The sequence below is a fragment of the Rana temporaria genome, chromosome 3, assembly GCF_905171775.1.
Source record: "Rana temporaria chromosome 3, aRanTem1.1, whole genome shotgun sequence".
Lineage (NCBI taxonomy): Eukaryota > Metazoa > Chordata > Amphibia > Anura > Ranidae > Rana > Rana temporaria.
The window spans coordinates 51,379,913-51,452,001 of NC_053491.1; the positions used below are offsets into that span (position 1 = coordinate 51,379,913).

The window sequence follows — 72,089 nt, forward strand, 5'->3', positions numbered from 1 at the left end:
TTTTCTAAATAGGTTCCTTTAAGCTAGTGCATTGTTGGTTCACTTAGACCCGGTTCACACTGGGGCTCAGCCGCCTGACGTGTCGCATCCCATTCAATGCAATGGAACCATTCTAATGGGAGCGACGCAAGTCGCTCCGACTTAGAAAAAGGTTCCTGTACGACAGGGCTCGACAAATCCCGGGCGCCAGGTCGCCATGGCGACTAGAAATAGGGTCCTGGGGACTTGAATTGGAAGGGGGGGCAATTTTGTGAGCTGGCGCCATCTGGTGGTGGCCGTTGGTATTACAAGTTAAGCATTACAAGTTAAACAGCAATTCTAATGTTGTTTTTCACTATTTTCACTGCCATCTTCTTCCCTCTAATTAGAACCCCCAAACATTATATATATTTTTTATCCTAACACCCTAGAGAATAAAATGGCGATCGTTGCAATACTTTCTGTCACGCTGTATTTGCGCAGCCGTCTTACAAGCGCACTTTTTTTGTGAAAAAATTACACTTTTTTTAATTAAAAAATAAGACAACAGTAAAGTTATCCCCATTTTTTTTTTATATTATGAAAGATAATGTTACGCCGAGTAAATTCATACCCAACATGTCACACTTCAAAATTGCGTCCGCTTGTGGAATGCCGACAAACTTTTACCCTTTAAAATCTTCATAGGCAACGTTTAAAAAAAATCTACAGGTTGCATGTTTTGAGTTACAGAGGAGGTCTAGGGCTAGAATTATTGCTCTCGCTCTACCAATCGCGGCGATACCTCACGTGTGGTTTGAACACCGTTTACATATGCGGGCGCTGCTCGCGTATGTGTTCGCTTCTGCGCGCAAGCTCGTCGGGACGGGGCGCGTTTTCTGTCTCCTAACTTTTTTACCTGGCTCCTAGATTCCAAGCAAATTTGTCAACCCCTGCTGTACGACTTCGGGGGCGGCTCGGGGCGACCTGCATTGACTTCTAATACAGAAGTCGTTTTGCAAATCGCCTCTGAAGTCGTCCCCAGGACGACTTGCAGAGTCGCCCACAAAGTCGTGCCGCTGCTGTGTGAACCGACTCTTACCTTTTCCGTCTAAATGTTTTTTTTCTTTGTCCGTTTCTCCTCAGTAAGCTTGCCCCCATCATCTGGCTGGGGGTTAGTCAGCCAGAACAGTTTACTGAGGAGGAACAGGAAGTGAGAGATTCAGAGAAAGAAAACAAAAGAAAAAAAAAAACATTTAGAAGGGAAATCGAAGGAAAGGGCAAGTGAACCAACAATGCACTAGCTTAAAAGGAACCTATAAAAAAAGAACGAACCTTTACAATCCCTTTAAGGCAAAAGAAGTGTGCAATATATCCGCCTCATCCTGTACTGGATAGTAAAGCCCCATACCCAGGCCAGTGCTATGTTGCCAGGCAATGGTCACTTTAAGAATTTTCACTTAGCTTTGTTCATGTGGTGAAAATTCACTTTGCAAAAGAACGCCCAAATCACACGTAAAGGACAAATTTGCTTGCGCACGATTGGATAATGGAAGTCAGAGGTTCACCTCATTCATTAAACTAAGGAAGATTCCCTAACAAAGTGAACGTCCTTTAGTAAATCAATCCCAATGTCTCCATATGTCACATATTGTAATATTTACATACAGCTAGCATTTCTCCAATCCCACACCATGGGGGAGATTTACTAAAACTGCCACTTGCAAAATATGGTGCAGCTCTGCTTAGAAGCCAATCAGCTTCCAGGTTTTATTGTCTTAACTTAATTACACAAGCTGAAGCTAGAAGCCAATTGGCTACCATTCAGTGATGCACCAGATTGAGCGCTCACGTTTTATTAAATCCCTCTCATGTTAACTTTTCCACTAGAAGGCCCATTTAATAACCGTGCCAGGATGCATTTGTGTGCAGCAAGATAGATGCCCAGCTGTTCATAACACTACAAATCCCAGCACAGCAGACATTGGCACTGGTAGCTTCTTAAAGCGGTGGTTCACCCTAAAAAACAAGTTTCTACCATGAAATCCAGCATACTAGCGTGAGCTACAGTATGCCTTTATTTATTTTTGCGCCGTACTCACAGTTTAATTCCGTAGTTAAGTTTCAGACTCCCCGCGGGGAGTAGGCGTTCCTATGCAGAGGGGAACATGATTGACGGCCGGCTATGGCGCGTCACGCTTCACGAAAATAGCCGGGAGTAGGACTCGGCTCTTCACGGCGCTATACGGCGCCTGCGCACAGACTAGGAGCTGACTGCGCAGGCGCTGTGAAGAGCCAACTCCTATTTCGGCTATTTTTGGGAAGCGTGACGCGCCATAGCCGGCCGTCAATCATGTTCCCCTCTGCATAGGAACGCCTACTCCCTGCGGGGAGTCTGAAACATCACTACGGGATTAAACTGTGAGTATGGCGCAAAAAAATTAAATAAAGGCATACTGTAGCTCGCGCTAGTATGCTGCATGGTAGAATTTTTTTTTTTTTTTTAGGGTGAACCCCCACGTTAACAACTGGAAACCCGCAGGTACCTTGTGTGATACACAGCAAGACCATCTAATGATGGCCAACCCTAGAAATCACCCAGACACACTAACAATAGGATTATGGTTTAAATCAGCGATTCTCAACCCTGTCCTCATGTACCCTCAGCAGGCCATGTTTTGGGAATTTCTCTTAGGCTGGATTCACACCTAGGCACTTTTAGTCCTTTTTGCACTACAGAGCGTGTTTCATAGTTAAAGCGGGAGTTCACCCGAAAAACAATTTTTAACATTAGATTGTGAAGGGGAATCGGGTGTTTTTTTTTAAATCGAAGCAGTACTTACCGTTTTAGAGATCGATCTTCTCCGCCACTTCCGGGTATGGGCTGCGGGACTGGGCGTTCCTATTTGATTGACAGGCTTCCGACGGTCGCATACAGCGCGTCACGAGAAGCCGAACGTCGGTGCGGCTCTATACGGCGCCTGCGCACCGATGTTCGGCTACGTTCGGAAAATCGTGACGCGATGTATGCGACCATCGGAAGCCTGTCAATCAAATAGGAACGCCCAGTCCCGCAGCCCATACCCGGAAGCGGCGGAGAAGATCGCTCTCTAAAAAGGTAAGTACAGCTTTGATTTAAAAAAAAACACACGATTCCCCTTGACAAAATGAGCCTCAATCTAATGTTAAAAATTAAGGGCCAGATTCACAGAAGTACGCCGGAGTATCTGCCGATACTCCAGCGTACTTTCAAATTTGCCGCGTCGTATCTTTATTTGTAATTCACAAACAAGATACAATGGCATTTGGCTAAGATCCGACAGGCGTACGCCTTCGTATCTTAGGATGCAATACTTCGGCCGCCGCTGGGTGGAGCTCGCGTCGTTTTCCAGCGTCGGGTATGCAAATTAGCTTTTACGGTGATCCACGAAGGTACGCGGGTTCGTTACGTCGTCGCTAGTCGGTTTTTCCCGTCGCAAAGATAAGCCTGCTTTTTCATGGCTTACTTTTAGACCAGCCATGTTAAAGTATGGCCGTTGTTCCCGCGTCGAATTTCAATTTTTTTTATTTTTTTTTGCGTAAGACGTCCGGGAATACGAAACCACGTAACGCACGTCGCCGGTCAAAACATTACTTCGGGGCGACGTCATTTCGCGCAAAGCACGGCGGGAAATTTTCGCACGGAGCATGCGCAGAACGTTTGGCGCGGGAGCGCGCCTAATTTAAATGGTACACGCCCCATTTGAATTAGGCGGGCTTGCGCCGGACGGCTTTACATTACACTGCCGTAAGTTTACTTGCAAGTGCTTGGTGAATCAGGCACTTGCGCTGAAAACTTTTGGCGGTGTAACGTAAAGCCGATATGTTACGCCGCTGCGATTCTTTATGAATCTGGCCCTAAGTTTTTGGGTGAACCTCCACTTTAACCATATTAAATGGACTGTAGTGCAAACAGCACCAAAACTGCATAGGTGTGAATTCAGCCTTAAGCTGGCCATACACCTATAGATTATCTGCAGATTTTCTATGGTTAGATGGAATAAGTGCAACAGATTACTCCATGTACGCTAAACTGTGTGGATGGAGGAATCTCCCATTGGGGCAAGCTTCGGTATCTTGCTAGTCGGCCCCGTTGGCTCTCAACCTAAACAATGCCTGCACCCAATCAGAATGTTCAGGCAGGTATTGTGAGAGCCAGTGGGGCCCGACTATCAAGATAGGGAAGCTTGGGCCAGTGGGAGATTCTTCCATCCATAGTTCAGCGTAGGAGGAGGAATCTGTTCCACTTTTTCCATCTGACCATAGAAAATCTGCAGATATTATATAGGTGTATGGCCAGTCTTAAGGCCCGTACACACGGTCGGACTTTCGGCCAACAAACTTCAAAATCAACAAATTTTTCCGATCGTGTGTACGCTCCATCGGACCAACTTTTTCGGGTTTCATCGAACAAAAAGTTCGGTCTGCAAACGGACAAACTTTACGTCAAAAAAAGTCCGATGGTGCCTAGTCCGACCGTGTGTACAGCAAGCCATCGGACTTTTGTACAAAGTGCAAATACGCATGCTCAGAACCAATGTTAAAATCAACCAACCATAGCAGAAGTTAACCAAAGGGTGGCGGTAAAGAGCAGAAAAACCATGTTATGTTGGGAACGTTTTAGAAAAGTTTGCAGAAAAGTCCGAGCGTGTGTATGCTATGGGTGTGACCGGACAACTCCCTTCGGACAAAAATCCAAGGGAAAGTTTGTTGGATGTCCGACCGTGTGTACAAGGCTTTAGGCTGGATTCACACCTAGGCATTTTTAGTGCTTTTTGCACTACAGAACGTGTTTCATAGTTAACCATATTAAATGGACTGTAGTGCAAACAGCACCAAAACTGCATAGGTGTGAATTCAGCCTTAAGCTGGCCATACACTTATAGATTATCTGCAGATTTTCTATGGTTAGATGGAATAAGTGCAACAGATTTCTCCATGTACGCTAAACTGTGTGGATGGAGGAATATCCCATTGGGCCAAGCTTCAGTATCTAGTCGGCCCCCGTTGGCTCTCAACCTAAACAATGCCTGCACCCAATCAGAATGTTCAGGGAGGTATTGTGAGAGCTAGTGGGGCCCGACTATCAAGATAGGGAAGCTTGGGCCAGTGGGAGATTCTTCCATTCATACAGTTCAGCGTAGAAGGAGGAATCTGTTCCACTTTTTCCATCTGACCATTGAAAATCTGCAGATATTATATAGGTGTATGGCCAGTACACACGGTCGGACATCCGACAAACTTTCCCTTGGATTTTTGTCCGAAGTGATTTGTCCGGTCACACCCATAGCATACACACGCTCGACTTTGCTAAAAACTTTTTCTAAAACTTTACCAACATCACGTGTTTTTTCTGCTCTTTACCGCCACCCTTTCGTTAACTTCTGCTATGGTTGGTTGATTTTAACATTGGTTCTGAGCATGCGTATTTGCACTTTGTACAAAAGTCCGATGGCTTGCTGTACACACGGTCGGACTAGGTACCATCGGACTTTTGTTGTCGAAAAGTGTCCGTTTGCAGACCAAACTTTTTGTCTGACGAAACACGAAAAAGTTGGTCCGATGGAGCGTACACACGATCGGACAAATTTGAAAACTTGTTGATTTTGAAGTTTGTTGTTTCTAGGAGATATATATTTTTGCAATTTACTTCTTTTATAATAGCTGCTTTTCTGCGTTTATATCTATATAGCTTTCATTTAGCTCATCAGATCCATTGAGGGCTGGGATCAGTCTAGTCTCAGGACATATTCTGATATTATCTAGATTTTCTAGTTTGTTGGCCGAAAGTCCGACCGTGTGTATGGGCCTTTAGGCCGGATTCCCACTAGTGCAGTGCGAATTTCAGCTCTCTTATCTCTGCAGAGAGATAAGAGAACTGTTCAGCAGATCAGCTATGTTTTAGATGCGAATTTGGAGACCTGGGAGAGGGGAGGGGGAGGGGGGGGGGAAGTGTATTGAGCTGAATGAGAGAAATCCTGAAGAGAAATGAACACATGTGCGAATCAGATGCGTGCCCATAGAAGATAATGGGCCTGAATTCGCACCTGAACCGCACCGCGTTTTTCGGCAATGCGCAGTGAACCAGCCTCATTGAAAACAATGTATTTAGAAATGTTCTGCAAATTGGATGCGGTTTAAGCCGCACTCAATTCGCATAGGTGTGAACCCGACCTTAGATAAAATAGCTGTCCAAAATACCAAGCCATCTACTGATTTAAAGCACCTGTGCAAGATAAAGGAAAGCCTGCAAAACATGACCTGTTGGGGGCACTTGACAGGGTTGAGAACCATTGGTTTAAACCTTGGATGCTCAACCTGTGGCCCTCCAGTTATTGCAGAACTACAAGTCTACCAAAGGCATTGCAAGGCCGACAGTTACAAGCATGACTCCCAAAGGCAGAAGAATGTTGGGACTTGTAGTTCCATAACAGCTGGTGGGCCACAGGTTACACACCCATGGTTTAAGATATGGCAAGGTCACCATCAAAACACATCTACAGGTTGAGGAACACTTGGCAGATACAAAAGACCATTGTATTAATATTTGCACAAGATTAAACAATTAATGGGAGAAAAAAAAAAAAAGAAAGAAACCCCACATAATAAAGACTACTTTTGGACCTAGACCAAGTCAGTGTTTGCACTTTGAAACCTGTAGGGTTGATTTAGTAAAAGGCAAACAGGCTGTCAACTTGGGAAGTTGGACTTTGCAAGAGAGTTTTAAAAGAATAAATGTGGTGAAGTGTCAGAGGAATATCCAATCAAGGTCAAGAAAAAAAAAAAAATATTATATTTATAATATATATATAAAAAAATGTTTATTTATTTAATAATGATAATAATTAGAGATATAAATTCTCTTATTATTACGAATTATTATTATGGTGTTATTTATATATTATTATTATTATTATTATTATTATTAATAATAATAATAATAATAGAGATATATATATATATATATATATATATATATATATATATATATATATATATATATATATATATATATATATATATATATATATATCTATCTTTCTTATTATTTGTGTGCACGTGTGTGTGTACACACATGATTGGATAATGGCAGTCAACCTCACTAAGCTAAAAGGAAATGCAAATACCCAATAATCTGTAAGGAACAAAAATTGAATAAAAAAACTGTGCTTGCACATGATTGGCTGGTAGCATCAGCAGAGCATCACTTCATTCATTGAGCTCTAGGGAAAACATCCTTGCAAAGTGAACAACCCATTTCCCTTTAGTAAATCAACCCAAGTAGCCTTATTAACAAAAAACATTCCAAGAACTCTGTAGAATGTTTAAGATGCGACGATTAATTTACCAAAAAATTAAATAAAAAGCCAAACAAACCCACACCAGACAGATGACAGTGCCAGACAAAGGTACGGTAGGAGGCGCCTTCATGACATGGCGGTTATGTACACAACTCTGACACAGCTTTCGTTTTCGTGGATGCCGAATGGACTGTGAAGGGTTACAACACGTGTGTACTCAGCCCCAGATGTGTGCACCCAATGCATTTTCTCTGCTCCAAAATGTGCTGTTCATCAACTCACACCACAAACCAAATCCATCATTTCCGGAATATTTTATTTTTCATTTATATAGAAATATTTAAAAAAAAAAACATGAAGTAGCACCATTACTTAAGTTTACCTTTATTTAATGTAGAACTTTAAATGTCAGAAAAATAAAACTCTTGATACAATTTTTCAAATCTTGTCTTCAGCAAATATAATATTAGTATTTTTTTGACCATGAGGTTAAAGGCCATTTATCATAAAATAAAATATACTTTTTGTTTTTTTGTTTTTTAAAACTTTGCTCAGTAAAGTACATTTACGCTCAAGTCACATTACCTACATATACATAAACAAGTAGTAAACAAAACAAAAAAAAAATGTATTAAAATAGAAATACTAAAACTAGAGTGGTGCAACAGAATTTTTTTGAAATCTCCACTGAAATCTATTTATACAAATGTTAAGAAAAGGAGTCAAACGGCTTCTTTTTTTGTTGGCTTACTATGCTCATACATTTCAATTTTTTTTTTATTATTTTTTTTTAATATAGACTAAAATAGGCTTTTGTATCACGGAATAGAAAAAGACACTGGGTGAAGCAGATTTTAAACCATTGGTTTTCCTGGAACCTATTAAAAAAAAAAATCTCCATCCCAACACAATACTGTTAAAAACTATTTTGCAGTTTGTCCCCCCCAAAATGTGTATTCCCCCCCCCCTCCCCACCCCCTACTTCACCTGTGAGATATTAAAATAATACAGTGTTCTTTGCCAGAAGGCCATACTAAAAAATAAAAGATTTAAACCCAGCTACAAAAAAAAGTTCACTGAACTTAAAATTAAAATACTTGTAAACATCTTTGCAATATGAAATATAATTTGTTCAAGTCAAAAAAGAATAAAATACTTCAATCTGTATTAATGCAATTCGTCTCTTTAAAACCTTTAAACGCATTATTATAATTATATATATTTATATATTTATAGAAGATATGTTACAATTTAATATTACTTTTGTTAAAGCTGCAGTATCATGGGGGAGAGCTCCATGGAGTGTCTTTGTTCTCCAAGGAAGGTCAATGAAAAAAACAAAAACAATAGAAAAAAATTAATAAAAATAAAAAGCTTTCAAATATTTAAAACGATGCTTGGCTTGTCAAAATAATATTTCTATAGTCTACAAAGCCACACATAAAAGAATAGACACAAAAAAATAAAATATATATAGATATAAAATTAAAAATATTTTGGAAGATTTGTCTTTAGAAGTACAGTGTAACAACTGTTCCTAGGGTGGTTTTTGTTCATACTTAAAAGCATGCAAAAGATGTAGTTGGTTTCCCAAGCTGCAAAACATGGAAATGGGAAGGAATCTGCAAGTTCTTTTAAAAATAAAAAAAGTCACAAAAAATAAAAAATAATATGCAGATACTGCAGCTTTAAAGCCACATTCCCACTTGGCAAGGTAGCAACTAGATCCTCTACAGTAAGAGCCCTTGTCTCAATATACTCCAGGCCTTATCACTTTTTTTTTTTTTTTAACCCCTCGAGAGCCATAACAGTACCTTCCAGCAAGAGAGGGGTTAAAATTGGCCATGTGACAGCGTCCAAAAAAAATAAAAATATTTAAGACAGGCCCATGGGCCTCACTGCGAATGGCAGAAATATAAAGATGCACAAAAAAAATAAATCAATATTGCTTCTGGAGTGGGCGCATGTAAATCAGTTGCTGCAAGCTATTTACATAAATGAAGCAATAGTGGGTACCACCGAGAATAATGCACAAAAGGGGTCCTTGTTTTAATGAGACATGCACTTACTATTTGACATCTGGACCCCTGTAAAAAAACATCATTTGCCTTTGGAATTGCATGAAAGGCTACTACAAAAAAAAGACATCTATGAGCTGCCAACCCTGGCATATAGAGCCCCGGGGGAAGGGCGCAATTAACACAAGCAACATCACAATATTATATATATATATATTATTTGCATATTAATATATTACAATATATTAATATATTAAAAGGTTCTGGTAAATAATATATATACAAAAGAAAAAGAAAAAAAAAAGACAAACACACGTGTATGGCACCATACAAGTGGGAATGTAGCTATAGGGCATATACATATTTTTTTTTAGCATACTGAATAAAGAAGAAGGCTTGAGTGTTTTGTTCTAAGAGAAAATGCGAATGGCCTGAGTGACTTCTGTGTGGCACACCGGGCACTGGGGCTCATTCTTCTCGCAGATGCGGTTGGCACACTCCATGCAAAACAAGTTGTGGCCGCAGGGTACCAAGGCAGCGATCACCTCGCTCTCGAAGCAGATGGAGCAATCGCGGCTGCCTTTCCTCCTCATGCCTGACGAAGAGGAAGATGAGCTGGAAGAGGATGAGCTGCTGCTGGAGGACGAGGAAGAAGAGGAGGAGTCGGAGCCAATGTTAGGGTAGGCGGAGTAGCTCAGGCCACCGCCGGGGTCACTGCGCACTCTGCGCGCTAAGGGGTGCTCTGGAACCACGTTGCTGCCGTTCAAGGGAGGAGAGAGCCTGGGGGGCGCGGTGCAGCCCACCCCATTGAGTCGCCGGTGGTTGGAAAGCAGCCCGTTGGCGTTGTTTTGGTAGGCAGCGGTCGTGCCGTTGCGTTCAAACTGGGACCAGAGCAAAGCAGTCCCGGGCGGGGCAGGGGCAGGGTCAAAAGGGGAGTCAAAAGCCAGCTCAGTGCAGTCGGGAGAGATGGTCTCGCTGGCGTACACGTATCCATTGCCATTCACGTTATTGTTATTGTTGCCATTGTTGGTAAAACTAAGGGCAGGGCTTGGCGGGCTGTAGTCTGCCAGCCTTGTGCCGTTTGTGCCCCCAAAGTAAGAGTCAGTGGAGGCACTGCCCAGAGAGCTGGAGCTGTCATTGCGGTAATTAGAGAAAGCCTTGCGCGACGCTGTGCTGGAGTTGACGCCCGGGGTAGGCTTGCTCCATAGGCTCCCTGTGCCGTGTAAATCAAAGCCAACATCAGTCCCATTGGCGTGAAAGTCATTCTCGTCGGTCAGCTCTATGATCCCTCCGGTACGTACAGCGATGTGCGCCTCGATTTCCTCCCGGGCACGATCGACATTCTCCGGCATGCCGGTCACCTCAAACACCGGCTCTTTGTCCCTGCTGGGGGTGACGATATATGTATGGGTCTGCTGCTGGATCCTTTTAATGGTAGCCCCTTTGGGTCCTACTACTAGACCCACCACTCTGTAAGGAACCCGAACCTGGATGGTGGTCTGCCCAGGAAGGTTTGGAGGTCCTGGCACCGTCCCCCCACTTCCGCTGCTTCCTCCTCCTCCCCCACCATTCAATGCATTCTTATTGCGAGAGGCTCGGATCATTGAAAAGTGCTCTGCTGCTGAGATGATCTCTCTCCTGGCCATGGCTACATCCTCCTTTCTCCCAGTCACAACAAAGACAGGCTCCTCCCCACGGACCGGGGTCTTGATGTAGGTGTTGGTCTTCGCCCGCAGAGCTTTGATTTTACAACCTGGGGAGCAAACAAGGGGATAAAATGGATAATTACCAACGGTGTTATAAAAAAATAAAATGCACACAAAAAGAAAGGCTAAGCATCCCCAACAACAACCTACATGATACAAGGAGAGATCTAAGGTGGGCAGAGGGGAGCGCACAAACTGCAGTGCCAACAAAGCACAATACATGAGCATGCACAAAGACACATGCAGCTGCAGCATCATTATCACGGCACCGACACTCATTACTAGACATACATGGCACCAATTAACCACTGCAAGACCCACAGGCAACCATCTCATTCACAACATTCTCTATTTACACCCACTGCATGCCATTGGCAAAAATAAACCATTGCAGGACCCACATGTACCAACCAACCATTGCAAGACAACCACCGATCACAATACCGGACAGATCTATGGAGAACCCACATGTACCAACCATTGCAGGACACACAACCACCGATCACATTCACAATACCAGACAGATCTATGGAAAACCCACATGTACCAACCAACCATTGCAGGACACACAACCACCGATCACATTCACAATACCAGACAGATCTATGGAAAACCCACATGTACCAACCAACCATTGCAGGACACACAACCACCGATCACATTCACAATACCAGACAGATCTATGCAAAACCCACATGTACCAACCAACCATTGCAAGACACACAACCACCGATCACATTCACAATACCGGGCAGACCTATAGAAAACCCACATGTACCAACCAACCATTGCAGGACACACAACCACCGATCACATTCACAATACCAGACAGATCTATGGAAAACCCACATGTACCAACCAACCATTGCAAGACACACAATCACCGATCACATTCACAATACCAGACAGATCTATGGAAAACCCACATGTACCAACCAACCATTGCAAGACACACAACCACCGATCACATTCACAATACCAGACAGATCTATGGAGAACCCACATGTACCAACCAACCATTGCAAGACACACAACCACCGATCACATTCACAATACCAGACAGATCTATGGAAAACCCACATGTACCAACCAACTAACCATTGCAAGACACACAACCACCGATCACATTCACAATACCGGACAGATCTATGGAAAACCCACATGTACCAACCAACCATTGCAGGACACACAACCACCGATCACATTCACAATACCAGACAGATCTATGGAAAACCCACATGTACCAACCAACCATTGCAAGACACACAACCACCGATCACATTCACAATACCAGACAGATCTATGGAAAACCCACATGTACCAACCAACCATTGCAAGACACACAACCACCGATCACATTCACAATACTGGACAGATCTATGGAGAACCCACATGTACCAACCAACCATTGCAAGACACACAACCACCGATCACATTCACAATACCAGACAGATCTATGGAAAACCCACATGTACCAACCAACCATTGCAAGACACACAACCACCGATCACATTCACAATACTGGACAGATCTATGGAGAACCCACATGTACCAACCAACCATGGCAAGACACACAACCACCGATCACATTCACAATACCAGACAGATCTATGGAAAACCCACATGTACCAACCAACCATTGCAAGACACACAGGCACCGATCACATTCACAATACCAGACAGATCTATGGAAAACCCACATGTACCAACCATTGCAAGACACACAACCACCGATCACATTCACAATACCAGACAGATCTATGGAAAACCCACATGTACCAACCAACAATGGCAAGACACACAGGCACCGATCACATTCACAATACCAGACAGATCTATGGAAAACCCACATGTACCAACCAACCATTGCAAGACACACAACCACCGATCACATTCACAATACCGGACAGATCTATGGAGAACCCACATGTACCAACCATTGCAGAACACACAAACACCGATCACATTAACAATACCAGACAGATCTATGGAAAACCCATATGTACCAACCATTCCAGGACACACAACTACTGATCACATTCACAATACCGGGCAGATCTATGGAAAACCCACATGTACCAACCATTGCAAGGCACAGACTACAATACAGTCCCTAATCTATCTGCACCCATTATAACCCACCAAACAACCATTGAAAAGGACTTAGACACGAATCCCATTCACAATGCAGGCCGGATCTATAGGCATCCACTGGAAGCCATCAGCACCAATCAGCCATTGCAGGAGACACAATGTGGTCCAGATGTATAGGCATCCATTGTCTCATGGAGGAGATGTACCCAGTATAGAAAAACAAAAGCCCAATAGGGTAGCAGGATATAGTCAGCATTGGGGGGGGGGGGGTTTACCCAATATGAGTTGTACCCAGGGAAGGTGATGTGATAACCCCCTGTTAATGGTGCTGTACCTAGCTAAGGGGATCTTAATATCAACCTGGTTGAATGTGCAGTATGGGTGGTTATAGATAGTCCCCAAAGGTGGTCTGCCCACCCCTCTGAGAAGATATCCAACTACAGTGCTAGATGTCCCCAACGAGGGTGGTGTGGTACCCAGTACAGAGGAGATGTTGCTGGAGGTGGTGGTCTGTGGTCCCCCAGTTGATGGTGCAGTATAAAGGGGGGGGGGGTGAAGTCCTGAGTACAGATGACCCCAATGAAGGTCCAATCTGAAGGTCCAATCCCTTCATTGATGAGCCAGTATAAGAATGGTGATGTCTCTAGTATAGGAGGGGATTGGCATTCCCAGTTTAGGTCAAAACCCCCCCCCCCCCCAATAATGGTCTAGCATAGGAATGGTGATGCCTCCAGTACAAGTATCTAGATGCCCCAAGTATAAGGGAGGTGCCCCCATTACAGATAGGTGGGTGCCCCCAGTGAAGTTCTGATCCTCACATTATTAGTTCAGGTAGGTGGATGCCCCAGTATAGGGGTGGTGATGTACCCAGTGATAGGTCCACTATAAGAGTGGTGATGCCCCCAGTACAGGTGGGTGGCTGGATGCCTCCCAGTGAAGGTCCACTATAGGGAAGGGGATGTACCCAGTGAAGATCCACTATAAGGGTGGTGATGCCCCCAGTACGGGTGGGTGGATGCCTCCCAGTGAAGGTCCACTATAGGGAAGGGGATGTCCCCAGTGATGGTCCAGTATAGGGGGTGGTGATGCCCCAGGCACACATAGGTACCCCACCCAAATTATGGTCCAAAATAGGGTGATGGTTTCCCCAGTACAGGTCCATTATAGGGGTGGTGATGCCCCCAGTTAAGGTCTGGTACCCCCCCCCCTATTGATAGTCCAGTTTATGGGTGGTGATGTCCCCAATACAGGTAGGTAGATGCCCCCCAAATAATGGTCCAGTAAAGGTAGGTGGATGCCCCCCAGTACATGCAGGTGGATGCCCCTGGTACAGGTCGGCGGATGCCCCCCAATGATGGTCCTGTATAGTGTGGTGGATGCCCCTGGTACAGGTAGGTGGATGCCCCCCAATGATGGTCCAGCATAGTGTGGTGAATGCCCCTGGTACAGGTAGGTGGATGCTCCCCAATGATGGTCCTGTATTGGGTGGTGGATGCCCCTGGTACACAAAGATGGTCCTGTATAGGGTGGTGAATTCCCCTGGTACAGGTAGGTGGATGCCCCCCAATGATGGTACAAGTAGGTGGATGCCCCCCAATGATGGTACAGTACAGGTAGGTGGATGCCCCCCAATGATGGTACAGTACAGGTAGGTGGATGCCCCGGTGCCATTGTCCCCCCAGCCCCGGTGTCACCCTCACCTTGCCTCCCCACGATCTCGGCCACATGCTCGGAGCTGGGGACCGGCACACACTCGGTCATATTGACGCTCTTCTTCCGGGGCTCGTTATCGAACACGGAGTTCTCGTCGTTGTCCAGCCCGAGTAGGGAGAGCTGGTCCAGGGCGATCTGTAGGGCTCTCTGGTCGTCCAGAGTCTCCCCTCCTCCTCCCCCGGAGCCGGTCCTCTCCATATCTGCGTACAGTGAGCTGGGCATGGTCGGTGTCGGCGGATCCCCCGCTCAGACACAAAGGGAAGCACGGTGTCCGGCACTAAGGAGAGAAGAACAGGGGGAGGGGGTGTGCTCGGTGTACGGCTGGCTGCTCCGGCAGGTCCTAGGGTCTCATCCAGAGAGATGCGGTTCAGGCGGCGGCTCCACGACTTCTTTGTGGCCGAAATATCGGCGGAGATGGACGCGGATCTGTACGGAGCCCCTCCCCGGCTCACTCAGCGTTTTACTCCCCTCCTGTCTGAGCACTGCAGCCAGACGGCACTAGAGGGGGATAAGAGGGCCGTGACGTCACCCGGCCAGCACTGACAGCACAATGGAACTGACACCGGCGAGGGACGGCCCCATTGGCTCGGAGCGACTCCGGGGGGCGGGGCCCGGAGCGTCTGGCACGCCTACTGCTCCTCCCCGCCTCCAGAGAAAGCGAGGAAAAAACTCCTTTCTTTGTTGTCTAATGCAGAACAATGAGGAGCCCTGAGAGAGAGGAGGGGGCGGGGGCATCGGGAGATAAGGGGGGCGGGGCACAGCTCCAGCCGGGGTATCTGCATTGTGGATGGAGCCCGGGGTGCCTCCTCATTGGCCGCCCAGACCGCACTACTTTATTATGGAAGCACGAGCCCAGATTGATACATTGTATTCATCATCTGTGATATTCTCACCACAAAGATACACAATGGCTACAATGTATATCCTTCATCATCATCTTATATGTTATTTATCTAGATTGTATATAGTTGTGTTTTTATTATTAGATGTATACATGCATTTTAATATTTTTTGTATATCCATACCATTTATTATATTGTGTGTGTATATGTATATATATATATATTGTTTATTTTATTTATATATTAATTTTTATTTTTTCATGATAGTTCCCAATATTTTTTCATTATATATATATATTCTCTCTGTGTCCATGTCTGTATATTGATCAGTTATTGGTGATGATCCGCCAATCACTCTGCCATGATGAAAGCACTTTTTGTTGTTGTGTCTCTCCCCTCCCCCATACAATCCTATGGACTCCTCCTGTCATTGTGGGGTGACTCGGGGACGGCAGTGTTCTCTGAGGACTACACACACACAGCGATCGTACACCGGATCCGGTGTATTGTCCATTGAGAGGAGCGGAGAGGCTGGGCGGTGACCTCACAGGCGGGTTCACCCGGCGGCGGAGGGGTTAAAGCGCCACATAGCCGGAGCGCAGTACGGTGCAGACTGACACATGCAGGGGGGAGGGGAGGATCGCTAGTCGGACATACAGCCGATAATTGGATTTCTAGTGATCTCTGGTGAGGTCAATAACGATGCCGCCGGCTGATTACAGACCGAAACTTCAACTTGTTCCAATATATTGTATTGTGTGCTGAGTGCTCCCATCCATTGCATTGTATTGTGTGCTCCAATCCCAACCAGATCCCCCAACCAGATCCCATCCCAACCAGATCCCATCCATTGTATCGTGTGCTCCCATCCCAACCAGATTGTGTGCTCCCATCCATTGTATTGTGTGCTCCCATCCCAACCAGATTGTGTGCTCCCATCCATTGTATTGTGTGCTCCTATCCCAACCAGATTGTGTGCTCCCATCCATTGTATTGTGTGCTCCCATCCCAACCAGATTGTGTGCTCCCATCCATTGTATTGTGTGCTCCCATCCCAACCAGATCCCATCCCAACCAGATCCCATCCATTGTATTGTGTGCTCCCATCCCAACCAGATTGTGTGTTCCCATCCATTGTATTGTATGCTCCCATTCCAACCAGATCCCATCCCAACCAGATCCCATCCATTGTATTGTGTGCTCCCATCCCAACCAGATCCCATCCATTGTATTGTGTGCTCCCATCCCAACCAGATCCCATCCATTGTATTGTGTGCTCCCATCCCAACCAGATCCCCCATACATTGCATTGTGTGCTCCCATCCCAACCAGATCCCTCATACATTGCATTGTGTGCTCCCATCCCAACCAGATCCCATACATTGCATTGTGTGCTCCCATCCCAACCAGATCCCATACATTGCATTGTGTGCTCTCATCCCAACCAGATCCCCCATCCCAACCAGATCCCATCCATTGTATTGTGTGCTCCCATCCCAACCAGATCCCCAACCCAACCAGATTCCATCCATTGTATTGTGTGCTCCCATCCCAACCAGATCCCATCCATTGTATTGTGTGCTCCCATCCCAACCAGATCCCATCCATTGTATTGTGTGCTCCCATCCCAACCAGATCCCCCATACATTGCATTGTGTGCTCCCATCCCAACCAGATCCCTCATACATTGCATTGTGTGCTCCCATCCCAACCAGATCCCATACATTGCATTGTGTGCTCCCATCCCAACCAGATCCCATACATTGCATTGTGTGCTCTCATCCCAACCAGATCCCCCATCCCAACCAGATCCCATCCATTGTATTGTGTGCTCCCATCCCAACCAGATCCCCAACCCAACCAGATTCCATCCATTGTATTGTGTGCTCCCATCCCAACCAGATCCCATCCATTGTATTGTGTGCTCCCATCCCAACCAGATCCCCCATCTCTACCAGATCCCATCCATTGCATTGTGTGCTCCCATCCCAACCAGATTGTGTGCTCCCATCCATTGCATTGTGTGCTCCCATCCCAACCAGATCCCATCCATTGTATTGTGTGCTCCCATCCATTGTATTGTGTGCTCCCATCCCAACCAGATCCCCAATCCCTACCAGATCCCATCCATTGCATTGTGTGCTCCCATCCCAACCAGATCCCATCCATTGCATTGTGTGCTCCCATCCCGACCAGATCCCATCCATTGCATTGTGTGCTCCCATCCCAACCAGATCCCATCCATTGTATTGTGTGCTCCCATCCCAACCAGATCCCATCCATTGCATTGTGTGCTCCCATCCCAACCAGATCCCATCCATTGTATTGTGTGCTCCCATCCCAACCAGATCCCCCATACATTGCATTGTGTGCTCCCATCCCAACCAGATCCCATCCATTGTATTGTGTGCTCCCATCCATTGTATTGTGTGCTCCCATCCCAACCAGATCCCATCCATTGTATTGTCTGCTCCCATCCCAAGCCGATCCCCCATCCCAACCAGATCCCATCCATTGTATTGTGTGCTCCCATCCCAACCAAATCCTCCATCCCAACCAGATCCCATCCATTGTATTGTGTGCTCCCATCCCAACCAGATCCCCCATACATTGCATTGTGACTGTGCTCCCATCCCAACCAGATCCCTCATCCATTGCATTGTCTGCAGGAACAAATCCCATCCCTTCTAGACCCCCCATGCATTGTCTGCTATCAGGGACAGATCCCAATATATTGCATAGTCAGCTGTCCCCAGGAACAGATCCCATCCATCCAGATCCTCTATATATTGTCTTCCCCATCTCTGATCCCGCCCCCTCCCCCCCACCATAGTGAGAACTCCACTTCCCCTGACCGGGATCTGTCCGGACATGTGTGAGCCCTCCTTTGTTTTCTACCATGGACTGTCACAGTCATGGATAGGGGGAGGGGGGGGGATATTATACCTGACATGGGGGGGACCCCTGATATATTATACACCCCATACATGTCTCTATATTATACACCCCATACATGTCTCTATATTATACACCCCATACATGTCTCTATATTATACACCCCATACATGTCTCTATATTATACACCCCATACATGTCTCTATATTATACACCCCATACATGTCTCTATATTATACACCCCATACATGTCTCTATATTATACACCCCATACATGTCTCTATATTATACACCCCATACATGTCTCTATATTATACACCCCATACATGTCTCTATATTATACACCCCATACATGTCTCTATATTATACACCCCATACATGTCTCTATATTATACACCCCATACATGTCTCTATATTATACACCCCATACAAGTCTCTATATTATACACCCCATACGTGTCTCTATATTATACACCCCATACAAGTCTCTATATTATACACCCCATACATGTCTCTATATTATACACCCCATACATGTCTCTATATTATACACCCCATACAAGTCTCTATATTATACACCCCGTACATGTCTCTATATTATACACCCCATACATGTCTCTATATTATATACACTAGACATACAATGGATATAAAAAGTATACACACCCCTGTTAAAATGTCCGGTTTCTGTGATGTAAAAAAAAATGAGACAAAGATAAATCATTTCAGAACTTTTTCCACCTTTAACCACTTGAGATCCCGCCTATTGTACAAAGACGGCCACAAGGTGGCTCTCAATTGCCGAGAGGGGGTCCTCCGGCCACCGGGGCGCGTGCACGCGTGCCCAACGCATCACTGAGATGCCGATGCGCGTGCCTGGCGGCCGCGATGTCCGCCTGGCACCCGCGAACAGACAAGGACGTGGATCTGTGTGTGTAAACACACAGATCTACGTCCTGTCAGGGAGAGAGGAGACTGATGCTGTGTCCCCTTGTACATAGGGACACAGATCGGTCACCTCCCCCAGTCAGTCACCTCCCCCCACAGTTAGAAACACCATGCAGGGTACACATTTAACCCCTTCCTCGCCCCCTAGTGTTAACCCCTTCCCTGCCAGTCACATTTATACAGTAATTAGTGCATTTTTATAGCACTAATCGCTGTATAAATGTGAATGGTCCCAAAAATGTGTCAAAAGTGTCCGATGTGTCCGCCATAAGGTCGCAGTCCCAATTAAAATTGCAGATCGCCGCCATTACTAGTAAAAAAATATGTAGAAGAATAAGTATCGTCCATAGAGGGTGCTGGAGCGCCACCCCCTCTGGCTCTCGTCCGCCACTGAGGCCCCGTACACACGATAGAATCCATCCGCTGAAAAATCTCAGCGGATCGGTTTCAGCGGATAGATTCTATGGTGTGTACAATCCAGCGGATCTGTTTCCGCGGGTTTTTATCCCCTGGGATGGATTTCAAGCGGATATAAATTTGAAGACATGCTTTCAAATCTATCCGCTTGAATCCATCCCAACGGATTGATCCGCTGGTCTGTACAGACTCACCGGATCAATCCGTCCGAAGGGATCCCCCGCATGCGTCGTAATGATTCGACGCATGCGTGGAATTCCTTATATGACAGCGTCGCGCTCGTCGCCACGTCATCATCGCGGCGACGGCGCGACACGTCATCGCGAGGGGATTTCGGCGCGGATTTCGATCCTATGGTGAGTACACTCCATCGGATCCAAATCCGCTGAAATCCTCGAGAGGATTTATCCGCGGAAACAGTCCGCTGGACCGCATCTGCGGATAAATCCTCTCGTGTGTACTAGGCCTGAGTCTAATAACATACATTAATGCATTGCATGAATGTATGTTATTGTTGCCAACTGCCGCTGGTCTATTCAGAGATGGCCGGAACTTGAGCGCCGGCCACCTGAATAACGGCAGCTGGTTGGCTGTGCGGAAGTGCCTATCAGAGCCAGCGGCACAGAGGCGACAAAGGGCACAGTGGCATCAATGGGCACAGTGGTGACAAAGAGCACAGTGGCATCAATGGGCACAGTGGTGACAAGGGGCACAGTGGTGACAAGGGGCACAGTGGTGACAATGGGCACAGTGGCAACAATTAAAGGGCACAGTGACATGCACAGTGGCAACAATGGGCACAGTGGCAACAATGGGCACAGTGGCGACAATTGGCACAGTGGTGACAATTGATGGCACAGTGGCTGTGTTTGATGGCATGGCACAGTGACTGCGTTTGATGGCATGGTACAGTGACTGCGTTTGATGGCATGGCACAGTGACTGCGTTTGATGGCATGGCACAGTGACTGCGTTTGATGGCATGGCACAGTGGTGCGAATTGATGGCATAGTGACTGCATTTGATGGCATGGCACAGTGGTGATAATTGATGGCACAGTGGCTGGGTTTGATGGCATGGCACAGTGGTGACAATTGATGGCACAGTGACTGCGTTTGATGGCATGGCACAGTGGTGACAATTGATGGCACAGTGGCTGCATTTGATGGGCACAGTAAGACTGCAATTTTTTTTTTTTTTCGTTTGCGCCCCCCCAAAAATTTTGAGCACCAGCCGCCACTGCCCCATACATGTCTATATATTATACACCCCCATACATAGAGTATAGACCAGGAGGGAAGCTGAGGGTAAAGGTGATGGACTGACCAAGCATGTCTCCAGACCTAAACCGTATTGATCATTCATTCATTCATTCATCATCTGTTGGACATCCTCAGACGGAAGGTGGAGGAGTGCAAGGTCTCTAATATCCACCAGCTCCGTGATGCCATCATATGAAGCTCTGGTGAACTCCGTGCCCAAGAGGGTTAAGGCAGTGCTGGAAAATAATTGGTGGCCACAAAAAATATTGACACTTTGGGCCCAATTTGGAAATTTTCACTTAGGGGTGTACTCACTTTTTTTGCCAGCGGTTTAGACATTAATGGGTGTGTGTTGAGTTATTTTGAGGGGACAGAAAATTTTAACTATTATACAAGCTGTACACTCACTACTTTACATTGTAGCAAAGTGTCACTTCTTCAGTGTTGTCACATGAAAAGATATAATAAAATATTTACAAAAATGTGAGGGGTGTACTTACTTTTGTGAGATACTGTATATTATACGCCCTGCTGTAGGTATATTATAGACCCCACGCTCATTGTATAGCCCCGGGCGCACTCTTAGCACAGGGCAAGTAGGTGATGATTGCTGATTGCGCTGACATGCTATTTCCTGCGGATGTTTGGCTCATCGTGCAGCTCAGACGACCCCCATCCCTCTTTTGTTAATTGCTGGAGCAGTGAAAGCTGTGTGTGAGTCCAATGTGTTCATAGACAGGAAGACCCCCGTCCACCGACCTGTCTGTCACTGAGCACCGGCCCTGAGCACCCAGACCGACACAGAGACCCAGTGTGAGATCTGTCCATCAATGGGGGGGTCACCCCAACTTCCTGCATTGTATGAGAGCCACCAACAGACCCTACATTACTTCTATTACATCATTTAACCACTTCCGCCCCAGGAGATTTGGCTGCTCAATGACCAGGCCATTTTTTACGATATGGCACTGCGTCGATTTAACTGACAATTGCGCTGTCGTGCGACGTTGCACCCAAACAAAATTGACGTCCTTTATTTCGCACAAAAAGAGCTTTCTTTTGGTGGTATTTGATCACCTCTGCGTTTTTAATTTTTTGCGCAATAAACAAAAAAAAGAGCGACAATTTTGAAAAAACACAATATTTTATACTTTTTGCTGTAATAAATGTCCGTTTTTTTTTAATATATATTTTTTTCTCAGTTTAGGTTGATATGTAAAAAGTTATAGCGTCTACAAAATAGGGAGTAGATTTATGGCAATTTTATTATTATTTTTTACTAGCAATGGCGGTAATCACAGTATTTGCGTAGCAATTTTTTTAAAAGCATTTTTTTTTGTGAATTTTGTGTATAAAATTTTGTTTTGTGAATAAAAAAAAAAATAGCGTTAGCCTGACTTTTTTGGTCACGCTTTAAAATCGCGCATACTTGTGGAATGGCGCCAAACTTAGCGTACTTAAAAATTTCCATATGCGTTACCTGTTTAGAGTTACAGAGGAGGCTTAGTGCTAGAATTATTGCTCTCGCTCTAACGATTGCAGCGTATGTAAACTGTGTGTATCTGTCTGTGATACTAGCCAGTGCCTACCCAGCCACTCACCTCACCGCATGTCCCTGGTGTAACATGGTTCTCTTTATACAGGTGTAGAAGGATACTTGGTTCTCTCTGTATACAGATGTAGGGTGATCAATTGTTCTTCTCTCTTTACAAGTGTAGGGTCATCCACAGGGGCGGACTGACCATTGGGACTCTCGGGCACTGCCCGAGGGCCCCATGCCACTAGGGGGCCCCATCAGGGTTGCCAGGCTCAATAAAATCAGGGAAAGTATGTAAAAATCTGTGTTTTTTCTTCTATTGCCCCGGGGCCCCATGAGTTGTCAGTCCACCCCTGGTCATCCATGGTTCTCTTTTTGTATATGCAGTAGTTATAGAGTGATACATTGTTCTTCTTTATATACAAGTGTGGGGAGATACATTGTTCTCTCTTTGTATATATTGTAGGATGATACATTGTTCTTTTTTGTATACAGATGTAGGGTTATCTATAGTTCTCTCTGTATATGTAGAGTGATGTATTATTCTTCTCTGTATTCAAGGATAAGGTGATACATTTTTCTTTTCTCTTTCAAGTGTAGGGTTATACACGGTTCTCCGTCTGTATATAGGTATAGGGTGATACATTGTTCTCCCTTTGTATGGCCCCATGTACCCCTCTGGTTTAAGGGGGCACTCTGATGGAACACCTGAAGGAAGTGGGCACTCTGATGGGGACACCTGAAGGAAGTGGGCCCTCTGATGGGGGTTCTGATGGAAGTGGGCACTCTAATGGGGACACCTAATGTAAGGGGGCACTGTGATGGTAACACCTAATTTAAATGGGCACTCTGATAGGGACACTGATGTAAGGATGCATTCTTGTGGAAAAACCTGATGTAAGGTGGGCACGCTGATGGGAACACCAAATGTAAGGGGGGAACGCTGATGGGGACACCAGATATAAGGGTGCACTCTGATGGGGACACTGATGTAAGGGGGCACGCTGATGGGGACACCTGATTTAAGGGTGCACTCTGATAGGGACACATGATATAAGGGGGCACATTGATGGGCACATTGATGTATGTGGGCACTCTGATGTGGACCCTGATGTAAGGGGGTGCTCTGTTGGGAACACTTGATGCACTCTGAAAATGAGGCACTCTGATGGGGACACTGATGTAAGTGGGCACTCTGATGCAGACATCTAGTGTAAGTGGGCACTCTGATGGGGACACCTAATGTAAGGGGGCACTCTGACGGGGGCTCTGATGTAAGTGGGCATTTTGATGGGGACACCTAATGTAAGGGGGCACTCTGATACAGGCTCTGATGTAAGAGGGCACTGTGGTTTTAACACCTGATGTAAGTGGGCCCTCTGATAGGGACATCTGATGTAAATGGGGACACAGATGTAAGGGGATACACTGATGAGGACACCTGATGTAATGGGGCACTCTGATAGGGACACTGATGTAAGGGGGCAATCTGATGGGGGCACGTAATATAAGGGGGCACATTGATAGGGACAACTGATGTAAGTGGGCACTCTGATGGGGACACTGATGTAAGGGGGCACTCTGATGGGGACACCTGATTTAAGGGGAACACTGATAGGGACACAGATGTACGGGGATACACTGATGAGGACACCTGATGTAAGAGGGAACTCTGATGGGAACAGTGATGTAAGGAGGCACTCTGGTTGGGACACCTGATAAAAGTTGTCATTGTGATGGCGACTCATTAACCGCTTGCCAAACCAGCCGCCGCAGTTTTACAGCGCCAGGTCAGCTCTGCTGGGCGAGATCACGTATATCTACGTCATCTCGCCGAGCAGCCAATAGGGGCGCGCCCCCTGCTCGCCCCTGACGCCGACGCGCGTGCCCGGTGGGCACGATCACCGCCGGGCACCCGCGATCGCTCGTTACAGAGCGAGAACCGGGAGCTGTGTGTGTAAACACACAGCTCCCAGGCCTGTCAGGGGAGAAATGCCTGACCGTCGGTTCATACAATGTATGAACAGCGATCAGTCATTTCCCCTAGTCAGTCCCTCCCCCCCTTCAGTTAGAACACACCCAGGGAACATACTTAACCCCTTCCTCGCCCCCCAGTGTTAACCCCTTCCCTGCCAGTGCCATTTTTATAGTAATCAATGCATTTTTATAGCACTGATCGCTATAAAAATGGCAATGGTCCCAAAAATGTGTCAAAAGTGTCTGAAGTATCCGCCAAAATGTCGCAGTACTGATAACAATCGCTGATCGCCACCATTACTAGTAAAAAAAAAATATTAATAAAAATGCCATAAAAATACCCCCTATTTTGTAAATGCTATAACTTTTGCGCAAACCAATCCAACGCTTATTGCGATTTTTTTTACGAAAAATATGTAGAAGAATACGTATCGGCTGAGGAAAAAAAATGTTTTTTATATATTTTTGGGTGATATTTATTATAGCAAAAAGTAAAATTTTTTAATTTTTTTCAAACTTGTCGCTCTATTTTTGTTTATAGCGCAAAAACTAAAAACCGCAGAGGTGATCAGATACCACCAAAAGAAAGCTCTATTTGTGGGAAAAAAAGGACGCCAATTTTGTTTGGAAGCACAACCGCGCAATTATCAGTTAAATCGACGCAGTGCCGAATCGCAAAAAGTGGCCTGGTCTTTGACCAGCAATATGGTCCGGGGCTGAAGTGGTTAATAAAGAAGGCATTGTTCGGGACACCTGATGGGAGGGCACACTCTAAAAACTGACAATAAGTAATATTAAAAATACGATTGAATTTTTTTTGTTTCATAGCACAGACATGGGATTCTGACTTGGAAAAATATTTTACTGACCAAACCTTCTTTTTGAAGTTTAATTCAATACCTCTACTTTAAATATTAGATAAAAATGCAGATTAGTGAGCCAAACCCAGATTTTTCAGTAAAATCCATTGCGAAATAATTTTAGCCAAAATCCCTATACTCCTCCCTATTCGGGCGATCCATATGGTATAAATTGTGACTTCGGCACTATCATGGCAAAATTGGCCTATATGTTACAATACTGTGATGGGATCAGTAGAACAAAGACACGTACTGTAACCTTCACAGCTAATCCATACGCCAGGCGCCCAATGCTGAACTGTTCTGAGGTCACACTTTGCACACTGTAATAACATACACTGAATTATGAGCAGCGGTTGATAACTGTAGTTAAAAGAAACATGTGCTGACTTGCAGGTTGATTCTATAAGATGAATATATATTGTTGAGCAGAACAGATGGTCTTCATCTCCCATTGGACATCGTTTCCCAGCCAGAACATTGGATGATGTCATACACCACATAAGTTCAGGTGGAGTTGGTGGAATTAGGAAAGTCTAGCCAAATCCCCGAACTTGCAACACATTAGCACACCTGCTTCAGTGTTTATATATATACTGTTTATGGTCGTTACCCTCTGACCGAGAGAGATGTGGATCACATAAACACGCGACAAGACTTACAACATAAATAGACCTGAAGTGTGCCTTGGTGGTCTGGTCAGTATGCCAAGAAAAGGGGGCATACCCAAGGTAAGTAATGGGTAGTTAATTAAAGAAGGACATGCTGAGAAGTGCCCTGAAAAAGGGAAGGGCGGGAGGGTGTCGAATGCGATTGAATGTGCAGACTCACGGACATGAGGTGAGCTGGAAAGAGTCGGCCCAGTGACGTGTAGTACCGCACACTGAACCGACAAAGAGCATGTGTGAGTGGGCTGCTTAAATACCCTCCGGGCTCCTCCCATAAACTCAGGCCACCATACTGGCCTTCTTATTTATGGTCGTTACCCTCTGACCGAGAGAGATGTGGATCACATAAACACGCGACAAGACTTACAACATAAATAGACCTGAAGTGTGCCTTGGTGGTCTGGTCAGTATGCCAAGAAAAGGGGGCAAAAGACTCAGATAGGGAAATAGTTTATATTGATTTCTTGTATTTATTGAGCCAGCTTGGTAAAGGCTTGTGCCATTCCTTCATGAGGATTTGGGATGTATGTGGCAAAACAAGGAGACTTCCATCAGCCTGGTATCTTGATTACGTAGTCTGGTACTCCCTGTTGGGAGGCAACTGAGACTGCTCCAATTCGGAAAGAATGTCCAGAGAACTGACTGGGGTTTGAAGCCCAAGTTACTTAGGAGGATTCTGACATGCTTGACACACTGGCTGACACTCAGGGAGCTGGTTTAGAAAGGGTAGCAACGAGCTACCATCAGATTGGCTGGGTAGATGGAGCAGTAGTGGGTCGAACACCGTCACTGGGCGTCAGGCGTTGTCAGTCTGAAACAGGTTGATGTCAACCCCAGGGGCTGGTTTGTTGCGTTTGCAGACTGTGAGAGTGTAGTGGTTCGAAAGCGAGTCGGGTGGCGTCGGAGCAGTGTGTGACTGCCGGAGCCGCTGACTAAATTCACTAGGTTGTAGGGAACCGTAGAAGGCCTGGTAGATGGCTGTTGGGTGACTAGACTGGGCAAAGCGCTAAACAGGGAACGAGTAAGGATTTTAGACATGTCCCTAAAGAGGGGACTCTTGAAAGGTAGGTGCTTGCCACTGACTACAGGTTGGTGCTTCTGTATGCCCTGTAGGAGGGACTTGACTGCATGGGCTCGAGAATACTGACGGTTTACTGGGGTCCTGCAGGGACAGGAAATGCTGGATGCCATCTAGATATGGCGTGATAGTATTGAGAAATGGTCAGCTGCATGTGGCAATACGATATGAAGGCTAGGATGTGTCCAACTGCTGCTTCGGGGCAAGGGGCCAAAAATTTGCGATTAGTGTTCCAAGCAGTGCGATAGGCCTTCAGTGTGTTGCGTGCCAAGGAGTGGTTAATAAGTTGGATTGCGTTGGCGAGATGCGACTTCAGTCCATCGTCAGCAATGTCCATGGTGGGACAGGGATAGTTGTTGGGTCGGCTCCAGGCTCTTGCTGGAAAAAACATACATTCCAAGGTTGGAATAGGAAAGCGCATCAGCTGCTGCATTTGCCTGGAAAAGGTCTACATAAGATATTAACTGGTGACGGAGTGACAGCTGCGCGAGCCTGTGCAGGAAGTGATGGGGAGTGACTTATATCTATCTTAATTGAAGATGTCGGCTGTGTTGGCTGATTGTCTGTGGTGAAGAACAGTGTCTGTCCTGTTCAAGTGTGGTCCCAGACCTGGGCAGCTGCCACGATGGGGTGCAGCACGAGGCGTGATGAAGACTGGGTGAAGCAAAAATTTAAGAGAATTTCTGGGGGCCAAGGTTTGGAGAACCAGTGGCGGCCTAAAAAATGGCTGCAAAAGCCTTTGGTGGCTCGGCTGACACTGCCGGGATGAAGATTGAAATGATGTTCTATCAGGTGGGGAAGTTGTCCCACATAGCTAAGTCTGCTACTGATGCTTGGTCTAGTTTGAGAACTTGGACTGGATCTTGCATTGGTGTGAGAAAATCAAGACAATACAGAGGTGCTCAACAAGACGATATACATGCACTCGCAGGCCAACGTGCACTCGCTGGTGCTGGATGAAAACCTGAACTAACCGCAGGGAAAAAACTGAGAAAAGATGAGTGGCCCGCGTGCCACTGAAGATGAATGGCCAACTGGGTGCCACTGTGTGTTTGTGTGGCTGATTGTTTGTCACTGAGGTGTGTTTGCAAGTTTAGTTTGTATTCGGGTTTGCACGTAGGTGCGTGCCGCTAAGTGTTTTATACTACTGCAGACAATATTGTGCGGTTGCAAGGGTGTCAGTGAGTGTCAGGTTGCTGGGACGATATTGTGTGGTGGCAGGGGCCTTGAGTATGAAGGTTTGATGGTATTGGTGGGTATTGGTGGTTGCAAGGGTCTCAGTCGTTTGCTGAGACGATATTGCATGGTTGCAAAGGTGTCGATGATTATGAGGTTTGTTTTGAGATGGAATGGTGTGGTTGCACAGGTCTCAACAAGTGAGGGGTTGCTGAGACGATGTTGCGTTTTGCAATGGTCTCAAATGAGTGTCGGCCGCTGAGACAACTTTGTATGGCTGCAAGGGTCTAAATGAGTGTCAGGTTGCTGAGACGATATTGCATTTGCAATGGTCTCAAATGAGTGTCAGGTTGCTAAGATAACTTTGTATGGCTGCAAAGGTCTGAACGGGTGTCAGGTTGCTGAGATGAGATTGTGTGGTTGCAAAGGTCTAGAAGGGTGTGAGGTAGCTGAGATGATATTACATTTAGCAAGGGTCTCAAATGAGTGTCAAGTTGCTGAGACAATATTCCCCTTTATTTTAATTTTTTATGAAAACGACTGTGAATGAAACGCTGGTAAACATGAGTTACCGCATCTGGCAGTGTTTACAAGCTGTTACAGGCATTGGCGTTTCGAATGCGTTTCGAATGCCTCTGAACATCCGTCTGAACCCATTTTTTTTTTTTTTTTTTACCAACAGCAGTGTACATGAGGCCAAAGATGATTTGTCTGGCTGCAAGGGTCTCAATGAATGCCAGGTTGCTGGGGCGAGACTGTATGGTCACAAAGGTCTTTGACGAGTGGGAGGTTGCTCATGACAGTATTGCGTGGTTGCAAGAGTCTTGATGAGTGTGGGGCTGCTGAGACGGTATTGTGTCTGCAAGGGTCTGAACTATGGTGTGAGGCTGCTGAGACGGTATTCCGTGGTTGCAAGGGCCTTGATGAGTGTGGGGCTGCTGAGACGGTATTGCGTTTGCAAGGGTCTGAACTATGGTGTAAGGCTGCTGAGACGGTATTGTGTGGTTGCAAGGGTCTTGATGAGTGTGGGGCTGCTGAGACGGTATTGCGTTTGCGAGGGTCTCAACAATGGTGTGAGGCTGCTGAGACGGTATTGCGTGGTTGCAAGGGACTTGATGAGTGTAGGGCTGCTGAGATGGTATTGCGTTTGCATGGGTCTCAACAATGGTGTGAGGCTACTGAGATGGTATTGTGTGGTTGCAAGAGTCTTGATGAGTGTAGGGCTGCTGAGACGGTATTGCGTTTGCAAGGATCTCAACAATGGTGTGAGGCTGCTGAGACGATTTTGCATGGTTGCAATGGTCTCAAGAGGTGTCAGGTTGCTGGGCCGAGATTGTGTGGTGACAATTTTTTTTTTTTTTTTGCATATTTTTTTTTTTTTTTTTTTGCGTTTTGTAAGGGTCATGTGTTGCAAGGGTCTTAACAAGGGTATCAGGCTGCTGAGACAATTTTGTGTGCTTGCAAGAGTCTCCATGAGTGTGGGGCTGCTGACACGGTATTGCGTTTGCAAGGGTCTCAACAAGGGTGTCAGGCTGCGGAGACAAATTTTGTGCCGTTGCAACGGTCTTAACAGGTGTCAGGTTGCGGGGCTGAGATTGTGTGGTGGCAATTAATTTTTTTTTTTTCTGCACTTTTATATTTCTTTTTTCTTTTTGCGTTTTTTTTTTTTTATTTTTTTGCGTTTTTTTATTTTTATTTTATTTTTTTGCGTTTTTTTTGTTTTTTTTTTTGTTTTGTAAGGGTCATGTGTTGCAAGGGTCTTAACAAGGGTGTCAGACTGCTGAGACGATTTAGTGTGGTTGCAAGACTCGATGAGTGTGGGGCTGCTAAGACGGTATTGCGTTTGCAAGGGTCTTAACAAGGGTGTCAGGCTGTGGAGACGAATTTTGCATCGTTGCAACGGTCTCAACAGGTGTCAGGTTGCTGGGCTGAGATTACGTGGTGGCAATATTTTTTTTTTTTTTTTTTTTTTTTTTGCATTTTGTAAGGGTCATGTGTTGCAAGGGTCTCAGACTGCCGAGATGATTTGCATGGTTGCAAGGTCTCAATCAATAAGAATTGGGTTACTGAGAAAGGATAGAAACACCTGGTTTGTTTGTACCTTAAGCAAGCAGTATAAGGTAGAAGGACAACGCCTGTTTGAATCGTAGGTTCCATAGGGGCCACTAATGAACGATATGGGAGACAACGAATGGTAGCAAATTGATAAGACATAAAGCATGTGTAATCTTACTTGCGACAGTGGGCCATGCGAGTGAGTTTGCGGCGGACTGTGGCTGGAGTGAAACATGTCGGGAACGTGCAGCGTGATGCCGTGCATGGGGCAAAACAAGGAGGTTTGGTGTAGAAAATAGAACACGAGAAGTGCGTATCAATGCTTTGTAAGCTCCACTGCGGGAACCAAACCTATGGTACAGGTGACACCATGAGTGGCCACGAATTTGACATGACAAACAAGCTAACGAATCCTACCTGGGACAGTGAACGTGCGACTGGGTTTGCTTTGGACTGGAGTGGATGTGCAACACATCCCAAGAGTGTGGTGTGGCGCCATGCATGACGCACAGGCAATAACTTTAGTAAATAAATGAGAGAGAAGAGCCGTGAACAAACAATTCATAAGTTCCGCTGTGGGAAATAAAACACACGGCATGGGGGAAACAATGAATGACAACGGTAGAAAGTATGCAATTGTATCTCATACAAAAAGGTTGTAAAATGCATGAAATTAATCTGATACGAATTGATAGTAAGGAGTATTGAACGAATCTGATACGAATTGGTTGTAGAGTGTATGCTACCCCTTGCTTTGAAACCGAACACCTACCAACCACCCATCCCCCCAGGCTAATCAAGTGCAGAGAAGGCACCATGTGAGTCCAATTACCACCTCAATCTGCCAAAGAACCCATACAAACACATGTCAATCTCCAAATGGATTTACAAATGAATCGTATGTTTGGCAGAAGGAAGTTGCAAATGTATTATGCCTGAGCCGAATGATGTTGGAACATAAGCAAAAGTAACTCAGGCAGATTTTTTCCCAAAAGGGATGCAGGATAGGAAGCATAACGAATTGTAAGATTGCACAAGATTCGAAAAGGTTTGAATCCTACCTGCGACAGTAAGCGGGAACCGCCGGCGAAGACCATGAAGGGAGAAGCCGCAAAGCGCTTGCGATGTCGAATGCGATTGAATGTGCAGACTCACGGACATGAGGTGAGCTGGAAAGAGTCGGCCCAGTGACGTGTAGTACCGCACACTGAACCGACAAAGAGCATGTGTGAGTGGGCTGCTTAAATACCCTCCGGGCTCCTCCCATAAACTCAGGCCACCATACTGGCCTTCTTATATATATATAAAATATATGGAAATCCTCACATGTATTATGATGGAAAATCAGAAAAAACGCTGCAGTCTCCGGGTCTTTTTTCCTTTAATTCTATTAAAGAGACATCTTACAAAAGTAAAATTACACATTTACAGCAATTTAAAAAAGGTTGTGATGATGTCATGATTTAGACCCATTGCCGCTGTAAGTAAAACAAGTCCTATCACTAGTGTCATTGGGAGTGACATAATCCCTATTGTTAGGCCTCGTACACACGACCGAGGAACTCGTCGGAAAAGACACATAGTTTTCCTCGACGAGTTCCTTGTTTCCTTGTTAGGCTTGTTGAGAAACTCGACAAGCTTGCTTTGCGTACACACTGTCAAGACAAAATCTCCTCATTCTCAAACGCGGTGACGTACAACACATACAACGGCAGGGGAAGTTTGATTCCACTGGCATAACCCTTGGGGCTGCTTTTGCTAATCTCATGTTACTGCGTGTTAAGTAAAAGTTTGGAAAAGAGACGATTTGCACTTTTTAGACTGTTACAGCGTGACGAATGTGCTATCTCCATTACAAACGCTACTTTTACCGAAGGTGCGCTCCCGTCTCATACTTTATTCTGAGCATGCGCGGGTTTCTAAGCATACACACGAACGTGTTTCTCGTTGAAAACCAGCCCGACGAGAAACACGACGAGGAAATTGAGACTCCCGACGAGGAAAAAGAGAACTTGTTCTCTTTTTTTCTCGTCAAGTTCCTCGACAGTTTCCTCGATGAAAAACGTACACACGACCGTTTTCTTCGGCAAAAAAGCTCTCCCACCAAGTTTCTTGATGGATTCTGTCGAGGAAACCGGTCGTGTGTGCGCAGCCTCACTCTTCCTGCTGCAGCAGTACCACTGTTATTCTTCCAGGAAAGCCCGGAGCCAAAGAAAAAAGAATGCCATAGGCGGAGGGCGGGCATGACGGGGGTTAAGCTGGGAAGGAAAGAGAGAGGGCAGGGGATTGGCAGTGGGAATAGGGGAGGGGTAGGGCAGGGCAGTATAAAAAGGAAGAGCCCGCCCACAGCCAGTAGTGTATCTCAGATACACTACGCCGCCGTAACTTACTTTTTTTTTGTATCCTCAAAGATTTTTTCCGCCGTAAGTTACGGCGGCGTAGTGTAACTTAGGCGGCGTAAGGGCGCGCAATTCAAATGTATGTGATGGGGGCGTGTTTTATGTTAATATGTCGTGACCCGACGTAAATGACGTTTTTTTTAACGGCACATGCGCCGTCCGTGGGGGTATCCCAGTGCGCATGCTCAAAATGAAACTGAAACAAGCCAATACTTACGACGGTGACGTCATTCTACGCAAAGCTCTATTCGCAAACGACTTACGCAAACGACGTAACAATTTCAAAATTCAACGCGGGAACGACGGCCATGCTTAACATAGGATACGCCTCATATAGCAGGGGTAACTAAACGCCGGAAAAAGCCGAACGCAAACGACGTACAAAAATGCGCCGGCCGGACGTACGTTCGTGGATCGCCGTATCTAGCTAATTTGCAAACTCAACGCGGAATTAGACGGAAACGCCACCTAGCGGCCAGCATAAATATGCACCTACGATCCGATGACGTACTAAGACGTACGCCTGTCGGATCGAGCCGAGATTCAGTCGTATCTTGTTTTATGGATACGACGGGGGAACTTTGAAATTACGTGGCGTATCCATAGATACGCCGGCGTAATTCGTTTGAGGATCTGGCCCTTGGTATCTACCCATAATTGAAATACCAGTTTTGGGTGGACTTGCACATTAACACCATTTGTCACTCTTCGTGGGACGGAGATATAATTAAAACACAAATGTCTGATATATGACAGTAGAAGAACTCACACTATTCTGTTCAAGTAACTGTCATTTGTCAGGATGTGGATTTTAGGGGATTCCCGCTGGTTGGGTGTGATTGCCTTCAGTACAATTAATAGGACCCCGGACAGCTGCTCTGTGTTAGACACCACAACTGTCTCTTGTATTTCCATCAATTCTTTCCCACTTTTCTACTTCATCTGCTCTTTACAAAGCATGAATACTCCCAAATATGTCTCCTGTGAGGGCACCTGCCGTCACACAGCTCACTCTTCCATATCCAGCAATAATCTCATCTGTTTATTCATCCTCCAACTGCTAATTACTACAGAGACTTGATGATTGTCTATCTTTCAGGAAAAAATCATCGTTCTATTTTTATGAATGAAAATTCTCCCTAAACACAGGTTGTAAGTAAACAGCTGCAGTAACAGTGGGCCAGATTCAGAGACATTTACGTTACTCCGCGGCGGCGTAACATATCCCATTTACGTTACACCGCCGCAGGTTTACAGCGTAAGTGCCTGATTCACAAAGCTCTTACCTGTAAACTTGCGGCGGTGTAACGTAAATCTGCTCGGCACAAGCCCGCCTAATTCAAATGGGGCGGGCACCATTTAAATTAGGCACGTTCCTGCGCCGAACGTTCTGCGCATGCTCCGTGTTAAAATTTGCCAACGTGCTTTACGCGAAATTACGGCGCCCCAACGTTTTTTTGAACGGCGACGTGCGTTACGGCGTTTCGTATTCCTGGACGTCTTACGCAAAAAAAATAAAAATCGAAATTCGACGCGGGAACGACGGCCATACTTTAACATGGCTGTTCTAAAGATAAGCCATGTTAAAGCAGGTGTAACTTTGCGATGGGAAAAACCGACTAGCGACGACGTACGAGATTGCGACGAACGCACGGATCTTCGTGGATCGCCGTAACTAGTCATTTGCATATTCTACGCCGACCACTATGGAATCGCCACCTAGCGGCCGGCCTAGAATTGCATCCTAAGATCCGACGGTGTAAGTCAATTACACCTGTCGGATCTTAGGGCTATCTATGCGGAAATGATTCTATGAATCAGCCGCATAGTTAGGACGGGCGGATCAAAGAGAATACAGGGCCAGATTCACAGAAGAGATACAACGGCGTATCAGGAGATACGCCGTTGTATCTCTTCTGTGAATCTGGCCCTGTATTCTCAGAGAAAATTACCAGAGTTCAATGTAATATATACACTATGGCCCGGATTCACAGACACTGGTGCATATTTATGCCGCCGTAGCGTATCTCCTTTACGCTACGCCGACATAGCGCAGAGAGGCAAGCACTGAATTCACAAAGCACTTCCTCCCAAATCTGCGCTGGGTTTCTCAGGCGTAAGTCGGCGTAAGTGGAAGTAGGCATGAGCCTTGCTAATGAGGCGTGACCCCATGCAAATGATGGGCCGAGCGCCAGACAGAAACCTATCGCCAACTGCGCATGTGCCGTCCCGTGGGCGCATCTCAGTGCGCATGCTCACAATCACGTCGGAACAACTGCCTAAGATACGTCGGATCACTGCCTACGGCATGAATGTAACCTACGCCTAGTCATATTCACGTCCTACGTAAAATACGTTGGCTTGTGTTCCCTGGTGCAGCCCTTTGCATGGATGTTGCTGAGTTACACCTCCTTTATGGGGCATAACTTTACGCCGGACGTATGACTTTACGCGCACTGCGTCGGACGTACGTATGTTCGTGAATCGGCGTATCTCCCTCATTTGCATATGTGAATAGAAAATCAATGGGAGCGCCAAATACGTCCAGCGTAAATATGCGCCCACTCTACGCCGGCGTAGGCAAGTTACGTCGGTCGGATGAAGCCTATTTTCAGACGTATCTTAGTTTCTGAGTCCGGCGCATACATACGACGGCGCATATTTGCACTTACGCGGCGTATCTCGAGATACGTCAGCGCAAGTGCTTTGTGAATCTGGGCCTATATTGTCAAAAGAATTGGGACACATGCCTTTACACACATATGAACTTTTTTTTACTTTTTTTAAACTCTTTTTTATAGTTTTTTTCCTACAGTACAAAACAATACACATAATAACCTTAACATTACAATCACAGGAACATAAAGCAAGGATAAATATATATATACGCACATGTAGCCAGATTCAGAGAGAGTTACGCCGGCGTATCAGTAGATATGCTGACGTAACTCGGAATCTGCGCCGTCGTAAGTTTAAGTGTATGCTCAAACTGAGATACACTTAAACCTAGCTAAGATACGACAGCCTGCGCCGTCGTATCTTAGGGTGCAATTTTTCCGTTGGCCGCTAGGTGGCGCTTCCGTTGAGTTCGGCGTAGAATATGTAAATGCCTAGATACGCCGATTCACAAACGTACGTGCACCCATCGCAGTAAAGATACGCCGTTCATGTAAGGCATTTTCCAGCGTAAAGTTATTCCAACAAATAGCTGGCCTAGTCAATGTTAAGTATGGCCGTTCCCGCGTCAAAATTTTAAATTTTTACGTTGTTTGCGTAAGTCCTCCGTGAATGGGGCTGGACGTAATTTACGTTCACGTCGAAACCAATACGTCCTTGCGGCATACTTTGGAGCAATGCACACTGGGATATGTACACGGACGGCGCATGTGCCGTTCGTAAAAAACGTCAATCACGTAGGGTCACCAATCATTTCCATAAAACACGCCCCCCCATCCATATTTGAATTAGGCGCGCTTACGCCGGCCACATTTACGCTGCCGTAAGTTTGGAGGCAAGTGCTTTGTGAATACAGTACTTGCCTCTCTGACTTAAGGCGGCGTAGCGTAAATACGATACGCTACGCCGCCTTAAAGATGCGGCATCCTACCTGAATCTGGCAATGAACTTTAATGGCATCCCAGTCTTATGCCTCGTACACACGACCGGTTTTCCTGACGAGAAAACTGCCATTTTTTAGATTGGTCGGGGAAAAAAATTAAACCTGCTCTATTTTTTCCCTTCTTGTTTCCATCAGTCTTTTTCTCGTCGCGAAAACCTCTCGTGTGTACGCTTTTCCGAGGGGAAAAAAAAACGAGCATGCTTAGAATCAAGTATGAGACGGGAGCGCTCATTCTGGTAAAACTAGCGTTCGTAATGGAGATAGCACATTTGTCACGCTGTAACAAACTGAAAAGCACAAATCATCTCTCACCAAACTTTTACTAACACGAGGATCAGCAAAAGCAGCCCAAAGGGTGGCGCCATTTAAGCTCGCTTCATAACTAGCTTCTGAGCATGCGCGAGTTTAAAAACGTTGTTTTAAACGTCTGTTTAGCTACACACAGTGGGGTAGATTCAGGTAGATTTGCGCAGGTTTTACGGAGGCGCAGCACACCGTTTTGCCGCTACGCCTCCGCAAATTACCTGCGCTACCCTTGATTCACGGAGCAGTAGCTCCGTAAATTGCGTGGGTGCTCCGGCAAAATGCCCGGCGTAAGCGCGCGCAATTTAAATTATCCCGTAGGGGGCGTGGATCATTTAAATTAGGCGCGTTCCCGCGCCAAGCGTAGTGCACATGCTCCGTCGGGAAACTTTCCCGACGTGCATTGCGGTAAATGACGTCGCAAGGACGTCATTTGCTTCAAAGTGAACGTGAATGGCGTCCAGCGGCATTCACGATTCACTTACGCAAACAACGTAAATTTCAAATTTCGCGACGCGGGAACGACGGGTATACTTAGCATTGGCTGCTCCTGCTATTAGCAGGGGCAGCCTTACGCAAAAACCGACGTACGCAAACGACATAAACTGCGTACGCAGGGCTCGCAAATCGGCGTTAGTATGCAATTTGCATACTATACGCTGACCACAACGGGAACGCCACCTAGCGGCCTGCGTAAGAATGCAGCCTAAGATATGACGGCATAAGGAGCCTTATGCCAGTCATTTCTTAGGCTGCAGTCGGCGTAACGAGGTTCCTGAATCAGGAGCATTCGTAATGCCGGCGCAGGTAAGCAATTGTGCTGCGTAACTATGGTTACGCAGACGCAATTGCTCTTTGAATCTACCCCAGTGATATTTTGTGGCACAAAAAACGACGTTTTGAAAAACGACACAAAAAATTTAAGCATGCTTCAATTTTTTTTGTCGTTTTTCACAAGACATAAAACTACGTTTTCCCCCACACACGGTCATTTTAATTGACGTTTTTAAAAACGTTGTTTTTTTTCATTACATAAAGTGATGGTGTGTACGCGGCATAACAGCTTCAACTTTTCTGGGAAGGCTGTCCACAAGGTTTAGGAGTGTGTCTATGGGAATGTTTGACCATTCTTCCAGAAGCGCATTTGTCAGGTCAGGTACTGATGTGGATGAGAAGGCCTGGCTCACAGTCTCCACTCTAATTCATCCCAAAGGTGTTCTATCAGGTCGTCTATAGGGGGCGCATGGGCCATCCCCCCACCCATGCATCTGGCCCCCTGATCTACATACAGGGTGCCAGACCATGCACTGCCCGAGGGCCCCATGCCACAAGGGGGCCCCATCAGGGTTGCCAGCCTCAGTAAAACCAGGGACAGTATGTAAAAATCTGTGGTTTAGAACCTTTCCAGTACATTTTCAGTGTGTGTATACTGTGTACTGTGTGTATGTGTATACTGTGTGTGTATATTGTGTATGAATACTGTATGTGTATACTGTATGTGTGTGTATACTGTGTACTGTGTGTATGTGTATACTGTGTGTGTATATTGTGTATGAATACTGTATGTGTATACTGTGTACTGTGTGTATGTGTGTACTGTGTGTATGTGTATACTGTGTGTGTATATTGTGTATGTATACTGTATGTATGTGTATGTGTATATTGTGTACTGTGCATATGTGTATACTGTGTACTTTGTGTATGTGTATACTGTGTACTGTGTGTGTATATTGTGTATGTGTATACTGTGTACTGTGTGTATGTGTATACTGTATGTGTGTGTGTATGTGTATACTGTGTGTGTATATTGTGTGTGTATATATACTGTATGTGTGTGTGTGTATGTGTATATTGTGTATGTATATTGTATGTGTGTGTGTGTGTGTGTGTATACTGTGTGGCCCCATAATCTATTGCCCGGTGGCCCCATAATCTCCTATTGCCGGTGGCCCCATAATCTCCTATTGCCCGGTGGCCCCATAATCTACTATTACCCAGGGGCCCCATAATCTCCTATTGCCTGGAGGCCCCATAATCTCCTATTGCCCGGGGGGCCCATAATCACCTATTGCCCGGGGGCCCCATAATCACCTATTGCCTGGGGGCCCCATAATCACCTATTGCCCGGGGGCCCCATAATCACCTATTGCCTGGGGGCCCCATAATCACCTATTGCCCGGGGGCCCCATAATCACCTATTGCCCGGGGGCCCCATAATCACCTATTGCCTGGTGGCCCCATAATCTCCTATTGCCCGGGGGGCCCATAATCACCTATTGCCCGGGGGCCCCATAATCACCTATTGCCTGGGGGCCCCATAATCACCTATTGCCCGGGGGCCCCATAATCACCTATTGCCCGGGGGCCCCATAATCTCTTATTGCCGGGGGCCCCATAATCTCCTATTACCCAGGGGCCCCATAATCTCCTATTGCCTGGGGGCCCCATAATCTCCTATTGCCCGGGGGCCCCATAATCTCCTATTGCCCGGGGGCCCCATAATCTCCTATTGCCCGGGGGCCCCATAATCTCCTATTGCCCGGCGGGCCCCATATTCTCCTATTGCCTGGGGGCCCCATATTCTCCTATTGCCTGGGGGCCCCATAATCACCTATTGCCCGGGGGCCCCATAATCTCCTATTGCCCGGGGGCCCCATAATCTCCTATTGCCCGGCGGGCCCCATTATCTCCTATTGCCTGGGGGCCCCATATTCTCCTATTGCCTGGGGGCCCCATAATCACCTATTGCCCGGGGGCCCCATAATCTCCTATTGCCCAGCGGGCCCCATTATCTCCTATTGCCTGGGGGCCCCATATTCTCCTATTGCCCGGCGGGCCCCATTATCTCCTATTGCCTGAGGGCCCCATAATCACCTATTGCCGGGGGCCCCATATTCTCCTATTGCCGGGGGCCCCATAATCACCTATTGCCGGGGGCCCCAAAAGTTGTCAGTCCGCCCCTGATCGTAACCCACTGTAGTGAATAAAGATGATTTTTTTTTTTTATTGTGATAAAGTTAAAAGAAAGTTAATCATGCAATGCTTCATCTACAACGTATTGGCACTATACCCTTCACAGTGCCCACCGCGGTATAACACATATGCTGGTGTAAATGAGCCCTAAAGGTTTCTTTCTTATATATAATGCACTTCCATGTTGCTAGTTATTCCCAAAGGACAACTGCTAAAAAAAAATTACAGAATGACGCAACTGTGTTTTGAATATTTAATTAAAATCCAATATGCTGTGAAGCTGGTCCCTGTATGGTATCTGGAAGCTGGCAGTGTCTGTGATGGTATCTTTGTAATAGCACAAGAGAATAATGGACAAGCATGCCAATAGACTTTATTTGCTTTAGTGGTGTCCTGTGTTTATGAGTGATACTCATCTATACTCTACAGACAACATAATCATCATGCTAATGGAAGAGTCCTGGATGGTGGGCAATGGGGATCTAATGGGTGGACTTAATGCGCCGCTCATCGCTGGCGGGACCCTTTCCAGCCCCATAGAACAACCTTCATGTTTTTCCTTTCTTTGAAATCTAGTTAAATGGAAGGATGAAGTAATGATCTGACTGCACATATCTTTCCATTAAGAATTTCAGAAGGTGTTCAGTGTTTAATAAACAGACTTATCTGGGGCATCCCAACACAATTCCTGCACCAGATCCCAGGAGCATTGAGTAGATGTGTCTGCATGTATATACATGCCTGTGTGTAACATTTCCACACTTTGATATACAGTGAAAGCTGCGACATTGTAACAGCAATATACTGTGGGCTAGATTCAGGTAGCCCGGCGTAATTTTCTGCGGGCGTAACGTATCTCAGATACGTTACGCCGCCGTAAATTAGGGCGCAAGTTCCGTATTCAGAAAGAACTTGCGCCCTAAGTTACGGCGGCGTAACGTATGTGGTCCGGCGTAAGCCCGCCTAATTCAAATGTGGATGATGTGGGCGTGTTTTATCTAAATTAATTGTGACCCCACGTATTTGACGTTTTTTACGAATGGTGCATGCGCCGTTCGTGAAAGAATCCCAGTGCACAGTGTCAATGCTTTAGACGTGAACGTTGGTGTTAGTGGGAGGAATCATGCTCAATTGTTGGTGTTAGTGGGAGGAATCATGCCCCATTGTTGGTGTTGGTAGGAGGAATCATGCCCCATTGTTGGTGTTTAGTGGGAGGAATCGTGCCTCATTGTTGGTGTTAGTGGGAGGAATTGTTCTCCAATGTTGGTGTTAGTGGGAGGAATCATGCCCCATTGTTGGTGTTAGTGGGAGGAATTATGCCCCATTGTTGGTGTTAGTGGGAGGAATCATGCCCCATTGTTGGTGTTAGTGGGAGGAATCATGCCCCATTGTTGGTGTTAGTGGGAGGAATCATGCCCCATTGTTGGTGTTAGTGGGAGGAATCATGCCCCATTGTTGGTGTTAGTGGGAGGAATCATGCCCCATTGTTGGGGTTAGTGGGAGGAATCATGCCCCATTGTTGGGGTTAGTGGGAGGAATCATGCCCCATTGTTGGGGTTAGTGGGAGGAATCATGCCCCATTGTTGGGGTTAGTGGGAGGAATCATGCCCCATTGTTGGGGTTAGTGGGAGGAATCGTGCCCCATTGTTGGTGTTAGTGGGAGGAATAGTGCCTTATCCTTGGTGTCAGTGGAGGAATAGTGCCCCCTTGTTGGTATCAGTGGGAGGAATATTGCCATAAAAACTGCATAAAAGCAAGTGAAAGGCCACCCTCAGCCTGTAGACCACAGTTGAGATCACTATTATAGCCAATATAATACGTTTATGTGCATACACTTATTAATCCTATATGCATGTAAATGCACATACGAGTGTAATTATGTGCCAAAACACTGGATTCAGGATCCAGCAGAGACCGGAGTATTTTAATACTCCCCTTGTATAAAGCTTTACTCGTAAAAAATAAATACTTTGCTCTGACCGGCATCAATAACGCAGGTCACTCAATGTTCTGGTTGTAAGTTTCCCGGGAACTGCTGCGTCGGTATATTTACCAATATAGCGTTCATATTGGGTACAGATACTCTTTTGTGCCCCTTGACCCGTTAAAATAACAGCACAGGCAGTAAATTATATTATTTTGTAATACCATTCTCTAGATTAGATTGTCAGAGCATGAAGAAGGAGCACGGCCCTCTCTTTCTGCTTCACCGCTTATACACAACTCGTGAATTGGAAGATAGTCTTCAGTCCCATTTAAACCAGTTAACAAACCAGCACAAAGAAACGTGTCCTTCTGGCAGAGCACTATATGAAAAATAAACAAACATTACCCATATTTAACCCCAAATTCCCTCCCCTTGTAGATCATTCCCAAGAACATTTTTTGGTTCTTGTAGAGAGAAACGTTTTTTTTTTTACTCACTGTGACATCATCATTATATTACTCTCTGTGACATCATCATCAGGTTGAAATTGACACACCCCCAACACTTCTCCTCTGTGTGCCTGTTTATGAAGTGGAGAAGATCGCTTCACCCTTGGAGTAGTGAAGTGATCTACCAACTGTTCAAACAGTGGAGAACGGCCCCTGATACTGGAATCTCGTGAGACTTTACGAGATTATAGTACCAGAAATTCACAGAAACACCGAGATGTCAGTTTATTGAGCGGTGATAAATTATCACCGCTCAGTACACTGACAGACGGCGTGGGTAATGTAATTAAAATAACGAGTCCCCCTTCATTATATATACATGTATACACACACACACATTGGGCTAGATTCATATAGCCCGCCGTAAGTTTGTGCGGGCGTAGCGTATCTCACATACGCTACGCCGCCGTAACTTAGTGAAGCTGGGGCTGGATTCACAAAGAACCTGCGCCCTAAGTTACGGCGGTGTATCGTAAATCTGCCGGCATAAGCGCGCCAAATTCAAATTGTGAAGAGGTGGGCGTGTTTTATGTATGTATGCGCGCCGTCCGTGAACGTATCCCAGTGCGCATGCTCCTAATCACGTCGCAAATAGTCAATGCTTTCGACGTGAACGTAATTTACGCAAAGCCCTATTCGCGAACGACTTACACAAACGACATAAACGACGCAAAATTCGACGCTGTCCCGACGTCCATACTTAACATTGGTTACTCCTCATATAGCAGGAGTAACCTTACGCCGTAAAAAGCCTTACGTAAACGACGTAAAAAAATCAGCCGGGCGCGAGACGTTTCTGAATCGGCGTATCTAGCTTATTTGCATATTCTACGCCGAAATCAACGGAAGCGCCACCTAGCGGCCAGCGTAAAAATGCACCCTAAGATACGACGGCGTAAGAGACTTACGTCGGTCATATCTTAGCAACATTACGGCGTATCTTGCTTTCTGAATACAGAAAAAAGATACGCCGGCGCATCCTAGAAGTTACGCGGCGTATCAACAGATACGCCGACGTAACTTCTTACTGAATCTAGCCCATTGTATATACATGTATATACACACACATTATATAGATATATGCATGTACACAGTATACATATGTATACTATGTATATATATCTAATGTATACACATAAATATTACAGGAGGACAAAATTACAGTGTTGGGGGGTCAGAACGAGGTAGAAGGAAGTTAAAAATCTTCCTCCTTCCTCCTCAGAACCCCCGGGATTCCCTCTTCACTCCCCGCTTCACCAGCTCTGAGATGGTGAATTGGGGAGTGTGAATTCTGACACAGATTGCCAGTGAAGTGCTCAGATCACAGCTTCATAAACTGGCCGTTACTGTGTCAGTCTATGAGGCTTCTCTGTGTGTGGAGAAAATTGGCGGGAAAACAAATTCAAACACTTCTCCCCCCGATTATCTCTGTTTCATAAACTGTTTATGGGCTGTGATCAGTGGTGATCCTTGGGATCACCGCTGTTCACTGCTTCATAAACGGACACCAGTGTGAGGGCAGGTTCTTTGGACTCAGGGCAGCACTGTTATTGAGGCCCCTTTCACACGGACGGTTGTTTTGCCGCAGTTAAAAGCATGTAAATGTTCTGTGAAATTCAAGGCTCCAGGCGCACCGATTAGCTGCATTTGTACATTGCGATTACGTGCGGTTGCATGCGGCCGCGTTTAGCTGCGGTAGTCACTCCCATAGCAGCCCTTTTTATTTTATTTTGATTATGATGTGCTGTTGTTCTTTTTTTTTTATCACGCTGCTATCCGCAGTTGACACAAAGACTGCGTTTACCTGCGGTTATTTGCATATATCTGCGCTAAATTGCACCTGGACGCATTGAATTCTATTTTTTCTATTTGCACCAAACCTCGTGTAACGAAATCGCAGCTAAACGCTGTGTGTGAATGGGGCCATAGGAAAGCATTTTGTGCTTTTAGCTGCGGTAGAAAACTAGAAAATACGCAGCTAAAAGCACCATCCTATCCGTCCTAGGCCTTATTGTTAAATTTTTATTTTGCCGGTGTTCCGTCAGATTAGGCGACCTGTGAAAATCATGTAACGGAAGAGACGTTCCGTCGTGGCCATCTTGGTACACCCACACTCAGCCACAGTAAGTCTACAGTCTGAGGTCGCCAAGAGGACATCTTTTTACAGCCGCCAAAAATCCTGGATTTCACACTTATTTTTACCACTAAACTGAGCTTATATCGTGGAATACAGTATTTAGAAGTCTGTGACACTGTCTTGATGTTTAATTTTCAAAGCAGCGATCTTTTGACAGATTATCAAACGTGTGTGATCGGCAGGCTTGCCGCTGCTTTTAAAATTCAACATCAAACCGGTTTCACGGTGATCAGCACCCTCCTTACCCATCAGACACATGCAGCCAATATAACATATAATGGGACCCAGCGAGGTGACAGCAGGGAACATAAAACACAGGGCAGCGCCGGAGGTGGTGGCATGCCATCCTGGTAATTAATCACAGCCAAATTAGACGGCCTTAGGCCCCTGTGAGTGCGAGGCCTTAGGCGACCGCCTAATTTGCCTAATTAACCTCCCTGGCGGTAAACCCGAGCGTGACTCGGGGTAGGTTTCCTATGTTAGGATCGGTATCCCCGAGTCACGCTCGGGGTGGACGTGCAGAGTGTGCAGCGGCGTGGCTTACCTTCTCGCTGGATCCACAGGCAAGTTACTTACCTTGCCCCTGGATCCAGCGATGCCACCCGACTGTGTGAGCGAGCGGGACCTCCTCGCTCGATTCACAGTCTCCCCGTGTGCCGCCGATCTCCGTTCCCTGCGACGTTACGACGCACGGGAGCGGAGAACGGCGCCAAATTCAAAAAAGTAAACAAACACTTTACATACAGTATACTGTAATCTTATAGATTACAGTACTTTATGTAAAAAATACACACCCCCCTTGTCCCTAGTGGTCTGCCCAGTACCCTACATGTACTTTTATATAATAAAAACTGTTCTTTCTGCCTAAAAACTGTAGATTGTCCAAAAGTGTCCCTTTATGTCAAAAATGGTTTTAGATCAGCTAGAAAACAGCGATAATAAATTACAATCACTTGCAGAATTGTGCGATAGCGATTTGTGGGGAAATTCGTCATAAAAAAAAAAAATTACAGCGACAATTCTGCAACTGAGCAAATTTCAGTGATTTTGAGTTGATTACATTATTGAATAATTTTTATTATAATTATATTATTATTTGTTATAATTATTTATAATTATTTATTATATTATAATTTATAATTTTGTTTTAAAAAAAAAATCATACCCGGGATGCCTACAAGACTCTTGCTTGGTCAGATTTAAGTGAGTTATTTCTAAAAATTACAGGCCTACAGTATAAAACGCCAAATTTCCTTGCAAAATAATTGTACCGCTTTTGGTACGTAATTCCAGACAGAATCATACCGCCAGGGAGGTTAAAGAGCCAGCTCTGCTGCCCAACTATAGGGATTGAGATTCCTGTTTAAAAAAAAGTTGTGGCCCCCGATCCCACATATTTGTTCCTTCATTGAGCCTAAAAAAAAATCCAGTCTGCCTATGAATATACTGTATTTAAGGCAACATCTCTGAGTGTTTTTATTGAAAGTAGGAAGATGCCCTTTAAACATGTGGGGGCAGATCCACAGAGCAAGTACGCCGGCGTACTTTCAAATTTCCCGCGTCGTATCTTTAGTTTGAATCCTCAAACCAAGATACCACGGCATCTGGGTTCGATCCGACAGGCGTACGGCTTCGTACGCCTTCGGATCGTAGATGCAATACTTCGGCGTCCGCTGGGTGGAGTTTGCGTCGTTTTCCGTGTCGGGTATGCAAATTAGCTTTTTCCGACGATCCACGAACGTACGCGGGGCCGTCGCATTCTCTTACGTCGTCTCTAGTCGGCTTTTTCCGGCGTATAGTTAAAGCTGGTATTTTGCGGCGTATAGATAGACTTGCCATGTGAAGTATGGCCGTCGTTCCCGTGTCGAAATTTGAATTTTTTTTTTTGCGTAAGTCGTCCGTGAATAGGGATGGACGTAACTCACATCTAAGTTCAAAAAACAACGTCGTTGCGACGTCATTTCGCGCAAAGCACGGCGGGAAATTTCGAAACGGAGCATGCGCAGTTCAATCGGTGCGGGGACGCGCTTCATTTAAATGAATCACGCCCCCTACCTGCCGATTTGAATTCCGCACCGAGAGATACACTACGCCGCCGTAACTTACGGCGCGAAATCTTCCTGGATTCGACTTAAAGCTAGGTAAGATACGGCGGCGTAGCGCATCTCTGATACGCTGCGCCTATCCAATTTTATGTGGATCTGGCCCGTGGATAGTACTATTAGACTAAATATATGCTGGTATCCTTTTGCTACAATATTGTTACATTCTCCGCCATTACATATTCATGAGAAAACACGTTCATGGATTGTGGATATTTAAACATTTGTGATTCTTCACAGAATCTGCAGCTGGCATCACAGAGCATTATGGAGTGCCATTTGACAGATGAGAGGGGGATCTGGGATCTCTCTTCATGGAACCAGGGTCAGAGAGCAAAGGAGGTAAGATGAGGATACGTAGAGGATACTCCTATAATCTATAAAGCCATTATGAACTATGCCAGTCAGATGACCACAGTTATCTCAGATAAGTTAACCCTACTGATATAAAAACCCAAATACCGTAGTTTATTAATGATAACGTTACAATCAAATTAATAATCATAATTTACAAAAAATAAATGTATATACAGTACTTATAAAATATAATCAACATATCACCACACACACATATATATATTATACACACACACAGTATCTCACAAAAGTGAGTACACCCCTAAAGTAGTGAGTGTACAGCTTGTATATCAGTGTAAATTTACTGTCCCCTCAAAATATCTAAACACACCAATTAATGTCTAAACCGCTGGCAACAAAAGTAAGTACACCCCTAAGTAAAAATTTTCAAATTGGGCCCAAAGTGTCATAATTGTGTGTGGCCACCATTATTATCCAGCATTGCCTTAACCCTCTTGGGCATTGATTTCACCAGAGCTTCTCATGTTGCCACTGGAGTCCTCTTCCACTCCACCATGACGACATCACAGAGCTGGTGGATGTTAGAGACCTTGCGCTCCTCCACCTTCCGTTTGAGAATGCCCCACAGATGCTCAATACGGTTTAGGTCTGGAGACATGCTTGGCCAATCCATCACCTTTACCCTTAGCTTCTTTAGCAAGGCAGTGGTCATCTTGAAGGTGTGTTTGGAGTCATTGTCATGTTGGAATACTGCCCTGCGGCCCAGTCTCCGAGAGGTGGGGATCATGCTCTGCTTTAGTATGTCACAGTACATGGCTGTGAACAAGCATGAATTACCAGTGTGAAAACGTGTCAACATATGTTCCTGTAACGCCATATGGCATGGTGACAATAAAGAATATATTCTACAGAAGTTTTACTTCATGGCGTGTGGCCAATCTTCTTTTTCTTCAATTATCATTGATGGTGGTGAGTTGGGGCCAGCACCCACAGGGATCTTCATATCCACAGTCTGAGCTGTGTTACAGTTTTTTCGGACTATGTCACAGTACATGTTGGCATTGATGGTTCCCTCAATGAACTGTAGCCCCCCAGTGCCGGCAGCACTCTCGCAGCCCCAGACCACGACACTCCCACCACCATGCTTGGCTGTAGGCAAGACACACTTGTCTTTGTACTCAGGGATGGACTGACAACTCATGGGGCCCCCGGGCAATAGAAGATTATGGGGCCCCTGGGCTTACAGATGGCCACCATGCCAGGAGGCAGTGCAGAGGCGGGGCAGCTAAAATCTCGGGATTTTCACATCAAAAGCATGTCGGTTTCGGACATATCAGGGACAGATCTAAAAAAAAAAATAGATTTTTTACATACTGTCCCTGGTTTTACTGAGCCTGGCAACCCTGATGGGGCCCCCTAGTGGCATGGGGCCCTCGGGCAGTGCCCGAGTGACTCAATGGTCAGTCCGCCCCTGTTTGTACTCCTCACCTGGTTGCCGCCACACACACTTGACACCATCTGAACCAAATAAGTTTATATTGGTCTCATCAGCTCACAGGACATGGTTCCAATAATCCATGTCCTTAGTCTGTTTGTCTTCAGCAAACTGTTTGCAGGCTTTCTTGTGCATCAACTTTAGAAGAAGCTTCTTTCTGGGACGACAGCCATGCAGACCAATTTGATGCAGTGTGCGGCGTATGGTCTGAGCACTGACAGGCTGACTCCCCTCCCCTTCAACCTCTGCAGCAATTCTGGCAGCACTCATTATTATTATTATTATTATACAGGATTTATATAGCGCCAACAGTTTGCGCAGCGCTTTACATCAGTTGTATCACTCATACAACTATTTCCCAAAGACAACCTCTGAATATGACGCTGAGCACGTGCACTCAACTTCTTTGGTCACCATGGAGAAGCCTGTTCTGAGTGAAACCTGTCCTGTTAAACTGCTGTATGGTCTTGGCCACGGCACTGCAGCTCAGTTTCAGGGTCTTGGCAATCTTCTTATAGCCTAGGCCATCTTTATGTAAAGCAACAATTATTTATTTTTTAGTTCCTCAGAGAGTTCTTTGCCATGAGGTGCCACGTTGAACTTCCAATGACCAGTATGAGAGAGTGAGAGCGATAACACCAAATTTAACACACCTGCTCCCCATTCACACCTGAGACCTTGTAACACTAACGAGTCACATGACATCGGGGAGGGAAAATGGTTAATTGGGCCCAATTTGGACATTTTTACCTACGGGTGTACTCACTTTGGTTGCCAGCGGTTTAGACATTAGAGGCTGTGTGTTGAGTTATTTTGAGGGGACAGCAAATTTACACTGTTATACAAGCTGTACACTCACTGCTTTACATTGTAGCAAAGTGTCATTTCTTCAGTGTTGTCCCATGAAAAGATATAATAAAATATTTACAAAAATGTGAGGGGTGTACTCACTTTTGTGAGATACTGTAGGTAAACCAGCCCAAACTGCAAGTGCACCTATATGGGCCCAAGGCTTATGCCTGCAAATCTTAATAGGTAATACATCTTTGAATGCATATAATCTTATATGGGGCACTAGACTCTTACCTGGAAAGCTTTGTAGGTAATCCAGCCCTGGCTGCATATATTCCCATATGGGACCCTAGATGCTTGCCTGGAAGGTTTTGCAGGTAATCCAGCCCTGACTGTGTATCTGATATGGGGCCCTAGACTTCTGCTTGAAAAGCTTTGTAGGTAATCCAACCCTGACTGCATACATTCCTATATAACCTTGACGCACAATATTCAAATTCGATATTGCCTATACATTTGGTCACTAAATCACTCTACCCAACTTAAAATAAGCAGTGGCGGCTGGTGCTCAAAATTTTTTGGGGGGCGCAAACGAAAAAAAAAATTGTAGCCTCACTGTGCCCATCAAATGCAGCCACTGTGCCATCAATTGTCACCACTGTGCCATCAATTCGCACCTCTGTGCCATGCCATTAAACGCAGCCACTGTGCCATTAATTGTCACCACTATGCCATGCCATCAAACGCAGCCACTGTGCCCATTGTCCCCACTGTGCCCATTGTCCCCACTGTGCCTATTTTCGCCACTGTGCCCATTGATGTCACTGACTGTGCCCTGTAAAGTGCCCCTTTCCCCCCCAGCCCGGCACTTACCTTTACTGGAGTCAGCCATCCACGTCCCTCAATGTCTTCTACCGCCCTCGATGACTGACAGGCGTCTCAGCCAATCAGGTTACCGATAGCCAGATACGGCCAACCTGATTGGCTGAGACGCCTGTCAGTCTTATACAAGGAGCGCATCCCTAGTGCGTTCCTTGTATAAGCTTCCGGGACCCGAGGGCTGTACTCGGAAAAGCCTTTCAGAGCCGTTGGCTCTGATAGGCACTTCCGTACAGCCAACCAGCTGCCGTTATTCAGATGGCCGGACATGAGCGCCGACCATCTGAATAGAACAGCGGCCGCAGCGATAATAACATAGATTCGTGCAATGCATGAATCTATGTTATTAGACTCAGTGGCGGTGAGAGCCAGAGGGGGCGGCGCTCCAGCGCCCTCTATGGACGGACCACCGCTGAAAATAAGTACTTATTTCTGAACCGTATTAAGCTGCATTAAACTTAATCTAAGTAAAGATAGCTATATCTAATGCCCTGTACACACAACGGTTTTTCTGACAGGGTTGTTCCGATGGAATTCCGCTCAAGCTGTCTTGCATACACACAGTCAAACCAAACTCCGACCATCAAGAACGTGGTGATGTACAACACTACAACGAGCCAAGAAAAAAGAAAGTTCAATGCTTCCGAGCATGCGTCGCCTTGATTCTGAGCATGCATAGTTTTTAGTCCATCGGAATTGCATAGAGACGAACAGAAATTCCGAACATATTCTCTATCTAATTCTGTCGGAATTTCCAACGGGAAAAGTCTGATGGGGCATACACATGGACGGAATATCCGATGAAAAGCTTCCGTCTGACTTTTTCCATCGGAAATTCCAGTCATAACAGCAGTAATGTAATACAATGGGGGTTATTTACTAAAACAGGAGAGTGCAAAATCTGGTCCAACTCTAGATAGAAACCAATCTGCTTCCAAGTTTTATTTAAAAAGCTTAACCACTTAAGGACCGCCTCCTGCACATATACGTCGGCAGAATGGCACGGCTGGGCACAAGCACGTACAGGTACGTCCTCTTTAAGTGCCCAGCCGTGGGTCGCGGTTCGAAGCTCCGTGACCGTGACCGCGTGACCCGATCGCTGCTGGAGTCCCGCGATCGGTCCCCGGAGCTGAAGAAGGGGGAGAGCTGTGTGTAAACACAGCTTCCCCGTTCTTCACTGTGGCGCTGTCATTGATCGTGTGTTCCCTTTTATAGGGAAACACAATCAATGACGTCACACCTACAGCCACACACCCCTACACAAATGAGGTCACACTTAACCCCTTCAGCACCCCCTAGTGGTTAACTCCCAAACTGCAACTGTCATTTTCACAGTAAACAATGCATTTTTAATGCATTTTTTGCTGTGAAAATGACAATGGTCCCAAAAATGTGTCAAAATTGTCCCATGTGTCCGCCATAATGTCGCAGTCACGAAAATAATTGCTAATCACCGCCATTAGTAGTAAAAAAAAAAAAATGAATAAAAATGCAATAAAACTATCCCCTATTTTGTAAATGCTATAAATGTTGTGCAAATCAATCGATAAACGCTTATTGCGATTTTTTTTTACCAAAAATAGGTAGAAGAATACGTATCGGCCTAAACTGAGGAAAAAATTATTTTTATATATTTTTGGGGGATATTTATTATAGCAAAAAGTAAAAAATATTGATTTTTTTTTCAAAATTTTCGCTCTATTTTTGTTTATAGCGCAGCAAAAAATAAAAACCGCAGAGGTGATCAAATACCACCAAAAGAAAGCTCTATTTGTGGGAAAAAAAATTTGTTTGGGAGCCACGTCGCACGACCGTGCAATTGTCACTTAAAGCGACTCAGTGCCAAAACGCAAAAACTGGCCAGGTCCTTTAACTACCTAAAGGTCCGGGTCTTAAGTGGTCAATTGAATAAGCTGAAGTTAGAAGCTGATTGGCTACGTTGCACAGCTTCACCAGATTCTCATTGCTCCAGCTTTAGTAAATCTCCCCCGTTGCCTCTGTGTCACGATAGCTGTAATCCCAGATGTGAACATTACTGGATAAAGGAAATCCAGTGTTCTCTGTTTTGTTTCATTGGCTTTGAAGCCTCTTTTATACTCTTATAGTGTCCCTGTGCATTTTCAGAGGATGATCCCTCATCCATAGTGTTTTTTTGTCTGAATTCATGGCCATTCTTCCATTTTATACTATGTAGTTTACATATTAACCAGACTCTATTATCACACCACTAGCTTCCTTGTTGAGTTTTCCTTTCAGTTAACAGAAATAAATTGTCAACATTTCAGAAGTTTCAAGTGTCCAAACAGAGGCACATTGACTTTAGCAAATGCATAATATGAATCCATAGAATTTTATATGTATGTCATCATAAAACTCGACTAAGTCCGTACATCAAAAGCCAGTCACTGAATACTAACTTATATGAGGAGTAGCTAAACAGACATTTGTAGACCCGCCATTGTGATAGACCTATTTATATTTAAAGGAGGATCCATCACACCAAAGATGGGATGGCCAGAAGGTGATTAGTAATCCCTAATTTATATGTAATTTGTGTTGCTGCTGTTTAGCCATTGAAAAAAAAAACAGGAAATGCAAACACCCTGTGGCTGCAATCAACTATTCTAATACACGCAGTCACCATCACAAACTTCATGTATAAGCCATTGTCTCTTTAAAGGCATTTAAATCAGCCACAGTTTCTCCCCATGTAACTATAAAGAGATTGGGCCGGATTCAGGTAGATCGGCGCATAGTTATGCCGGCGTAGCGTATCGAATATACGCTACGCCGACGTATAGCAGAGCGGCGAGCACAGTATTCACAAAGCACTCGCTCCCAACGTTGCGCCTGCGTAACGTAAATTCCTTGGTGTAAGGCCGTCTAATTCAAAGTAGGTGGAAGGTGGGCGTGATCCATTTAAATGAAGCGTGACCCCATGCAAATGATGGGCCGAACGAACGGTGCATTGCCCTGTCCCGTGGACGCATCCCAGTACGCATGCATCAGAATCACGTCGTAAATACTCCATAAGATACGTCGAATCACTGCCTACGACGTGACGTAACCTACGCCCAGCCCTATTCACGTACTACTACGTAAACGACGTAAAATACGTCGGCTGTTCCCTGGTCCATACCTTAAAGCGGTGGTTCCCCCTTAAAAACAACTTTTTTTTATTCCACTGCTCCCCCACATTCCATCACGATTAATGCTCTTAATATTTTTTTCCTGCTGTACATACCTGGGTACAGCATATTCACCCGTCCATCCGGGTTGCGAGTTCCGCGGGAGTGGGCGTTCCTCACAGGCTGTTGATTGACGTTTTGCCCAAAAACGAGCTCTCCCCCCGTCGCGTAAGCCGCGTCACGATTGGCGAAAGGAGCCGAACGGCGATGCGCATGCGCAGTATAGCGCCGTCTCGCCGTTCGGCTCCTTTCGCCAACCGTGACGCGGCTTACGCGACGGGGGGAGAGCTCGTTTTTGGGGAAAACGTCAATCAACAGCCTGTGAGGAACGCCCACTCCCGCGGGACTCGCAACCCGGATGCACGGGTGAAGATGCTGTACCCAGGTATGTACAGCAGGAAAAAAATATTAAGAGCATTAATCGTGATGGAATGTGGGGGGGCAGTGGAATAAAAAAATTTTGTTTTTAAGGGGGAACCACCGCTTTAACATGACTTACCCCTGCTTTATGAGGCTTAACATTACGCCGGACGTACGACTTGTGTAAACAGCGTATATTAATGCGCCAGGCGCAAGTACGTTCGTGAATCGGCGTATCTCACTCATTTGCATATGGGAATCGAATTTCCCATATGCCTCCAGAGTAAATATGCGCCCAAGATACGCCGGTCGTAAGAAGCCTATTTTCAGGCGTATCTAGTTCTATGGGCACAGCGCACAGATACGACGGCGCATCGTTACACTTACGCGGCGTATCTCGAGATACGTCGGCGTAAGTGCTACGTGAATCAAGGGCTACGGGTCTAAGGTCCCCAAACCAAAGAACCAAAGCGAAGGGGGGGAGGGCGCGATTGGACTATTGCGGTACTGGTAAGTGAAATAAAATCAAACATAAAACTATAAATGTAAAGCAAAAGAAAAAAGTTTTATTGATTAAAACATGAACAGGACACATCAAGGGTTAAAAATAATAATGACCATACATAACACCAATATAACTATGATAAAAAAAACATACAATATATACAATTGCAGACTAAAACCACCCAAATTAAACATGTAGCTGTAGGTATTATTTTGTAAATACACATAAAGATCCAAAGTCCCACCATTCTGTAGACCTACAGTATCTCACAAAAGTGAGTACACCCCTCACATTTTTGTAAATATTTTATTATATCTTTTCATGTGACAACACTTAAGAAATTACACTTTGCTACAATGTAAAGTAGTGAGTGTACAGCTTGTATAACAGTGTAAATTTGCTGTCCCCTCAAAATAACTCAACACACAGCCATTAATGTCTATACTGGTGGCAACAAAAGTGAGTACACCCCTAAGTGAAAATGTCCAAAGTGTCAATAATTTATGTGGCCACCATTTTTTTTCAGCACTGTCTTAACCCTTTTGGGCATGGAGTTCACCAGAGCTTCTCATGTTGCCAATGGAGTCTTCTTCCACTCCTCCATGATGACATCACAGAGCCGGTGGATATTAGAGACCTTGCGCTCCCCAACCTTCTGTTTGAGGATGTCCCACAGATGCTCAATAGGGTTTAGGTCTGGAGACATGCTTGGCCAATCCATCACATTTACCCTCAGCTTCTTTAGCAAGGCCGTGGTCGTCCAGCTCTGCCAGTGTGCTGTGACATGTAGTGCTGTTTTTCTATTTTGATTTTACAATAAAGGCAATTTTTATTGGAGTGCGGCTGTCCAGAAGAATTTGTTCTTTTGTTTTGCAAGGCAGTGGTCGTCTTAGAGGTGTGTTTGGGGTCGTTATCATGTTGGAATACTGCCCTGCGGCCCAGTCTCTGAAGGGAGGGGATCATGCTCTGCTTCAGTATGTCACAGTACATGTTGGCATTCATGGTTCCCTCAATGAACTGTAGCTCCCCAGTGCCGGCAGCACTCATTCAGCCCCAGACCATGACACTCCCACCACCATGCTTGACTGTAGGCAAGACACACTTGTCTTTGTATTTCTCACCTGGTTGCCGCCACACACTCTTGACACCATCTGAACCAAACACATTTATCTTGGTCTCATCAAATCACAGGACATGGTTCCAGTAATCCACACATGTGAACCCAGCCTCAATGATATTCAAACTTTTAAAACCAAAAGCGGAGTTCCACCCAAAAATTTACCTTCAGCTTTAATAGCAGGTGACCCCCTGACATGCCACATTTGGCATGTAATTTTTTTTTGGGAGGGGGGCGGAAACCCTTTTTAGAGGGTTCCAGCTCCCACTTCCTCCTGAGGCACTCCATTGCCGGAAGGAAGTTCACCTCTCCCCCTTCCCTCTCGACAATCATGTCACAAGTCCCAGATGATTGCCCGGCCAATCACAGAGCGCAGTGCGGCTCACGCATGTGTGCCCGGCTGTGAAGCCACACTGCCCACACTCACGATGCCAGCGCCGCAGAGAGGAGGGGGAGACGATCGGGGGCTTCGTACGCCCGCATCGCTGGAACCTGGGACAGGTGAGTGTCCAATTAACACTTTTACTATCTGCTGACTTTTATGGGTGGAACTCCGCTTTAATTGCAGATCTGAATAGAAGCTGATGCTGTGGAGCAACAATGTCACTGTGCAATAAAATAAATACCTGGAGTTCAGCTTTAAAGTAGTTCTTATTTCAGCTAATTTGATGGGCAAGGCTCGTTCTCTTTAGGAATACACACTCCTGGGTCCTACGATAGGGTGACCAGACATCCACGGTTTCCAGAGAAATTTCACCGATTGAGGACACTGTTCCTGGAGCCAGTCTGTATCCAGATTTGTCCACGGATTGCAGTGGCATGGGGGGGCATCTGGTACTCTCCCCCCCTGATGCAACATTGGGGGGGGGGCAAAATCATTACTGTGCACCCCCCAAGTGTGCGGTGTTGCCTCCCTTAGGGACTCCTGTGGTCCAGCGTGTCCCCCATGATCCCTCTGGTGCGGGCAGCCCGTGTGTGTGTGTGTGTGTGTTTGTAAGAGCAGTGGAGGGGAGGGGCGGTGCAGAGGGTACAGCAGCTATTGGAAAAGCTCTTGGCAGGGGATACTGAGGAGCGACTGGGTGTCGTGAAGAGTACCTGGTGCTGGTGAAAGCTCTGCTCTGATTGATTATCATGGAGGCCATGGAGAGGTGAGCAAAATCAACTGATCTACACTGTTCATGTTGGCGGTGGGGAGTGTGAGTAGTGTTGGAATCAGATAGGTCAGTGTAGTGGTCAGTATGGGAATCAGGTAGGTCCAGGGGCGGACTCAACATTCGGGCACTGCCAGAGGGCCCCATGCCACTAGCCCCATCAGGGTTGCCAGCCTCAGTAAAAGCAGGGACAGTATGTAAAAATCTTCGTTTTTAAAAAAATCCCAAGATTATAGCTGCCCCGCCTCTCCAATACCTTTTCAATGTATGTATGTGTATTCTGTGTGTATGTATACTATGTGTGTATATTGTGTGTCTGTGTGTGTATACTGTGTATGTATACTGTATGTGTGTGTATACTGTGTGGCCCCATAATCTATTTCCTGGGAGCCCCATAAGCTCCTATTGCCTGGGGGCCCTATAATCTCCTATTGCCCGAGGGCCCCATAATCTCCTATTGCACAGGGGGCCCCATGAGTTGTCAATCCGCCTCTGGGTAGGTCAGTGTAGTGGTCAGTATAGAAATCAGGTAGGTCAGTGTAGTGGTCAGTGTAGGAATCAGGTGGGTCAGTGTAGGGATAAGGTAGGCCAGTGTAGTGGTCAGTGAAGAAATCAGGTAGGTTAGTGCAGTGGTCCGGTAGGTCAGTGTAGGAATCAATTAGAATAGAGTTTTGGACTAAGGGGACCCCAAGGACCCAAAGGACCAAGAGAGTGGGGGGCAAGAGGACTATATCGGTACCACTCTCTTGGTCCTTGGGGTCCTCTTAGTCCAAAACTCTATTCTAATTGACTTTTAGGATGATGGTACTACTATTTATTTATTGTTTATACTAAGAGGCTCAAACTTAAATCACAGTGTAGTAATCAAGTTGGTCGGTACTACTTAGGGTGACCACGTGTCGCGGATTGCCCGGGACAGTCCTGCATTTTGCAGGTCGATCCTGGGCACCTTCATTCCAGGACAATACATGTTCTAGAATGAAACTTACACAGCCACCTCCCAAGCCAAACTAATGCCCCCAAAAAAGGCTGCCCCATCACCGCTTTACTCACTGACAGTACTTGTCTTGGCCGAGAATGCCTAAAGAGCACAGTCCCCGCCCCCCTGCTTGTGATTGGACAAATCATAAATCCCGCCTCTTGTGTCCAATCACTGTACTGTGTTTCGTTACACCACAAGCTAATTTTTGGGAAGGGGGGTATCCCTGAATGGTAGTTTGGAAATGTGGTCACCCTAGTACTAATGTACTAGTGGCACCTGTCAATGATGGGAAGGTGACAGGTAAACCGCAATCCTAACTTGCCGACCCTCAGAACCTGGACAGGAGAGGTTGCCTGGGTGGAATATAGTGAAACCGATCTGTCTTTTCCTCCTGCAGCTGCTAAAAGTAGGCCTCTCCTCCTCTTCCTTTTGTCAACATTCAGCTGCCAGAGGAGGAAAATATAGGGGATCAGTACTAATATATGCCACCCCTCCCTTCCCTGTTCCTCTTCATTCTGTTGTGCTCCCTTGCTCACCCTTCCTCCCATTGTTTCAGGATAGAGAGTGGGGAAGATGCCGGTAAATATGCCAAGCGCATATGTGTTGGAGCTTTGGGGTGCACACCCTAATGCAATAGGCTTCGCACACTTATGTCAGGGAGTGCTAAAAGTCTGGCGGGGGGGTGTAAATGTCTTGCCTTGCCCTGTCGCTGACAACTAGGGTGAACACATTTCCAAACTGCCATTCAGGGACACACCCCCTCTCTCACCTTCCCCAAAAAAGATGAGGGGGGCAATGTAGTCTCGGGGTTGATGGGGAATTTGGCGACGGGTTATTTGTCAGGTGAATGTGCCACTTGCCACCAGATGCAGTGCCACCCATAGCCTGCCACCAGATGCAGTGCTGCTGTCACTCTCTCTGCATGAGCCACGTGGGTAGAAGGAAAGGAGTGGAGTCACTATCTGGAGAGTGAAGATCACACCAGTCCCTGCTGCTTGCCGCTGGGTGTCGGAGAAGGAGGAGGTGCCGAGGTGGGTGGGGACAGCAGTGATGCACTAGGCACAGGCCTCGCTCCCGGTCGCACTGTCTGAGAGTAAATTGTCACTGGTTGCAACGACGCCAGGCAGTGCTGGCTCTAGCAACCAGTTTCGAAAATGTAGTTATTAGTAAGTAGGGGGTGGCTGTGTCCTCTATTTCATTCCAGGACATTGTATTGTCCCGGAATAAAGGGGCCCGGGACCCAGGACAGACATGTCAATTGCGGGAACAGTCCCGGGCAATCCGGGACACGTGGGCACCCTACTGACAACCCATGCTACACCACTGACTGCATAAATAATTTGAGGAAATTATGCGTATAAAATAGTTTTTACCATTTGCCAATGAAAAAAAAAAAATATGTCCCCGGATTTAATTTTAAAAATCTGGGGGTAGATTCACAGAGAAGATACGGCGGCGTATCTCCAGATACGCTGTCGTATCTCTGAGTGTGCGGGGTCGTATCTATGCGCCTGATTCATAGAATCAGTTACGCATAGATTTCCCTAAGATCCGACCGGCGTAAGTGTCTTACACCGTCGTATCTTAGGCTGCATATTTACGCTGGCCGCTAGGTGGCGCTTCCGTATATTTACGCGGGGAATATGCAAATGAGCTAGATACGCTGATTCAGAAACGCCCGTCCGGCCAGGCGCATTTTTTTACGTCGTTTACGTTAGGCTTTTTTCGGTGTATAGTTACCCCTGCTATATGAGGCGTATCCTATGTTAAGTATGGCCGTCGTTCCCGCGTTGAGTTTTGAAAATTTTACATAGTTTCCGTAAGTCGTTCGCGAATAGGGCTGGACGCCATTTACGTTCACGTCGAAGCCAATGACGTCCTTGTGACGTCATTTACCGCAATGCACGTCGGGAAATTATTTACGTTCACGTTTGAAAGCAATGACGATTTGCGGCGGAATTTTGAGCATGCGCACTGGGATTTTTTCACGAACGGCGCATGCGGGGTCACAGTTAATATACATAAAACACGCCCACATCATCCACATTTGAATTAGGCGGGCTTACGCCGACACAGATACGTTACGCCACCGTAACTAGGGGCGCAAGTTGTTTCTGAATACAGAACTTGCGCCCTAAATTACGGTGGCGTAACGTATCTGAGATACGTTACGCCGGGCGGATAGATACACCACTGGGGTAGATTCAGAGAGCAATTACGCCTGCGTATCCATAGATACGCAGCGTAATTGCTAAGTAGCGCCGGCGTATCTACTTTCTGTATTTAGAAAGATAGATACGCCGACTGTAGCCTAAGATACGACTGGCATAAGTCTCTTATGCCGTCGTATCTTAGGGTGCATTCTGCCGCTGGCCGCTAGGTGGCGCACCCGTAGTTGTCAGCGTAGAGTATGCAAATTGCATACTTACGCCGATTCACAAACGTACGCGCGGCTGGCGCTCGTCTTTTACATCGTTTGCGTACGTCGTTTTCGCCGTAAGGCTGCTCCTGCTATTAGGAGGCGCAGCCAATGGTAAGTATGGACGTCGTTCCCACGTCGCGATTTTCAAATTTTGTGTTGTTTGCGTAACTCGTTCGTGAATGGCGCTGGACGCCATTTACGTTCACGTCGAAGCCAATGACGTCCTTGCGACCTCATTTACCGCAATGCACGTCGGGAAATTTTCCCGACGGAGCATTGCAGTACGTTCGGAACGGGAACACGCCTAATTTAAATGATCCACACCCCCTACGGGATCATTTAAATTACGCGCGCTTACGCCGGCCCCTTTTACGATACGCCGCCGCAAATTACGGAGCAAATGCTTCGTGAATGCAGCGTAGCTCCAGTAATTTAAGGAGGCGTAGCGTAAAAACGATACGCTGCGCCGCCGTATCAGTGCGCGCCCCTACCTGAATCTGGGCCACTGTATCTGAATCCAGCCTCTGGTCACCTTATCCTACGACCAAAGCCATGCTCTTGCCTTGTGATTGGTATTTGTATTCTATCTTCAGGTTATGTATAACCTGAAGATGCTCCTGCTATTAGGAGGCGCAGCCAATGGTAAGTAGAAAACGCGTGTTTGTTTTGAAACCTGCATTCATTGCAAGAAGGCCGACAACAAAGAGAATTTAAAGTAAAGGCCTCGACAGGAAACAAGGATGTGTGCAAGCGCACACATACACTCGCACACATAAACACAGGCTTTCAGCATGGCACCACCATCCCCCACCATCCATCCTACACAAACATTCACTTTGTTACGGAGAGCCTCCAAGTCGCACTTTCATATTGGAGCCAGAGCACTTCCATTCCATTTTTATGGTTACTTTGCAGCAGAGGTCATACGTAGATCATTAAATCCGTTGGTAGGTTAATCTGTTCCATGCAGCAGACACATATATCATATGTTACACTCTGTTTGCTTATTTGCAGGTAGATAATCTATTACAAGGCCCTATATATTTATTTAGGAATAAGCGGATGTTGGGAAAAGACTAAATCAATACGATATGTAATCAGCGCCTTTCAAAAAAATAAATAAATCTACAAAATCCACATTTTTGAAAAACAAAAACAGAATAAATTAGCAATACAGTGCAGGAGGAGCACTCAATTGGCGGCTACAAAAGCTCTGTTTTGGGCTACTTGAACAATAAAGGTGGCTCTTTGTTCCCATAGATATGCTAATATAAACTATCCTGGCTCGTTAGCATTTTCTTCCAGTCAACTTCATTTTTGTCCTATTGAAGCTGGAAGATCGAGATTTAAAAAAAAAAAAATCCTCTAGTATTTCTTTGAACCTCTTTGACCCTTTCCGCTGCTAAAATTAATGTCAGCCCCTCCATAATCCTTTAGTTCTTTAGGTTATTTTTTTACTTTTCTGAGGAGAAAACTTGTCTGGTGTCTGGATCGGGTTTCTGTCTCTTGAAGGTTTGTGTAGTACGTGACCACCGTGAGAGCTTTAGAGCTGGAGACAAAAGGACAGTAAATCTGGAGGAAAATGTTCAAAGGTGCTCATAGATGTAAGATGACATTTGGAGGATTGGAAGACTAAACAGCTGCAGGAAAGATATAAGTCCATTGTAGTTGGTGCAGTGCAGAAAAGCCTGGCGCTAGTCTCATTTCAAAGCAACATAGAGGTTGATATACTCTAAAGGAGGCCATACATGACTAGATTTTTCTTCAATCGTTCATAGAAAAATGGTTCAGAAGAACATTTTTTTTCTTGACATCATGGAGTCAACTAATTAGATTCAAAAGCCCTTACAACTTCATCCAGACCTGCTATTTAAATGGAACCCAGTGGCGGCTGGTGCTCCAATTTTTTTTTTGGGGGGGGGGGGGGGGGGGCGCAAACAAACTTAAAAAAAAAAAACATCAAGCGCAGCTACCGTGCCCATCAAGTGCAGCCACTGTGCCCATTAAACGCAGACATTGTGCCCATAAATTGCCACCACTGTGCCAAACGCAGCTACTGTACACATCAATTGCTGCCAGTGTGCCCCATCAAGTGCTGCCAGTGTGCCCCATCAAGTGCTGCCAGTGTGCTCATCAATTGCTGCCAGTGTGCCCATCAATTGCTGCAAGTGTGCCCAATCAATTGCTGCCAGTGTGCCCAATCAATTGCAGCCAGTGTGCCCCATCAAGTGCTGCCAGTGTGCCCATCAATTGCTGCCAGTGTGCCCAATCAATTGCTGCCAGTGTGCCCCATCAAGTGCTGCCAGTGTGCCCATCAATTGCTGCCAGTGTGCCCATCAATTGCTGCCAGTGTGCCCAATAAATTGCTGCCAATGTGCCCCAACAAGTGCTGCCAGTGTGCCCCATCAAGTGCTGCCAGTGTGCTCATCAATTGCTACCAGTGTGCCCCACCAATTGCTGCCAGTGTGCCCATCAATTGTTGCCAGTGTGCCCAATCAATTGCTGCCAGTGTGCCCCATCAAGTGCTGCCAGTGTGCCCATCAATTGCTGCCAGTGTGCCCCATCAAGTGCTGTCAGTGTGCCCATCAATTGCTACCAGTGTGCCCATCAATTGCTGCCAGTGTGCCCAATCAATTGCTGCTAATGTGCCCCATCAATTGCTGCCAGTGTGCCCAATCAATTGCTGCCAGTGTGCCCCATCAAGTGCTGCCAGTGTGCCCATCAATTGCTGCCAGTGTGCCCCATCAAGTGCTGTCAGTGTGCCCATCAATTGCTACCAGTGTGCCCATCAATTTCTGCCAGTGTGCCCAATCAATTGCTGCTAATGTGCCCCATCAAGTGCTGCCAGTGTGCAAATCAATTGCTGCCAGTGTGCCCCATCAATTGCTGCCAGTGTGCCCCATAAATTGTTGCAAGTGTGCCCCATCAATTGCTGCCAGTGTGCCCCATCAATTGCTGCCAGTGTGCCCCATCAATTGCTGCCAGTGTGCCCCATCAATTGCCGCCAGTGTGCCCCATCAAATTTTACGCTTACTAATAAAAAAAAATTAGGCAGAAGTGATGTCAGATGTCGCTCCGGTCCTCCAAGGGCATAGAGTCGAGTGGGGGCCATCTTGCAATCACTCGACTTCCTGCCCATCACGCCACAAGATTGGACCATTTCCACTGCTGCCGACGGCTCCGGTAAGCAGGGGGAAATGACCGGGAAGCGTCAGGAAGGGGGGGCACCTCTCCCGCTGCCCACAAAAGTGATCCTGTAGCGAATTCGCCACTGGGACCACTTTTATGTGAAAGAGGATCGCCCATTTAAAATAAATACCGAGTTATGGTAGCTAGCTGCTGCCATAACCGCGGTATATAACATCAAAGTAATGATTTATATATACAGTGGACAGTCCAGAACTGTTTTTGTTATTTTTTTTTACAATACTTTCACATGTGGTTTTTAACGAAAACCACATTCACAGTTAGAAATGTGTTTGTTCAAGAAAAATTCTCCATCCTGATTCTTTGAACTCTCTAGTTCAGTGTGGTCGAAAACCAACATCAATTTGACCATACTGTCCATTAGAAAATCGAACAAATGCCTCCAAAATGAACACTTTCTAATGTAATTCTGGTGTATGGTCAGTTTAAGGCCTCATTCACGTGGGGTGGTTTAATCCATATGTAGGGAGGTGCAGGGTGGTGCAGTGGTAGTAAACACTCAGGGCCAGATTCACATAGAGATATGACGGTGTATCTCCTGATACACCGTCGTATCTCAGAGTTGCGTTGGTCGTATCTATGCGACTGATTTATAGAATCAGTTACGCAAAGATATTGCTAAGATCCGACAGGTGTAACTGTGTTACACCGTCGGATCTTAACTGCAATTTTAAAATGGCCGCTGGGGGCGTTCTCGCTGATTTACGGCGAGAATATGTAAATCAGCGAGATACGCCAATTCACGAACGTACGCGGGCCCGACGCAGTCACTTTACGCCTTTTACGTAAGGGTTTTCCCGGCGTATAGTTACCCCTGCTTCTATGAGGCGCAGCCAATGTTAAGTATGGCTGTCGTTCCCGCGTCAATTTTTTTTTTTTTACGTAGTTTGTGTACGTCGATTCACAAAAGCGCTGGACGCAAGTTACGCTCACGCCGAAACCAATGACGTCCTAGCGACGTCATTTGGAGCAATGCACGCCAGGAAAATTTGCGGACGACGCATGCGCATTTAAATCGGCGCGGGGACGTGCCTGATTTAAATACTACACTCCCCCTAGCCGCGGAATTTGAATTCCGCCGGGGGATTTACGATCCGCCGCCGCAAGTTTTGAGGTAAGTGTTTTGTGAATTACCCACTTGCCTCAAAAACTTGCGGCGGCGGATCTTAAATCACATAGGTTACGCGAGCAAGCCGCGCACGCCCCACAGGCATCACATGCATGGGAGGATGTACATGGACACCCTCCCGGCAATTTAAAGCGGTGGCCCACCCATTTTTTTTAAACACTGTAGCTGCTGACTTTTAATAAGGACACTTACCTGTCTAGCGAGCCTGTGAGGTCGGCCCCCCGAAGCCGTTCCGTCTATCGGATCGGGTGCAGGCGCTGCCATTCTAACTAAGGGAAACCGGCAGTGGAGCCTTGCGGCTTCACTGCCCGTTTCCTACTGCACATGCGCAATTCGCGTGGCGCTTTGTGAATGGACAGCTATCTTTTTGGACACACACATCATTTCCAGTGAGGGAAGAAGTGAACAAGGAGCTCCGCGGTATAGGAAGTGGCAGATTACTATGACTGCCTAGCAACAGGGTCTTTCTGGTAAGTAAAACATTTTTTTTCTCCAAATGTTTTTTAATAGCTTTAAAGGAGACTGCTAATGTAAACCCTTACAGACCACTTTGACCCACAGGTAAGCCTAGATTAAGGCTTACCTGTAGGTCCAAGAAATATCTCTTTAACATACACGGTTATGGAGATATTTTCAAGAAAGACAGTACCGATGTCTACGGCGCATGCGCCATAGACAGCGGCACGCAGGCGCACTGAGCTTGCCGCTACTAACGACGTCATCACTGCTCTGGCCAGTCACAGCTCTGGAGCAGCAATACCAGGATGTTACTCAGGATGGTATCATGGCGGCAACATAGGTGGTGTTCGAGGACCGCTGCGGGGGCTTCGTTCTCAGGTAAGTAATTCATAATGAGCTAGTACACATTGTAATCGGATCGTGTTTAACATGTTCCATTCAAGTAGCAGGTCTGGGTGAAATTTTAAGGGCATTAGAACAAACTTAAGGGGTACACGCTATGAGAAAAACTGAAGAAAAATTACGTACAAAACATGATAGTTCGATATTCGTATAGTGGCCCGGATTCACATACAAGTGCGGACCGTTGTATCTATGTGCCTGATTCAGAGAATCAGTTACGCATAGATTTCCCTAAGATCCGACCGGCGTAAGTGTCTTACACCGTCGTATCTTAGGCTGCATATTTACGCTGGCCGCTATGTGGCGCTTCCGTATAGTTACGCAAGGAATATGCTAATTAGGTATTTACGCCAATTCAGAAACGTACGTCCCGCCGGCGCTTTTTTTTACGTTGTTTACGTTAGGCTTTTTTCGGCGTATAGTTACCCCTGCTATATGAGGCGTAGCTAATGTTAAGTATGGACGTCGTTCCCGCGCTGAGTTTTGGAAATTTTACGTTGTTTGCGTAAGTCGTTCGCGAATAGGGCTGGACGTCATTTACATTCACGTTGAATCCAATACGTCCTTGCGGCGTACTTTGGAGCAATGCACACTGGGATATTTTACGGACGGCACATGCGCCGTTAAAAAAAAACGTCAAAAACGCGGGGTCATCTGAAATTTAAATAAAACACGCCCACAACATCCCCATTTGAATTAGGCGGGCTTACGCCGCCACACATACGTTACGCCGCCGTAACTAAGGGCGCAGGTTCTTTCTGCATACGGAACTTGCGCCCAAAGTTACAGCGGCGTAACGTATCTAAGATAGGTTACGCCCGCAGATAGATAGAGCATTCTATCTGAATCCGGACCAGTGTGTACACAACTTTCGACATCCAATTCAGACTTTGCAAATGAAAATTCCAACATTTTTCTCGTACGTAAATAGAACAAACGATTTTCATTTAGTGCCCGTTCACACTACCGCGGCTTGGGATCCAACTTGTGTCGCCCCCAAGTCGCGCGACATGAGAAATGACATTAAAGTGAATGCAAGCCGTCTTAATGCACACTACTGAAGTCGCTCCAACTTCAGAAAAGGTTCCTGTACTACTTCAAGGCGACTTGTACCCATTGATTTCAATGGAAGTCGCCTCCAAAGTCAGATCAGTGTCTTAACTGAAGCAACTTTACAGGAAGAGAAAATAGTTTTCTCAGGCCTCGTACACATGACCGAGTTTCTCGGCAAAAACCAGCAAGGAACTTGCTGGGATTTTTTTTCTTTGCCGAGGAAACCGGTTGTGTGTACATTTTTTCGATGAGGAAACTGTCGAGGATGCCTTCGAGCCAAAAAGAGAGCATGTCTTCTTTTTCCTCGACGGGAATGGAGAAACTTGCCTTGTCGAGTTCCTCGACAGCCTAACAAGGAACTCGACGAGGAAAACGATGTGTTTCGCCCGTCGAGTTCCTCGGTTGTGTGTACAAGGCTTCAGACAAACCCCTCCCTCCCACAGAGATGATTATTGTTTGATTGGCCACTGGAAAAGTTGCCTGTCCTGGAGGCGACTTGAAGTTGCCTTGAAGTTGCCTCAAGTTGCCTCGCAAAGTCGTGCCAACTTTCATGTCGCTGTAGTGTGAACCGGCACTTAAGGTGTAGCGTTTTCGTATGGGAAAAATCAGATACGAACGACTGCACACGATCAGAAACAATAAACAAAAAGCCTTTGTCGTACGAGAATTTTTGTACAATTTTTCCTTCCTCGGTTCTACCTTGCTGTGAGGGGTTGAGGAAACCCGGGCAATTGTTTGCCCTATTTTCTAATAGTGTGTACCAGCCTTTAGTTGACTCAATGATGGCAAGATCAAATGCTTTGACAAACAATTTTTTCATGTCATATGAAAATTTCCAGAATTTCTGTACAAACATTGGAAAAAACTCTACTAGGGTACAGCGAGCTTTATTTTGACTTCCCTCATTGTAAAACATCTTAGGGAAACCACGTCAATTTGCAAGGTTGGCTCTACCAAATGTATGTGAATGGGAAAAGAGGGAGGAGGAGATCAGAGTAGGCAGATGTTGCTTGTGCCACTTCCCCTGGGGGGAGGGGGGGAGATGGCCTTTCAGAATAATAGGGCTCTAGGCAAAGTAGCAGCTTTCCCCCCCTCCCCCCATCCTTTTGATTGACATTGATAAGGAATACAATAGGGACAAGGAAGTCTGTACTGGCTTGGTCCTATCAGACATCAGTCCCATTAGACACAAGCTGCATACCAGTACATCCTCCATTGAGAAGTGACAGGCAGGTGCACAGCTTTGACCAATTGTGCCACCCCCCACCAGTTTACTCTAGGAGCATAGCTGCCCCCCTCTGGACATCCGTAGAGCCCCAGGGTCCTGCCTAAGTTACCTTGTGGTTGATCTGGCTCTGGTGCAGCATATGGAGTGTGACAGTTGTGACCCCCTCCCTTTCTTTTGCCTCTTTCAGAAAATAGAGACAGACGGCTCCTTTGTCCTTTTCAAGATGGTGGCAGAGCACATGTGCTCCTCTAACATTCTATTAAAGTATAACTAAAGGCAAAACTTTTTTTGATAGAGTGAAGTAGGGTCAGAACATATGTCACCTTTCATTGCTGTCTGTGCCCCCATTAGGGAGATTCATCCTTTCTATTTCTCCCGTTTACCATTAGCATCAAAAGTGAACGTAATGATGAGCGAAGGGATCTCACCCCAATGGGACACAGATGGCAAAAAAAAAAAATGAAAAATGTACACAAGTTATAACCTTATAACTTTTGAATTTTTTTTGGGATCATTGACATTTATACAGCGATCAGTGTTATAAATAGCCACCGATTACTGTATAAATAAATTACACTGGCAGGGAAGGTGTTAACACTAGGGGGTTATTCAAGGGGTTAAATGTGTTCCCTAGGTGTTTTTTAATTGTTGGGGGGATTGGCTACCTAGGACATGACAGAGAGTACTTTTCCCGATCACTGGAGACAGTGGGCCAGATTCTGGTACTTTTCCCGCGGCCTTAGCGTAAGCCATTTACACTACGCCGCCCCAACTTACAGGAGCAAGTGCCGTATTCCTCAAGCACTTGCTCCGTAGTTTGCGGCGGCGTAGTATAATTGGCCCGGCGTATCCCCGCGTAATTCCAAGGGGGCGGCTTGTATTTAAATTAAGCGCGCCCCCGTGCCGTTTGAACTGCGCATGCGCCGGGCTTAAAATAGCCCAGTGCGCATGCTCCAGTTCTCGGCGGAAAACGTCAATGACGTCGACGTGTGCATCATTGACGTAAAGTCGCATTCAAGAACGATTTAGTAAAACCATGTACCCGACGGGAAAAAACGACGCGGACCCGACGCCATACTTAACATGGCATACGTCGGACTGGCGTAAGGTTACCCCTCATATAGCAGGGGTAACCTTACGCTTACGCAAACGACGTAAGCGACAATTACGCAACGCAATTTCGTTCGGGGATCGGCGTATCAGGATCATTTGCATAAACAAATGAGACCTGAACGTAAACGCCACCTAGCGGCCGGAGGGGAATTATATTTAAGATCCGACAGTGTAAGTGACTTACACATGTCGGATCTTCAGCGTATCTATGCGAAAATGATTCTAGGAATCACTCCCATAGATACGCGGGTCAAAAAAGAGAGATGCGACGGAGTTTCCTGAGATACACCGTCGTAACTCTTCTGAGAATATGGCCCATAAAATCCCTGTCATGTCACCTGTCAGAGCCGGGAATCGCCTTGTTTACAAAGGCAGTTACCTTGTTCTGCCTCTGTAATAGGCGTTCACTGGTCGCCGGTGGACATCAAGTCCGCACGACCCGCAGGCACCCTTCCGCCTGCTATCGCGCCTGCGCGATTTGCGCAGGAGAGCCGACCTGCCGCAGTATAATGACGGCGGCTGGTTGGCTACTGGTTAATGGGTGTGTGTTGAGTTGTTTTGAGGGGACAGCAAATTTACACTGTTATACAAGCTGTACACTCACTACAGTGGAACCTTGGATTACGAGCATTATCCGTTCTGGTGACAACCATGGATTCCTTTACTTTGAAGAGATTTCCTCCCAATTCCTGTTTTTGCTATGGGACAGGAAGGTAAGGGAAATCAATGAGACACAGATGGCAAAAAAAAACCTGACAGGGGTTATAATCCTTACTCTATCCAATATGAAACAATACGTTTTGCCTATAGTTCTACTACAGTGGAACCTCGGATTGCGAGTAACGCGGTTAACAAGCCTTTCGCAATACAAGCACTGTATTTCTAAAAATCCTAACTCGGTTTGCGAGTGTTGTCTCGTAAAACGGGCAGGATTCAGGCCAAAGCGTTGTGTAGTACCGCTTTTGGCCTGAGGTGGCGCCGTTCGGAATTGCATGGAAAGGACAGAGTCTTTTTGAGGTTTGCCGAGGTCAGTCAGTATTGCATGCCATTGAAGTCAATGTGGAACAAATAATTTTAGTTCCCATTGACTTCAATTGGGAAACTCGCTTTGATATGCGAGTACTTTGGATTACGAGCATTCTCCTAGAACGGATTATTTTACTCGTAATACAAGGTTCCACTGTATTTGGTATTCTCTACTGCCCCTCTGGCAATGGATTACTTATGCGAGGGCGGTAGATAATCGGCAGTCAGGCATTTAGGAGGCAATCCTGAAACCTGAAATTGATAATTTATCGAAGCATGTATGGCCACATTAAAGTGGTTGTAAACCCACGAAAAAAAATAAAATAACCTGCAAGACAAAGGCATAATGTGCTAGTATGCATAGCATGCTAGCTCATTATGAATTACTTACCTTAGATTGAAGCCCCTGCAGCGGTCCTCGTACATCGCCCTGGCCGGCGACATCGCTCCCGGAGGTACTTCCAGGTATTGCAGGCTCTGGCGCTGTGACTGCCGAAGCTGCGATGATGTAACTCCCGCGCATAACGTCCATTTGTGCCGTTGCTTCAGTGCGCATGTGCCGATGATGTTGGCACATGCTGATACTGGGGATATCTCCTAAACCGTGCAGGGTAGCTACAGGTAAGCCTTATTAAAGGCTTACCTGTAGCAAAAAGGGTTTACAACCACTTTAAAGTGTTTCTAAAGACAGATGCATTAAGATAAAACCTTCTGAGTGCAGCTCCCTCATCAAACTTACCTGAGCCCAGGGGCGGACTAACCATTCAGGCACTCGGGCACTGCCTGAGGGCCCCATGCCACTAAGGGTCCCCATCAGGGTTGCCAGCCTCAGTAAAACCAGGGACAGTATGTAAAAATCTGTGTTATTTTAAAAATCCCAAGATTATAGCTGCCCCGCCTCTCCAGTACCTTTTCAGTGTGTGTATGTGTATTCTGTGTGTATATTGTGTGTATACTAGGGGGCAGACCCACAAAGAGAGTACGCCGGCGTATCTACTGATACGCCGGCGTACTTTAAAATTTTTCCTGCGTCGTATCTGTGTTTTAAATCCTCAAAACAAGATACGACGGCATCTGGGTTAGATCCGACAGGCGTACGTCTTTGTACGCATTCGGATCTTAGATGCAATATTTCGGCGTCCGCTGGGTGGCGTTCCTGTCGTTTTCTGCATCGAGTATGCAAATTAGCTATTTCCGACGATCCATGAACGTACGAGCGGCCGTCGCATTTTTTTACGTAGTCTCTAGTCGGCTTTTTTCGACGTATAGTTAAAGCTGCTATTTGGTGGAGTACTCAATGTTAAGTATGGCCGTCGTTCCCGCGTATAATTTAAAAAAAAAATATTTAGTTTGCGTAAGTCGTCAGTGAATCGGGCTGGACGTAATTTACGTCCACGTCAAAACAATGACGTCCTTGCGACGTCATTTAGCGCAATGCACGGCGGGAAATTTTAGGGACGGCGCATGCGCAGTTTGTTCGGCGCAGGGATGCGCTTCATTTAAATGAAACACGCCCCCTACTCACCGATTTGAAACACGCCCCCTACTCGCTCCCCTACAGCCATTACGCTGCGAGAGATAGACTACGCCGCTGTAACTTACGGCGCAAATTCCTTCTGGATTCGAACCAAAGAGAAGTAAGTTACAGCGGCGTAGCGTATCTCAGATACGCTGCGCCGGGGCAGATCTTTGTGAATCTGCCCCTGTGTATGTACAGTGTATGTGTGCATACTGTGTGGCCCCATAAGCTATTGCCCAGGGGCCCCATATTCTCCTATTGCCCAGGGGCCCCATAATCTCCTATTGCCCGGGGGCCCCATAATTTCCTATTGCCCCGGGGGCCCCATCAGTCAACCCCTGCCTGAGCCCCATCTCAACCCAGCGATGTGTATGTAGCACCCTCTAGTGTGTGCTACTAGAAGGGACTGAGAGTTCATAGCCTGTAATGGGCAGTTGCTGAGCTGACAAGTGACTGTTAACTCCTCCAGGAGTGAGCCAGCAGAAGCTGTACAAAAAGGGAACCAAGTTTGTGCAGGAGGAAGGAAGAGGAAGCTGTAAATAGGGATGAAGTTGTCCCTGAATTACTGTTGTTTGCACACTGGGCATCCCATAATCCCTTACCCTATTCATAGGTGTGTGCACCCCAAAGCTCAAACACACATGTCTTTCTCTGCAGCTTTAGCTGGGGTAGTGAATGAATAGGAAGTGCTCTGTGCTGAGCGGCTTTCTGTTCATTCACAAACTGAAGCATAGTAACTAGGGATGTACTAGTATCGGTACCGATACCGAGCATTTCCCTGAGTACTTGTACTCAGGGGAAATGCTCGATGCCTCACCCGATACCTGGGCAGGCAGGGGAGTTGCGAGTCTTCTCCCCCCGTGCTGCCTTTCCCCCGTGCTCCGTGTTGTCTTTTCCCCTGTGCCATTTTCTCCCCCGTCCGTGCAGTCTTCTCCCCCCATCCTTGCAGTCTTCCCCCCCCCCCATCCGCGCCGCTCTCCCCCCTCAATTTGTCAGGACGGAGAGCGGAGGTAGGAGCCGCTAAATCCAGCTCCTAATTTTCCGAATGAACAGTAAATAATAAATAAAAGTAAAATGTAAATAATAATAATTAAAAAAAAACACACTGACAATCCACTCCCCCATCCCCCTCTAAAAAAAAAAAAAAATCACTGAGAAAAAAAAAAGCAAAAAAATAAATAAATATATACTGCCATTGTCACATGACATTAAAAAAAAGTTTTGGTAATCGG

The 72,089-nt window shown here is 46.1% G+C and overlaps 1 protein-coding gene across 1 annotated transcript; it reads right to left on the reverse strand.

The window, feature by feature from the left end:
* Positions 1-7,658: 7,658 nt before the first annotated feature.
* On the reverse strand, positions 7,659-15,379 carry MEX3B (mex-3 RNA binding family member B). The gene is made up of 2 exons (XM_040342556.1): positions 14,817-15,379; positions 7,659-11,069 (listed from the first exon to the last, which is right to left on the reverse strand). The coding sequence occupies exons 1-2, from the start codon at positions 15,049-15,051 to the stop codon at positions 9,727-9,729; spliced, it is 1,578 nt and encodes a 525-aa protein (XP_040198490.1). The 5' UTR covers positions 15,052-15,379; the 3' UTR covers positions 7,659-9,726.
* Positions 15,380-72,089: the final 56,710 nt, after the last annotated feature.

What these genes read in the sequence shown, in the direction of transcription:
- MEX3B (XM_040342556.1), bottom strand. Translation starts at nt 15,051, where the DNA reads ATGCCCAGCTCACTGTACGCAGATATGGAGAGGACCGGCTCCGGGGGA. An exon ending in CGAGATCGTGGGGAGGCAAG is followed by an intron (nt 11,070 to 14,816) that starts GTGAGGGTGACA and finishes TTTGCTCCCCAG; the next exon opens with GTTGTAAAATCAAAGCTCTG.